At 44.8% G+C, this 72,089-nt stretch overlaps 1 pseudogene; it reads right to left on the bottom strand.

Moving 5' to 3' along the window:
• Nucleotides 1–43,141: 43,141 nt before the first annotated feature.
• On the bottom strand, nt 43,142–61,917 carry LOC123158646 (uncharacterized; annotated as a pseudogene).
• Between the last annotated feature and the right edge of the window lie 10,172 nt (nt 61,918–72,089).

Here is a 72,089-nt window from a genome sequence, read left to right as displayed (position 1 = left end):
ACCTCTCCCTGGGTAGCTTTCACAACCCCGGTGGTCAAACTCGGGGTTTCATCCGGAATCTCTCGCGCGGCCGGTGATTCAAAGAACATAAGCTCAGCACAGTAGACTCCATACGCAGTCAGTGAGGGAGCCTGGTCACGCAAGAACGGGCATTCACTGGAGGGATGAGCCGGCTTGCCACATGTCTCACACAGCTCGGCCATACACTCAGCAATGAAATGGCCCTTCTCCCCACAACGGTAGCAAAGCATCTTTTCCTTTTTGCGCGCATATTTGGACAGCCTGTCAGCATCGGACCTGCCGGTATCCTCGGCCCCAGTCCCATTCTCAGGAACCTCCACACTGGCCAAAGCAGTCACCACCTCCATCGCCTGGGGAGGAAGATCAGTGGGCGCGTGCTGGGGCTCCGGGTACTGACGCCGCGTGCTCAACAACTGCCTTAGGCGGGGGCGGTCGGTGAAACCTCCCACGGCCTCCTCCCCGACCTCCTCGATGGCCCCGAAAGCACCTCTCTGACGGTGATCCGGGCCCGATGCTCCCTCAACAAAACCGCCTATAGGGCCGAGAAACGGTCTCTCCGTCGACCCATCACTCAGCCAGGCATAGCCACGACCTCCTCCGGTGGACGAGGAGCCACGGTGCCGTCCCTCACCATACGCATCATACCCATCATCCCCCCACTGACCTTGGGGCGGATCATTGGGCTCTCTATTGTTAGAATGCTGATTAGTCTTTATCGTACCGGGCCGGTTTAGCGTCGGCCATGCAACATAATGGGGCGGAGGTGCAGCCCTTGGTTGATTGCCAGCGGTCGCCGGCAAACCCCCAATAGGCCGAGGCCCTCCACCGCGGCCAGCCATAGTCTCACCAGACGCGCCCGGCGCAGGAGGTCTAGGGCCTCCACTACCCGTAGCCGGCGGAACAATGGGCGCCGCGCCTGGCGCCGGTGGTCTCAGACCACCCCGTCCGGCAGCAGGAACAATGGGCACCACGCCCGGCGCCGGTGCCCTCAGGCTACCCCTCCCAGAGGCCGGCTGCAGGTGACCTTGCCTCAAAGTTTTCATAATGCCAACGAGAAGATAGTCGCATTTAACCTACACTGGTAGAAAAAGAGGCTTCCGTCCAGCCCCATTAGTCGCGAAACTGTAGGAACCGCGACTAATGAAGTCTTTAGTCGCGGTTCGGCAGACGAACCGCGACCAAAGGCTTGGGCCAGGGCGCTCGGTGGCCAGCTGGTGCACGTGAGGGGCTTTAGTCGCGGTTGGCCAGGCCAACCGCGACTAAAGGTGCCCAAAGGCCTTTAGTCGCGGTTGGCCTGGCCAACCGCGACTAAAGCTCCTCCCTTATATATACCAGTTCAGCGCACTCACTTAGCCATTTGGTGCCACTTCTCTTCACAAGGGGGTGTAGGTTTGCTTTTGGTTCCTCTTATGCACACAAGGTGTTTGATGAAATGCCCAACAGCGTGAAACAAACATGATATGAAGTGTTGGAGCCACACTTGAGGTTCCTCCTCGATCGCGGTTAGCAACTTGAACCTTTCATGCATGTGTGTCATTGATAAAATATGCATGTGTGTTGTTCATTGTTTAATTTCTATTGTTTATAGCTAGTTCCTTTAACAAATGCATGATGGTTAATTATATATTTTATATTATAATAATGCAGATGAATCGGCAATGGATGTACGGTAACCGACTCTCCCGCGAGTTCACTACGGGTTTGAAAGATTTCCTCGTAGTGGCTAATGCGAACAAGTAGAAGGGTTTTGTTATCTGTCCATGTGTTGACTGTAAGAATCAGAAGGGTTACTCTTCCTCAAGAGAAGTTCACCTGCACCTGCTTCGGCACGGTTTCATGCCAAGCTATAATTGTTGGACCAAGCATGGAGAAAGAGGGGTTATAATGGAAGAAGATGAAGAAGGGGATGATTTCATCGATGAAAGCTATCTTGCTCATTTCGGTGATACTTTCATGGAGGATGCTGAAGGTGAAGGGGAAGGTGAATGGGAAGGTGAAGGGGAAGGTGAAGGGGAAGGTGAAGGTGAAGGTGAAGAAGAGGCACGTGATGAGACCGTTGATGATCTTGGTCGGACCATTGCTGATGCACGGAGACGCTGCGAAACTGAAAAGGAGAGGGAGAATTTGGATCGCATGTTAGAGGATCACAGAAAGTCGTTGTACCCCGGCTGGTGCAGATGCACCGACGATCGAAATTACTGCACCGGAGCCTCTGGTGGTCGAAATTACTGCACCGGAGCCTCTGGTGGTCGAAATTACTGCACCGGAGCCTCCTCGCTACCCCGTGGACGATATAAAGGAGATGAAAGAATGTCATCTGTATTATCCTATCGGGAACATGTCCATGAAGGTAGCCATCGGCAGTGCTTTACCATGTTTACCTGGAGCACTCCACCACAACAACCCCATTCAAGATGGCTATGCTCGTGTCACGGTGGAGGACATAGTCCAAGGGTTTGAGGACCTGGAGATTGACATTGCTACACCTGAAGGGGAGAAAAGACTTGGAGATGTCAAACGCCATTTCATTCTATGGCAAAAGAAGTTTATCAAGTTTCCAGGCGAGGCGCCAAGGACAACAAGTCCACCCCCCTACGATGGTGGCGGTTCACCTACACCTCCGTCACGTCAGCCGACGCCCCCCAGTCCACAACGTCCGGCGGGTGATCAGACGCCGCCCCCCAGTCCTCGTCCGACGGGTGATCAGACGCCGCCCCCCAATCCACCTCCGGCAAAGAAGCAGAAGCAGTCCTGGATTATTAACCCGGACCCTTATGTACCTAAGACCACAAAGGTACCGGAGCCATCACTGAAGCCTCTCCCCACAAGGCCTTGGGAACGTAGTGCCGAGGAAACTGCCGCGGCCGCGGCTGCTGATCATGAGAAATGGAAGGCGGACTGCAAGAAGAAAAGAGAGCCCGAGCCCAAGCCAGTATTTTCTGATGAGCAAAAGAAGTGGGCTAAGTCATTTTTGAGCATACCGTCCCAAGCCGCGAAGAATCTGCCTGACGACTATGCACGTGAACTTCGTAGGCAGGCACTCATGTTGAAGGAGAAGAAAGAGCGGGCGGAGAACCAGGAGAACAAAGCCTTGGAGGAGGCCGAGAAAACGGAATTAGAAAGTTAAAAAAGCGGGAAACGAGTTGCCCAGCTCGGGGAACAAAGTAAACAATCGATTGCCCCGCTTATAGTGAAAGCCACCGGTCCGGATGACCCCGATATCATAGCAGCTGCGGCAGCACATGGATTGACTGTAACGAGTGCCAGAGAACAAGCGGCCAACTTAGGTATTACTCTTCATGAACTGTTAGGCCTTGATGAGGCGCCAGTGAAGGAGGTAGTAATTACATATGTGAAGAATGGGCCTCTCGTCGAGCCTGCGCAGGAAGAGGATCTACCTCCACAAATGAAAGGTCTGCTGAAATGGTACAAGGGTTACATAAAAAATAAAAACGCCAAAGAATATATTTATGCGGAAGTTAGATATGAGCATCACTTCAAACATTACTATGTACAAATTCATCTGAGTGAATTGTTCCAGCTTTTCAATCTGCCCGAGCTCGACAAATCTATCATCAGTTGCTACGTTCTGTAAGTGATTTATTTCTACCCCATCTCGTTCATATTGCCTGCACTATATATATGTCCTAACTATATTGTTGTGTCCGCTATTATACATGCAGAATGAAGATTAAGGAATGCAGAGTAAGGACCATCCATGATGTTGGGTTCATTGACCCACACATCGTTAATGGATATGTGTTGGAGCATCACCCCGCCGACATGGAGGCAGACCTGTGGCAGTTTCTTACAAAGCAGGAACTCAAAAGTGATATTCTATTTCCTTACCATTTTGGGTGAGTGTTTCTGTCTTGAGCACATTCTCTTTTGTTTACTCCATGCATGGTATGTGGCCGGCTAATCGATGAGTTATGCATGACGTACTGTGCATGTATCGTGTCCGCAGATTCCACTGGATTCTGCTAGTAATTAAAGTTGACACCTCAGAATGTCTCGTCCACGACTCTCTGAATAAGGATCCAAAGCTTTGGGTCGACATGAGAAGAATGCTGCAGAAGTAATTATTTTCATTCATTTGCGCTCTATATCGATCGTCCTATTTCGTTCATTTCCTAATATCAAGTAACTAATAACTCTCTTGTTCATTTAATTTTCTTTGCCTCGTAGGGTTTGGAGACGGTTCGTAGATACAAAGGTCGGTGAATTCAAAAAAGAGCTAGAATTCAAAAGGGCAAAGGCTAAGAATGGTGAGGATATTCAGCCAGCGGGGACCAATCTATGTGCATACTATGTCTATGAGATGATCCGGAGATACACCTCTGAGCGGGTTCCGAGTGATACCAATGCTCAGAGGAATAACCTCCGGATGATGCTTAGTCCAGAAGGTCGCTTCCGACCACTTCAAGAGGAACTAGCTGGATGGTTCAGGAGGGAAGTCCTCCATCCTAAAGGAGAACACCATTACGAGGACGTAGAACTTTATATGCGTTAAATTATGTATGGAAACTTGTTCAAAATTGTATATGGTCATCCGATGATATTGAATATATATTGTATATTCCTCTTGAATTCTTTTTGGTTCTAATTTCAAATTTGTTTGAAATTGTACATTCATATGCATGTATGTAGTACCGTAGAATATGTGAAACTCCTTCAAAATTAAAATAAAGCACAAAAGAAATAAAACAATACAAATTAAACAAAAAACAGGTTTAGGGGGGGGGGGGGCTAAAACCCTAAACCTGCGGCGGCCTTTAGTCGCGGTTGGCCAGAAGAACCGCGACTAAAGGTCCTCCGCCCCGACGGCCGCCTGGCGCCCACGTGGACGGGCCTTTAGTCGCGGTTCTTAAGCAACGCGACTAAAGGGTGGGGTCTTTAGTCGTGCCCGTTCGGTCGCGGTTGCGCAACCGCGACTAATGGCAGTTGCGAACCGCGACCAAAGGCCCTTTTTCCACCAGTGCTAGAGGACGACAATAGTTTTGTGAGTGGGTCTTTTGGTGGTGAAGTAAAGGTTTGTCTTGTCGGATTTCTCCTTTTTGCTAACTAAAATGTTAATGTTATGAAGACAAGTTTCACTATCGCTATACCTTAAGTCTACCTTGTATGTGCTTGTTGTTCAGGTCTGGAGCCTTGGCTCTTCCATCGCTGAATATTCTTTGTTGCCCGGGCATTTGGACACTGTGACGTCCCTTGATTTTATCAGAGGCCGAGATCATGATCACTGGCTCTGATGATTGCACTGTTAAGGTAGGCATATGTGCCATTGTCATCAAATACCACATTGTAGTTCTAGTTGCAGAGGCCAAGATGATCCTCAATTTCGAGACAGAAATAATGCTGAAGTCCATACCCTATGTTTCTTTCGAAATCTGATCTGGGACTTGCAGAGAAGGGAATGCATTTTTACGTTGGAAGCTAGCAGGTCTCCAGTTTGTAGTGTCCTTGCCCATCAAAATCTTCCGGTTCTTGTTACAGGAACAGAACGTGGCATCATCCTTGTGTGGAGCTCCATTGATTTCAGGTAATCACCATAATATGATGACATCATGAACGCCCTTCAGAATTAGAACCCGCATTTGTCTTGTCACATAAGCGATCAACTAGTGCTGTCATGGATCGTGATACTGTATGCGTAACATGTAGGTGCTTAATTATATTGTCTACATATATATTTTGCTATGATGTTTGAAAATATGTAACTGATTGCTCCACTTCCACCAGGCTCAATAGAACCATAAAATTAGGCGGTGGTCGAGCTGTTGTCTCTCTTGCATGTTTGACGGGTTTACGAAGGTACATACCCTTCTTATTCTTATTTCATTTCCTGACCGACTATTTGTGTTGTTTTTCTGCCTCTTTAGGTGGAAAGAATTGATATAATTTGGTGTACATAATTACCAAGCTTTTCCAACTCTAGAATTTTTTTTACCAAGCTTTTCTCTTCTTAGAACATGCATCCGTGTACATTATTCCGGATTTTGCCAGATCCATATACTTTTTAAATATCCATGCCATAGCTTTCAACATTCTTATTCCAATTGACAACTGCCTTTGATAGCAAACTTGTGAAAATGATTGATGAGTATCTTTTGCCAGCAGGATTGTGATTGGCCAACGGAACACATTATCTACCATGGATATCCATGACGACGAAGCAATTGGGCTGCAAGAGACGTAGACATCGGTGGGTCCTGCTGGCAGCTTTTTTTTTTTGGAAAAGGAGGCTTGCCCCCGGTCTCTGCATCTGAACGATGCATGCAACCATCTTATTAAAAAGTCTCAAAGTACCACAAAGTCATAATAGTATTACAGCTCGCAAGTGGAGCAAAGAGGAAAAAGAAATAAATGTTCAATATCACAACCGGTATGACACCGTAAAAGACAAGCTCCCTATAGACTCCTATCCTGTTGTGCGACCTCGTGGTGTCAGAGCTTGAGGACCCAAACAATGCATCACTCTCGTTGGAAAAGGGGTAGACTCTCAATGTGATGTCAAGACGGAATTCTGAATTCAAGTACACCTTTTACTCGAATGTAAACTGTTTGTGACTTGTTATTTTCATACCGAATTGATGAGTTCATCTATACTTCTAAATCAAGGATGATTGTGCAACAACGATTTATACTTTATATATTCCCGCCAATGATTTTTTTCTACCCACAAGCCACAATGATGACACCTTCTACCCCCCAAGAGCCTATCTGCGGCACCATGGATGTAGCAGCAGATTAAGTAAATCAGCGTAAGCAAGCTTGATTGTAGTGTGGCTAATTTTCGGCTACGAATTTCTCCCTCAGTTCTTTTTTTTGTGAATATAAAAGAAGCACATAGCGACACAGTTCAGCAACAGCAAACCGAGCCTATGAAACTATACACTCACACCAGCTTCTTTGATCACGTACGGACTGTCGAGCAAGAGCAAACAACTCCCAGCAAAGCAATCATATGCCTCTTCACACTCAGGCTACAGCCAACATCACCACTTTGATGGGGCATTTTATTTTCTGCCGGATCATACTCTTCCTCAACCATACCGTTCCTTCCTCAAACTTTAGTCAGTCCACAGCACCTCCTATCTCGTGTTCAATGCCGAGAAGTGAAGCTAGGTCTCCAGTTTGGTGTGTCCTTGCCCATCCAAACCTTCCGGTTCTTGTTACAGGAACAGAGCGTGGTATCATCCATGTGTGGAGCTCCATTGTTTTCAGGTCATCACCATAATATGATGACATCATGAACGCCCTTCAGAATTAGAACCCACATTTGTCTTGTCACATAAGCGATCAACTAATGCTGTCATGGATCGTGATACTGAATGTGTAACATGTAGGTGCTTAATTATATTGTCTACATATATATTTTGCTATGATGTTTGAAAATATGTAACTGATTGCTCCACTTCCACCAGGCTCAATAGAACCATAAAATTAGGCGGTGGTCGAGCTGTTGTCTCTCTTGCATGTTTGACGGGTTTACGAAGGTACATACCCTTCTTATTCTTATTTCATTTCCTGACCGACTATTTGTGTTGTTTTTCTGCCTCTTTAGGTGGAAAGAATTGATATAATTTGGTGTACATAATTACCAAGCTTTTCCAACTCTAGAATTTTTTTTACCAAGCTTTTCTCTTCTTAGAACATGCATCTGTGTACATTATTCCGGATTGGTCAGCGGAACACATTATCTACCATGGATATCCATGACGACGAAGCAATTGGGCTGCAAGAGACGTGGACATCGGTGGGTCCTGCTGGCAGCTTTTTTTTTTTGGAAAAGGAGGCTTGCCCCCGGTCTCTGCATCTGAACGATGCATGCAACCATCTTATTAAAAAGTCTCAAAGTACCACAAAGTCATAATAGTATTACAGCTCGCAAGCGGAGCAAAGAGGAAAAAGAAATAAATGTTCAATATCACAACCGGTATGACACCGTAAAAGACAAGCTCCCTATAGACTCCTATCCTGTTGTGCGACCTCGTGGTGTCAGAGCTTGAGGACCCAAACAATGCATCACTCTCGTTGGAAAAGGGGTAGACTCTCAATGTGATGTCAAGACGGAATTCTGAATTCAAGTACACCTTTTACTCGAATGTAAACTGTTTGTGACTTGTTATTTTCATACCGAATTGATGAGTTCATCTATACTTCTAAATCAAGGATGATTGTGCAACAACGATTTATACTTTATATATTCCCGCCAATGATTTTTTCTACCCACAAGCCACAATGATGACACCTTCTACCCCCCAAGAGCCTATCTGCGGCACCATGGATGTAGCAGCAGATTAAGTAAATCAGCGTAAGCAAGCTTGATTGTAGTGTGGCTAATTTTCGGCTACAAATTTCTCCCTCAGTTCTTTTTTTTGTGAATATAAAAGAAGCACATAGCGACACAGTTCAGCAACAGCAAACCGAGCCTATGAAACTATACACTCACACCAGCTTCTTTGATCACGTACGGACTGTCGAGCAAGAGCAAACAACTCCCAGCAAAGCAATCATATGCCTCTTCACACTCAGGCTACAGCCAACATCACCACTTTGATGGGGCATTTTATTTTCTGCCGGATCATACTCTTCCTCAACCATACCGTTCCTTCCTCAAACTTTAGTCAGTCCACAGCACCTCCTATCTCGTGTTCAATGCCGAGAAGTGAAGCTAGGTCTCCAGTTTGGTGTGTCCTTGCCCATCCAAACCTTCCGGTTCTTGTTACAGGAACAGAGCGTGGTATCATCCATGTGTGGAGCTCCATTGTTTTCAGGTCATCACCATAATATGATGACATCATGAACGCCCTTCAGAATTAGAACCCACATTTGTCTTGTCACATAAGCGATCAACTAATGCTGTCATGGATCGTGATACTGAATGTGTAACATGTAGGTGCTTAATTATATTGTCTACATATATATTTTGCTATGATGTTTGAAAATATGTAACTGATTGCTCCACTTCCACCAGGCTCAATAGAACCATAAAATTAGGCGGTGGTCGAGCTGTTGTCTCTTTTGCATGTTTGACGGGTTTACGAAGGTACATACCCTTCTTATTCTTATTTCATTTCCTGACCGACTATTTGTGTTGTTTTTCTGCCTCTTTAGGTGGAAAGAATTGATATAATTTGGTGTCCATAATTACCAAGCTTTTCCAACTCTAGAATTTTTTTACCAAGCTTTTCTCTTCTTAGAACATGCATTTGTGTACATCATTCCGGATTTTGCCAGATCCATATACTTTTTTAATATTCATGCCATAGCTTTCAACATTCTTATTCCAATTGACAACTACCTTTGATAGCAAACTTGCGAAAATGATTGATGATTATCTTTTGCCAGCAGGATTGTGATTGGTCAGCGGAACACATTATCTACCATGGATATCCATGACGACGAAGCAATTGGGCTGCAAGAGACGTGGACATCGGTGGGTCCTGCTGGCAGCTTTTTTTTTGGAAAAGGAGGCTTGCCCCCGGCCTTTGCATCTGAACGATGCATGCAACCATCTTATTAAAAAGTCTCAAAGTACCACAAAGTCATAATAATATTACAGCTCGCAAGCGGAGCAAAGAGGAAAAAAATGTTCAATATCGCAACCGGTATGACACCATAAAGGACAAGCTCCCTAGACTCGTATCCTGTTATGTGACCTTGTGGTGTCAGAGCTTGAGGACCCAAACAATGCATCACTCTCGTTGGAAAAGGGGTAGACTCTCAATGTGATGTCAAGACGGAATTCTGAACTCAAGTACACTTTTTACTCGAATGTAAACTGTTTGTGACTTGTATTTTCATACCGAATTGATGATTTCACCTATACTTCTAAATCAAGGATGATTGTGCAACAACGATTTATACTTTATATATTCCCGCCAATGATTTTTTTTGTTTTCCTACCCACAAGCCACAATGATGACACCTTCTACCCCCCAAGACTTGCCCTCGCACCCCCTCGCGTCGCCTCCCCCCGGGCGGCGCCAGGGGCCCCAACCCTAGCGCCGCCAGCCCCTCCCTCCCACCCCCTCCTGCCTCCGCTGCCGCCGGCATGGGCCGCGGTGGCGGCGGGCCCGGTGCCAAAGCTCCTGGGCGGGTGGTTGCGGCGGATCGCATCTGAGGCGGCGGGGGCGGCCCTTCTCATGAGACCCAATGGCGGCGGCTAGGACGGAGAATCCGGGCTGAGCGGCGGGGGCCGGAGCACCATCGCCGGGGCTATCACGACGGAGCGGCGGCCCTGCATGGACGGCGGCGGTGGCAGCGCCCCATCCGGCGAGGTGGGCTGTCCTGCTCGTGATGGTGACGACGGCTACTGCGGATCCAACGCCCCGTTTGGATCCGTCGCGGGGAGGCCTTTCGCCGACCGGCGGCGCGTGGAGGGACCGGTGTGGAGATGCCGGATCTCCGCCGGAGTACCGACGGCAACATACGTCTTCGTGGCGAGGTTCCGCTCGGTTCCAGCCAGCCACGAGATCGGGCAGACATGGTTTCCGGTGAAAATCGCGCCAGAATGCGGTCTTGGCGGACGATGGCGGCGTCTCAGACGTCGTTTCCTTCTGGAGGCATCGTCGTTGCAGGTCTCATCAACCTGATCGGGAAGTTCCGGGGGAAACCCTAGATCTGGGTCTACCGGATCGGACGATGACAGTGCTATCGGTACCGTTCTCCCTCCTTGGGGCATCGTTTTGGAGCGAGTGCTGGTTGGAGGGGACAAGAGGAGGAGCGGTCACTACTAGGGAAAAGCCTAGCAGCAGCGCGGGTTTGGGCCCTCTCAGTAGCGCGGGTACCGGCGCTACTAATAAGGCGCTACAGCTAACGTATAGCAGTAGCGCGTGTTGACACACGCTACTGCTACACATGAATAGCTGCAGCGCTGTTTAGAAAAGGACGCTACTGGTATTATCTGCAGCGCCGTTTTGGTGTAAGCGCTACTGGTAAGTCGGCGCTACTGCTAAATCCCCCCATCGCTACTACTAGTTTTATTAGTTTTTTTCCCTTCAGATTTGTTTTTTATTTGTTTTGCATTTGAATAGGCTTTATACAATAATCTTTAGCATGTCATCCACATACAAATGTAATCATAGCATATACATACAATTAGTCTCATCAAATCATGTCATCATCATAATCATCATCCAACACAAAGTGGTCTCTCGTCATCAATCTCGAAAATAGCGATACAAGTCTCGATTACTTGCAAATACATCGTCATCCATCTAAACAATGATATACATGAGAATAGCTATCACTTTGAGTACATGAGTTCGTATCCCTCTCTCGCATTAGCGTGAACCTAAACTAAGTACTGCGTGTCGCTCGGAAACCGAAAACCGGTACACCTGGGCCTGACACTCCGGCACTTGTCGTATATATACTCCTGGCATAGCACTTCTTCACCATTTATGATCTATGCACCTGCATCGTCACATGAGTCGATGATATGCAACATATATAGTTGAGCAACACAAAGAGACAGACTTGGCAAAAATAGAAACAACATATCATAAGCATAAATAACAAAGTTCATCGTACCCAAAGGACCTAACTAGAGTGATTTTCGCTAGTCGAGGAGGACGGTTTAATTACATCACAAATAAAGTTTCACCGTGCATAACTCAAAGTTTTGTCATAAAAGAAACTATGGACTAAACGGACACATTGTCATATATCGACAATCACTCCATCATGTCGTGCCATCCATCCAAGTCAGGGAGATAGTCATCGAGCTTTGTGAAAGGCTTCATGTCGAGACGCTGAGAGGCTATCCATGTTCGGACGTCTTCCCGCGACATTTGTCCTTCTGCATGGAACATCCCTGTTTTTCCGACGACCTCATTCATGATGATTTGGGCAAGTTCGCGCTGGATGTTATAGAACTCAGCTCGAAGTCGATGATCCTCGATATCTCCTATGTCCTTTGCCCATTGCAGAACATGGGCATCGCTAGATCTAGGTGCCATGTGAAGGTTCTGGTGATCCCGTCGGTACTCCAGCATGTGGTGTAGGACATAGAATCCATCATTAAGAGAATCGTTCGGTTGCTGGATGCAGCAGAAGTCGGTCTTATGGCTGAAGGCGTGCCTGCCGCCCCTTTTCTTCTTGTCCCTAACATCTCCACCCCTTGCTTGGTAGTAAAACATAGCACTGTCGAGAACATCTTTGATGTGGGTGTAATCCTTTTTGTGAATGTTCTTCGACGAGTCCAAGTAAAGAGCGTGGGAGAATCAGGGGTAGAGAATGATGAGGACGGCGCGCCCGCCGCTGCGCAAAATAAGTACACCTCAAATTAATTATCCTCCACCGTGCAAATGAATTATTGAAATCGAAGGAAGGATAGCAGCGCGGATGACTTACACGGGATGATAAGGCACGAGAATCGCCTCCTTGTCCTTATTGGCGAGCATGAAACTGACGATGTAATCCCTCGCGTATTCACGATGCTGTGCACAGACTCCCAAGAAGGCCTCGTGCATGTAGTACAGGTCAGCGACACAGATATGAGCTATCTGCTCAACCCCAATGATGTAGCTCATGTGCAAGGCATAAAGGCGGACAAAAGTAAAATCCAGCTTCTTCACGTGAAACATGTCGAATATGTAATCGAATCGGAGGAAGAACTTATCCGCAGGGAAGCCCTTGACGTACGACATTTGCTGCGGAACATTAACCACGTAGAGTGGGTATCCTGGATCTTTCGAGGCGATGAGGCCTTTCTCTACCCGCAGCACATCGTCATGAAGTCTCCTTAGATCGCCGAATCTGGCCCGTAGCGCTGTTTCAGGTAGGATTGGTTTACCGGGGATGTGCCATTTATCCGCATCGGGATATCTACACGGTCCCGAAGCCGAGGCTGCTGAGGCGGCTGGATCATAGAATCAGCTTTTTTGCCTTTCCTCGCTCTCTTCCTAGGCTTCTTTACCACCGGATGGTCGTCAATAACACGTTGAGACGGTAATTCAGGCACCGACTCATGATGCTCAAACCCTGAGGAGGCGCCAGTATAGACATACTGTTCAGCGCCATCGTCATCCTCATCCTCATCCATGGCGACGTCATCAGCCTCTAATGGAGCCACCTGCTTACCCCGTCCGCTATCACCCAACCCGACACCGGACGCTAATTGGGTAGGTGGGGTGTTGATGTTCATACCTTGCTGAGGCTGCGTGCTCGTGGGTGTGCTCCCGGCCGCCTCCAGACGAAGCAGACTCTTTGGCCACAACAGGGCCCACCCATTGCAACAATCACCAAGACGCCGCGGGGTCTCGTCGTCATCCCCCACTAGTATTAGAGGAGGCAAATTCTCGTGGCCCGGTTTGACACTGGCCACGGAAACCTTGAAGACGTTCGGGGGGATTGACCGGCTATGGAACAATGGTTCCTTTGGCTCCATTATCGTCCCCTTCCCCACGTCCACCTTCTGTTCGCCGATGGTGTACAATATGGTGCACGGGGTTTCGTCGGCCTGCAAATAAAAGTCTGCGACGTGAGACATCCGAAAGGCAACGAAAACGGGAGATTATACATTTATATTGAAGGGGGCCGGTGTGGAAGATACCGTGAGGGCGTCGAGCTCAGCCAAAGAGGAGGCACCACCGAGCACGTCCGGTGCGGCAGCCGGTGCGGGAGCCGGTGCGGGAGCCGGTGCGGGAGCCGGTGCGGGAGCCGGTGCGGGAGCAGGTGCGGGAGCCGGTGCGGGAGCATGTGCTGCCAAGAAGTCAGCAAGGGGAAAGTTCTCTGCATTTTTTTTGGATTTTCCCTTGTCCAAGTGTGAACGCCCGTCACCAAGGAAGTAGATATATCTGCAATCGCCTGTTTTGTGGCAGCTATCGCTGTTGCGACTGTCTGAGATGATTTCTTCTCAACCGCAATCTCAACCTTCTTGTCGATGCTTTCTTCAGTTAACCTCCGTCTTTCCTTTCTCTCCTCCGTGGTCTCACGGTAGTACTTCTTCCACGTGGCGCCGTCTCCGACATCGTGCACGCGTCCATACGACGGTCGAGTATCCACCGGTTGTCGTTTCAATATGTTCAACGCCCGGTTGAATGCAGTGTCCCACTTGGGCCTCGCCAATGCCTCAGACGGCGAGTCGCTTTCGGCCGCAATCCGGCGTTGCTCTCTCTGCAAAAGGCACAAGGATCGTTTACAAATATGACTAACGTGTGCAGTCGAATTGATCAGAAACTAAAATTACCAGCAGTCTCATGAACTCTGTAATGACCGGTGTTGTCTCATAAACCTTCTTCAGTGGGTCCCAACGGTGGCGGGCCCTCAGGACGTCACGCTCCTGCGGGACGGTGAAATCCGCCAAGGGGTCTGGGATGCCCAGACTCGCGGCTTCCGCGTCCTCCTTGGCCCATTTGGACCTCTTTCCGCCGTAACCACGGCTTCCGAGGTGGTGGGTCCCAATGTTCCTCTTTTGAAGCCCCTTCATGTACTTAGACTTTTCTTTGGCAGCTTCGGCCTCGCAAGCCTCCTTGAATATTTGAAACTGCTCTTCCGTGATTGTCGGACTTTCCTTTACAATCTCGGAGTAGGGTTCCCCGTCATTGATCTTTGCTTTCACTCGATTTTTCCAGGCGGCCAACGCGTTGCTAAACTTGGTCATGGCGTGTTTGTTTATCTTCTTCATTGCCGGGTCATTGTCTGGATCTTCATAATCCTTCTCATTCCGGCCCGGGAACAAGAATATCTGGTGAAACTTCTTTAGGAGGGAGCTCCTCATATTTTCTATCTTCTTTAGATTCTCATCGTTGATGGTGGCGGTTGTCCGTATGATGCAGCCTATTTGATTGCCGTAGCACGCGCGCGCTTCCTCGGGCGCCTTTGGCTCAAAATTGCCGTTGTCCACCTCCGTGACCACCAGTCTAGTAGTCCTGAGTTTGTTAGGAACCCGTTGCCTCTTCGCTTTCGGTGCTACACCGGATCCGCTCCCCGAGGCAGCACCGGTCTCAGCGCCGGTCTCGATGCCGGTCTGAATCTCAGCGCCGGTGTCAGTCTCAGCACCGGTCTGCGTATCGGTCTCAGCACCGGTCTGCGTGTCGGTCTCAGTCCCCGATGCCGGGCCCAGCAACAACATCTGTTGATCGTCGGTAAAGCTAAAAAATTCGTCTGCCGCCCGGTAGACGTCGTCGCAATCACCTGAACCCTGTCCTTCATCGTTGCTAGCCATGTTTCCTATGATTAAATCTAGTCAATTAATTCTAGACCTAATAAAATGAATAATGACATAAAAAAGGACTATTGTTTTGCAGGAATGTTGACTCCTTCTTGGTGCGGCAAATCCCGGGCACTCGATATGTCCTAGTTTGTAGCACAAGTCATGCCGAAATTCACGGGAAATTTCGGCATGACCTTTGCTAAAAAGTGGACAAATCGAGAACCTGAAATTTGCCGGAACAGAAATGAATCAACATTCCGGCAAAACATAGGCCACTCAGCATCATTCCCTGGAAACAACAAAGCCACCACTTGGGCACAATCGAACAACTTCAATGAAAAGATATAACATGACCACTTCAATGAAAAATAAAATTTGCCTAAATTCTTTTCCTTGAAAAATAGTGGTCTTTTGAAAAATCAAAAACCTTTGCCAATCTACTTAACCTAGCTTCTTAATCCAACGAACCTAATTAACCTACCTATTTAACCTAGTTAGTTAATCTAGTTTACCTAGATAATTAACCCTAATTAAACTAGTTAACGCAGCTAGTTCTCTGTCAAAGCCTAGAATATTTTTTTGCACTAATTAACATGGATAATTAACCTAATTAAACTAGTTAACCTGACTAGTTCTCTGTCAAAGCCCTAACTAAGTTTTTGCACTAACCTAGATAATTAACCTAATTAAACTAGTTAACCTAACTACTTCTCTGTCAATGCCCTAACTAAATTTTTGCCCTAACCTAGATAATTAACCTAATTAGAAACTGGCTAACCTATGCATGAGAGAGAGAGGAGGGGTGGGGGCTTACAGATGATGGCTCCGGTGGTGGCGACGGAGGCAGTGTGGTGGCGAGGGAGGTAGGGGCGTCTCCGGTGACGGCGAGGGAGGCAGGGGCGTCTCCGGTGACGGCGAGGAAGGTGGCGTCGACGGCGGCTCCGGTGGCGTTGACGAGGCCCCGCGGCTCCGTGGCGTTGGGGGCGGCTCCGGTGTCGTCGACGGCGCACGGCTCTGGTGCGCGTCGTCGGCGGCGGCGAAGTGTGGGGCGACGAATCGGGGAGACGGCGGCGCGCGCGCGGGGTGGGTTTGAGGGATTTGGGGGAAGTGGTGGCCGGGGGGGGGGAGGGGGTGGGAAACGGTTTTTTGGCTAAGTCAAACTTAGCGGTAGCGCGTTTCGCAAAACGCGCTATAGCTAAGTTAGCTATAGCGCTTTCCTCAAAACGCGCTGCTGCTATAGCTAATTTCCTATTCTGTTTCTATAGCGGGGGTCTAGGGCACGCGCTGCATCTACCTTAGCTATAGCGCCTCTTACAAACAAACGCTGCTGCTATGCCTTCCTCCGATTTTTCACTTTTTCGTTTATTTTGCTTTACATTTTATTTTTCCCTTTCTCCTTTTTCTATTTCTTTCATTTTCATTTAAATTTCTATTTGTTTATCATCTTATTTTATTTCCGTTAGTAGTAGCGCTCTTCTCTGGAAACGCGCTGCTAACTGTGCTCTAGCAGTAGCGCGTTTCTGTTAAGCTCGCTACTGCTATGCGTTGCCTAGCATTCTACCAATGGGAATATTAGTAGTAGCGCTTTTTTTACAACAGGCGCTACTGCTAAGTTTGTGTCTGTAGCGTGGTTTTTAATAGCTCGCTACTGCTACATAGCACTAGCGCAGTTTTTTGAACCGCGCTGCTGCTAAGATTCTGTGTATAGCCTTTTCCCTAGTAGTGGGTGTTTCATCTGCTCCATTGATGACGGCGGATCTCGGCGGCGTGGCGCAGTGGAGACTCGGCGCCTGATGAGCGGAGATGGACTCGCGCAGGAGGGTGACGCTGCCTGGCGTCATGGTGGCGTCGGCGGCAGTTGGACCGGCCAAGGTTGATGCAGCAGTACAGCTCTGAAAATAGGTTCGTGGCAGGTGGCTGCGGCGGCCTCGTATCCGGCAGGGGTCCTGGTTGAGAAGCACGCCGGACTGGTGGGTGCCCATACCCGGCAGGCGTCCTAGGTGGGACCTCAAGTCTTCAGATGATTAGGTTTGGCTGCGTGGTCTGTTTGGTATGAGGCCCAGACCTTCAGCGCCCCTACATCAACTGGATAGGGATAGCGACAGTTGTTGCTTAGTTTGGTGGCTTTAGACTTATTGTTGTATGACTCTGTACGGTCTTGTGTCAATAATTAATAAAGTGGCCGTGCAGAGGCCGGGGGTCGTCCTCCTTTTCTATCAAAAAAAGAGCCTATCTAGCGGCACCATGGATCTAGCAGCAGATTAAGCAAATCAGCATAAGCAAGCTTGATTGTAGTGTGGCTAATTTTCGGCTACCAATTTCTCCCTCAGTTCTTTTTTTTGTGAATATAAAAGAAGCACATAGCGACACAGTTCAGCAACAGCAAACCGAGCCTATGAAACTATACACTCACACCAGCTTCTTTGATCACGTACGGACTGTCGAGCAAGAGCAAACAACCCCCAAGCAAAGCAATCATATGCCTCTTCACACTCAGGCTACAGCCAACATTACCACTTTGATGGGGCACTTTTCTGCCGGATCATACTCTTCCTCAACCATACCGTTCCTTCCTCAAACTTCAGTCAGTCCACAGCACCTCCTATTTCGTGTTCAATGCCGAGAAGTAAATCACCATACTGTTCTCCTTGGTGCGGATAGAAACCTAGCTTGAACCTCTGAAGACTGGGCATCGTTCCTTCCCCCAACTTTCGAAGCAAATCGCAACTCACCACACCTGAGCTCAAAATACTATAGAGCAACAAACTTCACAGGCTCGAAGCCGATTTCTCCAGCGATTGGTCGGTGGATGTGCAGCAACGAGAGAACAAGAAGGAATGTCAATCCTTGCAGGTTATTGATATCATCACCTTGCAGATCTCTGGGTACAGATTTAAGAATGGAGAGGTTGGTAAGCTGTCCAGTTCATTTGTGGATTCTACAAATAGGTGACAGCTACTCAGATTGTCTTCAATGAATGTGAAGATGAATAATATTTATCTCAATAGCTTTTTTTTAGAATAATATTTGCTGGAATAGCTGCTACTCTTGCATTTATTTATGTGTTTCCAATTGTTCTGGACCTTGCATCAGATCTAGAAGATGTACGGTGGCGTTGCATGTGATCTGCAACGATCTCGGTAGAACTAATTCAGAAGTAGGATTGAGGTCGACACCAGTTCTTGGTTAATCAGCCCACATATGGAGGATCAGAAATCATAGTGTGCGAATAGGCGAAAGCGTCTTACCCATCGTGGGGGCGCTGTTGTGTGTTATATAGGCCAGGGGCGCACCTCCCTGGATAGTGCATACATCAGTTTAGATTACAATCTTGAGAAGAAAGAAAGAAAGAGGTAGAGATAAGGACTCTAGTTAAGATAAACCTCCTTCCTAACTACCTAACACATATGCGCAAGTAATGCAATCCTCCCGCCACGCTACAACTTGTGTTTAACACCCTCCCTTAATCACAACTTCATCAAGTTGAGATTATGCTTGAAGTCTTCAAAACTTCGTGTGGGAAGAGACTTTGTGAATCCATCTGCTATCTGATCCTTGGAATGCACAAAACGTATGTCAAGTTTCTTCTGAGCCACTCGTTCTCTGACAAAGTGAAAATCTATTTCAATGTGTTTAGTTCTGGCATGAAAAACTGGATTGGCAGATAGGTATGTGGCACCCAGATTATCACACCATAAACATGGAACTTGAGTACTTTTTACACCAAGTTCCTTCAGAAGTGATTGCACCCATATGATCTCAGCTGTTGCATTTGTCAATGCTTTGTATTCCGCCTCAGTACTGGATCGAGAAACAGTTGCCTGCTTTCTTGCACTCGATGAATTTAATTGGGACCAAAAAATACTGCAAAGCCACCAGTGGACCGCATGTCATCCAGGCAGCCTGCCCAATCAGAATCTGAGAAAGCACTCAAAAGTGTAGATGATGACTTACTGAAATTCAAACCAATATTGAGAGTATTCTTGACATATCGAACTATACGCTTTGCAGCAGTCCAGTGAAATGTGATGGGTGCATGAAGAAACTGACAGACCTTATTAACAGCAAAGGAGATATCAGGCCGTGTAAGTGTCAAATATTGAAGCGCACCTACCAGACTCCTGTATCTTGTGCTGTCATCTTGACCCAAAGGCTGCCCTTCTGTAAGGGATAATTTTTCTGAGCTTGATAGTGGAGTAGGTGAGGGTTTACACCCTTGCAAACCAGCCTTTTTAACCAGATCTGTCACATACTTTTCCTGAGAGAGGTGAAGACCATTATCATGTTTCTTCACTTCTATCCCTAGGAAATAATGTAAGTCTCCAAGGTCCTTGAGAGCAAATTCTGCACTTAGATCCTTCAATAAGCCTGTGATAGCCTCATTAGATGAACTTGTGACAATCATATCATCAACATAGATGAGAACAAATATATGAGTGTTGCACTTGTTGTAAATGAACAAAGAGGTATCAGACTTTGAAGGTATGAAACCAAGTGCTTGCATTTTGTGACTCAACCGTGAGTACCATGCTCAAGGAGCCTGCTTCAATGCATATAGGGCTTTGTCAAGTTTACATACATGAGAAGGTGCATTCTTGTTTTCAAATCCAGGAGGTTGTTTCATGTACACTTCCTCTTTCAGAACACCATGCAAAACCGCGTTCTGAACGTCTAGCTGTCTAAGGCTCCATCCCCTGAAAACAGCAATGGATAACACAAGACGGATAGTGGAAGCTTTTACAACTGGGCTAAAAGTATCCTCATAGTCTATGCCATATAATTGTTTAAAACCTTTTGCTACAAGTCTTGCTTTGTAACGATCAATAGTGCCATTAGATTTTCTCTTAATCCTAAAAACCCACTTGCAGTTAATAAGGTTTTTACCTTGCCGTGGAGGAACCAAGTGCCATGTGTTGTTCCTACTTAAGGCCATGTACTCTTCTTTCATTGCTTGTTTCCAATTTTCATCACCAAGAGCTTCCTCAAGTGAATATGGTTCACCTGGTTCACCTGTAGAGGAGATCATGCCAAATTTTGTCATGCGTTTGTAATTTACTGGATGTATTACCCCCTGTTGGAGACGAGTACGTCGTGACGTGGTTGGCTCCGGCGCAGAAGATCCCGTGGGTGCTGCAGATGCTGATCCCGGAGCGGATTCGGTGGGATCCACAGCAGCCGGACAAGAAACAGGGGCCGGATCCTTTGTGCGCGGAGGTGAGGCAGCATCAGGGGGCGAAGACACACGCGCCACAGAAGATCCCGCCGGATAGGGCTCGTCCCGCAGCAATGATGACGCTGGTCCCCCGCGTGCGCCAGGTGTGGGGCCCGTTGGGCCCGAGCCAGTTGGCCGACGCAGATCCCGCCGCTTGTAGCAGACAGGCTGAGCTAGAAAACGACTGCCCGTGGGCCCTAGCGAGTGCGGGCCGGCGCCTCCAGCCGCTGGCTGCCGCGTGGCGCAGGCGGGGCCGCCTGCTGGCGCGCGGTTGGGCGCAGGGGGAGAAGCCGAGGGCTCGGGCGCGGAATCTGAGGGAGATCCGCCTGACCGAGTTGCGGGCGGCGATCCCGGAGCGCATCCTGCTGGCAGGTCTGCCGCGCCTGCAGGCTCCGATCCCGAGGGAGATTTGCTCCCCAAGTCCTGGCACATGAAATATGGCCCTGTTGGGTGATTTTCTTCATTATTTTCGACTCCGTTTTCTTCAGCGTAGCTTCCTGTATCACACAACTCATGCAACGTGGTGAGAGGGTTAGTCACAATAGTATCATCAGAATTATACTCCCCATTGGCAAAGCCGGTTAGATTTGGAGGCAAAAGAAGAATTTCTTTCCGAAGTAAAGCGCCGGCATTTGGGTGTAAATCAGCGAAGGGAAACTTGGTTTCATCAAATACAACATCACGGGATATGTAAACTCGAGCAGTAGAGACATCTAGACATCTGACCCCCTTGTGTTGAGAGCTATATCCAAGAAAAACACACTGTTTTGAGCGAAACATGATCTTGCGAGAATTGTAGGGTCGAACATTAGGACAACAGGCACACCCAAAAACACGAAGTGATGTGTAGTCGGGTTTGACATGAAGAAGTCGCTCGGTGGGTGTGTCATTGTAGATAACTCGACTAGGAAGCATGTTGATAATGTGAACGGCCGTGAGAAAAGCTTCGTCCCAAAATTTAAGGGGCATAGAAGCGCCGGCAAGAAGAGCTAGACCAACCTCAACTATGTGCCTATGTTTTCATTCGGCCGATCCGACTGTTGGTGAGCGTGAGGGCATGACACATGATGAGATATGCCGAGGGTTTGAAAGAAGGAGTTGAGCTTCTCATACTCCCCCCCCCAGTCGGATTGGACAACAATAATTTTGCTGTCAAACTTGCGTTCTACAAGTGCTTGAAATTTTTTGAACACTTGAAAGACATCGGATCTTTTCTTCAGAAGGTAAATCCAAGAAAGTTTGCTATAGTCATCAATAAAGCTAACATAGTATGTGTGTCGACCAACCGAGGTGGGAGCAGGACCCCAAACATCAAAGAATATTAATTGCAACGGTTGAGTGGAAACACTAGTAGATATAGGGTAAGGTAATTGATGACATTTTGCTCTTTGGCAAGAATCACAAATAGTTTCAATATTCCGCTCACCAACAAATGGGAGCTTATTTTTCCTAAGCAAACGTTCAACTAAAGAAAAAGATGCATGTCCTAAACGATCGTGCCATCGTGTGGACGAAAGCTTGATAGCACCACAAGCTTGTTTATTTGATCTTCTAAACTCTGGAATCAACGGGTAAAGCCCCCGAACACATCTACAGTAGTACAAAAAGGACCTTATATGAGACACATTAGTCCCGGTTCGATTTTGGCCCGGTACTAATGGTACCATTAGTACCGGTTCGAACGGCTATGCATTAGTGACGGTTCGTGTTGAACCTTTAGTACCGGTTCGTGCCACGAACCGGTATTAAAGGGGTGGTGGCAGGCTGGCGTCAGGCCGGGGCCCCACGAGCCCCTTTAGTCCCGGTTTGTGGCACAAACCGGTACTAAAGGGCCAACTGAAAGGGCATGTAGCCCCTAAGTGTGGTTTTGGTAATTAAATGACAATCTCTATGGACTAATGTTTTCAGTGAGATATATTTGAAGGTTTTGTCCATAGATAGTGCCTCAAGGGTATTGGACGAAATCAACGATGAAGTCCATATATATGAAGATAGTGCCTCAAGGATATTGGACGGAATCAAGGATGAAGTCCATATATATATGAAGATAGTGCCTCAAGGATATTGGATGGAATCAAGGATGAAGTCCATATATATGAAGATATATTTGCCCTATGCTTTGGTATTAAATGACAATTCCTATGGAGCATCAAGTGCATTGGATCTTATATGAAGATATGTTCCATAGTGATGCTTGAAGTGCATTGGGTTGTTTTGTGAAGTCTGCCATCAAAGCATCTGAAGAAGTCCTCATGGTATCCTTCTCTGGATACCCCGTGCACATGGGCTTGTACCTTGCGCACAGGGTCGAGTGTCAACTCTCTAGATACCCCATGCTCACGGGGCCTAGGTGTTGGCTCTCAAGATCCCATATCCAGTGAGGTTTCAAGTTGGTCTTCATGTACTTCTATTGAAGCCATCAAGATTGGTTTCAATGCCTAATCTAATTATGTTCATGATGGAGTGCATTGGAGGATCTCAAAGATTGATATATTTGGGATTCTGAGGATCAAGGCTTGAGAGAGTAATCAAAGAGAAGAATTCAAGTTATGGTCTCAAGACAAGATCATGGTGAGCTCATGTGTTGGGTTTCGGTTGATCAAGTCTTGAAGCAAGCAACTAGAGTGACGAATTCATTATGCCTCTCAAGAGATTGTGATGGAGTTTTTAAAAGGGCAAGTGGTGACCAAGATGATATTCATAGTGGAACTTGATATGGTCATGGAAGAGTCTTTGGTGATATAGTCTTGAAGCAATTAAGGGAAATGAAGAGTTCATTGTGGCTTTCAAGAAACCAAGATGGAGCTTCGAGTAAAGATGTTGGTTGACCAAGATGAAGCTCGAAGATTATATCTAAGTGGTCAACTCTCAAAGCACAAACATTGTACCACGTGAGATCAAGTGATCTAGTGGTATGGTAAGTAATTGTGAATTGTGCTTTGTTACCTAACCCATGCTATGTGTTTGGTATGTCTATGTGGGTTAGGTGTTTCTCATGGGCTTGCATCAAAAGGAAAGATCTCAAGTAGCCTTATGTGTGGATGACATCAAGTGGTGATGGTCATCGGGTTCGAGGAGTCCAAGTGCAAGATGAGAAGCCGGAGGTTATATGCTTTGAAGCTTGCGGTCCACATCATGATAATGCTCATGTGAAGATGGGCTTAAGTTAATGCTTCCCTCATTACAATATGAGGAATCAATTCGAGCATCTTCACCAAGTGGTTGTGGACAAGAAAGGGATTCCAACTTGAGACAAGCATTGGAGTCATCACCAAGCTCAAGTTGAATATGCAAGGCAAAGGTATACCTTAGCTAGGTTTTCCTAGTTTTGCCGGTCTCATGGTGCTTGGAGGGAGACCGGATTATATGTTTGATAGCCATACTATCAAGAGGGACTCTCGGGCAAGTAGCTTGATCATGTCGCATGTAGAGAGCTCAAACCTTTGCATTACTTGCATCATTATTTATTGTCGATCTTGGGTGGTTCTCTATGTGAGGACCTTGGGCTTTTCCATAGCTTCAAAACAAGCCCAAGATCATTGAATTTGGAGTCCGTATGCCAAAGTTATCACTGTTTTAGTGGGCTGTTGCAGGCTGTTCTGGGTACCCCGTGGACACGGGGTTTTTTACCCCCGTGGGCACGGGGCCCCGTGCACACGGGCCTGTACCGTGCACACGGGACCCCGTGGGCATGGGGTCTAAACCCCCGTGGGCACGGGGTGTCCAGGAAGTGTCCGTTGGAGCCCCAACGGCTAGTTTTGGAAGTTGGCTATAAAAGAGCCCTTCCTCCCCACTGGTTTGGGGGTTGTTCATTCACATTCTAAACATAATTTTGAGCCTCTTACCACCTCTCCCAAACCCATATCTCCCTTCTAAGTGAAGGGTGATTTGTGGATGGATCTTGGAGTCATTTGTTGATTTCGTCCATTGCATCCCCTCTCTTCAATCTCCCACTTTCTTGAGTTGCATCTTGTGAGATTGAGAGAGTGAGTTGAGCATTTGTTGCTTGACCTTGCATTGCATTTGTTGCATTGGTTTGATCTCCCTGCATCGATTTGTTCGTGTGAGAGCCCGTGAGTTTATTACTCTTGGAGGCTTCGCCTCCTAGACGGTTTGGTGATATATTGAAAAGATTGTGAAGAGGCCTATGTGGCCAAGGTTCCCTCGGAAGCTTCCTTTTGTGGTGTGCTCCGAGGAAGGGTGTTCAAGTGGCCTAGGTGGTCAAGTTCCTCCGGAAGCTTCCGTGGTTGTGGTGTGGTGGTCGCCTTCAAGACCAACCCCGAGTGAACCGAGGCTCATCCATTGGGGGTGACTCGAAAGGGAGAATACGGTGAGTCACTTGGTGATGCCCCGGAGCTTTGGCTACGGCACCGCTCTAACGGATATTAGCACTCTCACGAGTGTGAACTTCGGGGTAAATCCGCGTCCCCGACTCACTTGTGGTTATCTCATACCCACACCCTTTACTTTCTGTAATTCATACTTGCCCATATTGATATATCTTGTGATAGTTGAATTGCTTAGTTGTTCCTTCATTTCCATATCTTGTGATATAGTTTGTGCTTGCTAGTTTGCTTAATTGCCTATCTTGTTTAGCATAGGTTGTTGGTGCATTTAGTTGAGCCTAGCATATTTAGGATTTGTGCTTGAAAAGTATCCGTTAGTTTAATTCCGCATTAGGATAAAGCCAAATCTGTAAAAGTTTTAAAACTCCTATTCACCCCCCTCTAGTCGTCATCTAGATCATTTCAATTGGTATCAGAGCTTTGGTCTCTCCTTGGTAGGCTTCACCGCCTAGAGAGTAAAGATGTCGACTAGTGGTATAGTGCACGATGACACCTTTTGTTTTAGTGGCACAAACTATCACTTGTGGAAAATTCGCATGCTTTGTCATTTTCGGACCATGGGTCCATGTTTTGTGCGAATTGTTCTTGTAGGGGCTTCTCCGTGGAAGGACGACCTTTTTCCAACTAGTGAGGAAAATGATGATATGCTTTGTGGATATAGTGCTAAGAATGCCATAATCCGGTTTATATCCCTCGAAGTATTTGAGTCTATCATGACTTGTGTGACGCCTCATGATATGTGGACCAAACTTGAAGAAATATATGGTGGGTCCAATCTTGTTGATGTTCATCATCTTCCGGAGGAGCTAATCGAGGAGGTCTCCACATCTTCAAATCATGAAGATCTCCATATTGCTTCTTCCTCCGTGTACTTGGACATTTCAACTTCTTCCACCTCACCATCATGTGGCATGTCCCAAGGTAATGACATGGTGAGTGAAAATATCATTTGTGATGATTGTGATGATGTGCTCAACATTGATGATCTTACATGTATACATGGTAGTGTTGTAGATTCTATGGACTTGAGCATATCTAGCAAAAATGACTTACATTCTTGTGCTGATAGTCCATGCATATCATTTGGAGATTACATGAATACCTTTTGTGATGATATGCTTGATACTCCTTGTTTCCATGATCTATGTGCTTCTATTTCCTCTAGTTGTTGTTTGACTAACCATGTAGAGGAAACAAGAGAAAACAGTGCACACATCATTAATGAGGAAATTGCTAGAGGAGCAAAGAAGGACATCACCTTGTTGGAGAGGAAATGCTATGAGTGTCAAGAGCATGGACATGGATATCCTACTCTTGATGATAAAGAAACTCCCTCTCCAAAAGAATCATCATCAACCTCCGATGTTCACATGTGCCTCATGGCAAGAGGTAATACTGAGGTATCATCTACTCTTTGTAATGATATTGATGAGAGTAATGATGAATGTGATAGGGATATGAGTCAAGAAATATATGAAATTGGTAATTCTCTTCGTGGGGTAAATAAGAACACTTATGCGATGTTTAAAGATCTTATCACTCATTTTGGAAAGTGTAATGATTTACTTCACGAAGAGCAAGAACAAAATGAAAAACTTGATTGTAACCTTCTTGATGCTCTAGAAACTCTTAGAGACTTAGATGTTGGGGAACGTAGCAGAAATTCAAAAATTTTCCTACGTAACACCAAGATCTATCTATGGAGAGACCAGCAACGAGTAGAAAGGGGAGTGCATCTACATACCCTTGTAGATCACTAAGCGGAAGCGTTCAAGTGAACGGGGTTGATGGAGTCGTACTCGTCGTGATTCAGATCACCGATGATCAAGTGCCGAACGGACGGCACCTCCGCGTTCAACACACGTACAGCCCGGTGACGTCTCCCACGCCTTGATCCAGCAAGGAGAGAGGGAGAGGTTGAGGAAGACTCCATCCAACAGCAGCACAACGGCGTGGTGGTGGTGGAGGAGCGTGGCAATCCCGCAGGGCTTCGCCAAGCACCATGGGAGAAGAGGAGGAGAACTTGGGAGAGAGGGAGGGGCTGCACCAAAGGCATAATGTATGTTTGGGAGGCCCTCCTACCCCACTATATATAGGGATCCCAAGGGGGGGGGTGCGCCAGCCCCTAGGAGATCCAATCTCCAAGGGGGCGGCGGCCAGGGGAGGAGTCCTCCCCCCCCCCCCCAAGGCACCTAGGAGGTGCCTTCCCCTGCTGGGACTCTTCCTTTAGGGTTTCCCCAGGCGCATGGGCCTCTTGGGGCTGGTGCCCTTGGCCCATGTAGGCCAAGGCGCACCCCCTACAGCCCATGTGGCCCCCCGGGGCAGGTGGCCCCACCCGGTGGGCCCCCGGGACCCTTCCGGTGGTCCCGGTACAATACCGATGACCCCGAAACTTGTCCCGATGGCCGAAACAGGACTTCCTATATATAAATCTTTACCTCCGGACCATTCCGGAACTCCTCGTGACGTCCGGGATCTCATCCGGGACTCCGAACAACATTCGGTAACCACATACAAGCTTCCTTTATAACCCTAGCGTCATCGAACCTTAAGTGTGTAGACCCTACGGGTTCGGGAGACATGCAGACATGACCGAGACGTTCTCCGGTCAATAACCAACAGCGGGATCTGGATACCCATGATGGCTCCCACATGTTCCATGATGATCTCATCGGATGAACCACGATGTCAAGGACTTAATCAATCCCGTATTCAATTCCCTTTGTCTATCGGTATGTTACTTGCCCGAGATTCGATCGTCGGTGTCCAATACCTTGTTCAATCTCGTTACCGGCAAGTCACTTTACTCGTTCCGTAACACATCATCCCGTGATCAACTCCTTGGTCACATTGCGCATATGATGATGTACTACCGAGTGGGCCCAGAGATACCTCTCCGTTTACACGGAGTGACAAATCCCAGTCTCGATCCGCATAAAACAATAGTTACTTTCAGAGATACCTGTAGTGCACCTTTATAGTCACCCAGTTACGTTGTGACGTTTGATACACCCAAAGCACTCCTACGGTATCCCGGAGTTACACGATCTCATGGTCAAAGGAAGAGATACTTGACATTGGCAAAGCTCTAGCAAACGAACTACACGATCTTTGTGCTATGCTTAGGATTGGGTCTTGTCCATCACATCATTCTCCTAATGATGTGATCCCGTTATCAACGACATCCAATGTTCATAGCCAGGAAACCATGACTATCTGTTGATCACAACGAGCTAGTCAACTAGAGGCTCACTAGGGACATATTGTGGTCTATGTATTCACACGTGTATTACGATTTCCGGATAATACAGTTATAGCATGAATAAAAGAAAATTATCATGAACAAGGAAATATAATAATAATACTTTTATTATTGCCTCTAGGGCATATTTCCAACAGTCTCCCACTTGCACTAGAGTCAATAATCTAGTTCACATCGCCATGTGATTAACACTCACAGGTCACATCGCCATGTGACTAATACCCAAGAGTTTACTAGAATCAGTAGTCTAGTTCACATCACTATGTGATTAATACTCAATGAGTTTTAGGTTTGATCATGTTGCTTGTGAGAGAGGTTTTAGTCAACGGGTCTGAACCTTTCAGATCCGTGTGTGCTTTACAAATCTCTATGTCATCTCCTAGATGCAGCTACCACGCTCTATTTGGAGCTATTCAAAATAACTGTTCTACTTGGAGCTATTCTAAATTGTTGCTCCAATATATGTATCCGGTATCTCTACTTAGAGCTATCTGGATAGGTGTTAAGCTTGCATCGACGTAACCTGTACGACGAACTCTTTTACCACCTCCATAATCGAGAAAATTCCTTAGTCCACTAGTTACTAAGGGTAACTTTGACCGCTGTCTGTGAGCCATTCTTGGATCACTCTTGTACCCCTTGACTGACTCATGGCAAGGCACACTTCAGGTGCGGTACACAGCACAGCATACTGAAGAGCCTACGTTTTAAGCATAGGGGACGACCTTCGTCCTTTCTCTCTATTCTGCCGTGGTCGAGCTTTAAGTCTTAACTTCGTACCTTACAACTCAGGCAAGAACTTCTTCTTTGACTGATCCATCTTGAACACCTTCAAGATCATGTCAAGGTATGTGCTCATTTGAAAGTACCATTAAGCGTTTTGATCTATCCTTATAGATCTTGATGCTCAATGCTCAAGCAGCTTAATCCAGGCTTTCCATTGAAAAACACTTTCAAAATAACCCTATATGCTTTCCAGAAATTCTACGTCATTTCTGATCAACAATATGTCAACAACATATACTCATCAGAAATTCTATAGTGCTCCCACTCACTTCTTTGGAAATACAAGTTTCTCATAAACTTTGTACAAACCCAAAATCTTTGATCATCATCAAAGCATACATTCCAACTCCGAGATGCTCACTCCAGTCCTTAGAAGGATCGCTGGAGCTAGCATACCTTTTAGCATCCTTAGGATCGATAAAAACTTTCTGATTGTATTACATACAACCTTTCCTCACGAAAACTGGTAAGGAAACTCGTTTTGATATCCATCTGCCAGATTTCATAAATACAGCTAATGCTAACATGAATCCGACGGACTTAAGCATCGCTACGGATGAGAAAATCTCATCGTAGTCAACTCCTTGAACTTGTGAAAAACTTTTTGCCACAAGTCGAGCTTCATGGATGGTGACATTACCATCCACGTCCGTCTTCTTCTTAAAGATCCATTTATCTTAATGGCTTGCCGATCATCGGGCAAGTCCACCAAAGTCCATGGATCCGTTCTCGGATTTTATGGCCTCGAGCCATTTATCGGAATCCGGGCCCACCATCGCTTCTCCATAGCTCGTAGGTTCATTGTTGTCTAGCAGCATGACCTTCAAGACAGGATCACCTTACCACTCCGAAGTAGTACGTGTCCTTGTCGTCCTACGAGGTTTGGTAGTGACTTGATCCGAAGTTTCATGATCTATATCATAAGCTTCCACTTCAATTGGTGTAGGTGCCACAGGAACAACTTCCTGTGCCCTGCCACACACTAGTTGAAGAGACGGTTCAGTAACCTCATCAAGTCTCCACCATCCTCCCACTCAACTCTTTCGAGAGAAACCTTTCCTCGAGAAAGGACCCGATTCAAGAAACAATCCATATTGCTTTCGGATCTGAATTAGGAGGTATACCTAACTGTTTTGGGTTTCCTATGAAGATGCATTTTATCCGCTTTGGGTTCGAGCTTAATCCTGAAACTTTTTCACATAAGCGTCGCAGCCCCAAACCTTTAAGAAACGACAACTTAGGTTTCTCTAAACCATAATTCATACGGTGTCATCTCATCGGAATTACGTGGTGCCCTATTTAAAGTGAATGTGGTTGTCTCTAATGCCTAACCCATGAACGATAGTGGTAATTCGATAAGAGACATCATGGTACGCACCATATCCAATAGGGTGCAACTATGATGTTCGGACACACCATCACATTATGGTGTTCCAGACGGTATTAATTGCGAAACAATTTCCACAATGTCTTAATTGTGTGCCAAAACTCGTAACTCAGATATTCATCTCTATGATCATATCATAGACATTTTATCCTCTTGTCACAATGATCTGCTACTTCACTCTGAAATTACTTGAACCATTCAATAATTTAGACTTGTGTTTCATCAAGTAAATATTCTCAACATCTACTCGAATCATCTGTGAAGTAAGAACATAACGATATTCACTGCATGCCTCAGCACTCATTGGACTGCACACATCAAAATGTGTTACTTCCAACAAGTTGCTATCTTGTTCCATCTTATTGAAACCGAGGCTTTTCAGTCATCTTGCCTATGTGGTATGATTTGCATATCTCAAGTGATTCAAAATCAAGTGAGTCCGAACGGTCCATTTGCATGGAGCTTCTTCATGCATATATACCAATAGACATGGTTCGCATGTCTCAAACTTTTCAAAAATGAGTGAGTCCAAAGATCCATCAACATGGAGCTTCTTCATGCGTTTTATACCATTATGACTTACATGGCAGTGCCACAAGTAAGTGGTACTATCATTACTATCTTATATCTTTTGGCATGAAAATGTGTATCACTACGATCGAGATTCAATAAACCATTTATTTAGGTGCAAGACCATCGAAGGTATTATTCAAATAAATAGAGTAACCATTATTCTCCTTAAATGAATAACCGTATTGCGATAGACATAATCCAATCATGTCTATGCTCAACGCAAACACCAATCTCGGTGGTAGAGGGAGTGTGCGATGCTTGATCACATCAACCTTGGAAACACTTCCAACACATATCGTCAGCTCACCTTTAGCTAGTCTCCTTTTATTTCGTAGCTTTTTATTTCGAGTTACTAACACTTAGCAACTGAACCGGTATCTAATACCCTGGTGCTACTAGGAGTACTAGTAAAGTACACATTAACATAATGTATATCCAATATACTTCTATCGACCTTGCCAGCCTTCTCATCTACCAAGTATCTAGGGTAATGCTGCTCCAGTAGCTGTTCCCCTTATTACAGAAGCACTTAGTCTCGGGTTTGGGTTCAACCTTGGGTTTCTTCACTAGTGCAGCAGCCGATTTGCCGTTTCATGAAGTATCCCTTCTTGCCCTTGCCCTTCTTGAAACTAGTGGTTTCACCAACCATCAACAATTGATGCTCCTTCTTGATTTCTACTTTCGCGGTGTCAAACATCGCGAATACCTCAAGGATCATCATATCTATCCCTGATATGTTATAGTTCATCACGAAGCTCTAGCAGCTTGGCGGCAATGACTTTGGAGAAACATCACTATCACATTTGGAAGATCAACTCCCACTTGATTCAAGTGATTGTTGCACTCAGACAATCTGAGCACAAGCTCAACGATTGAGCTTTTCTCCCTTAGTTTGTAGGCTAAGAAAATTGTCGGAGGTCTTATACCTCTTGACGTGGGCACGAGCCTGAAATCCCAATTTCAGCCCTCGAAACATCTCATATGTTCCGCGACGTTTCGAAAACGTCTTTGGTGCCTCTACTTAAACCATTTAACTGAACTATCACGTAGTTATCAAAACGTGTATGTTCGATGTTCGAAACATCCACAAACGACGTTTGGGGTTCAGCACACTGAGCAGTGCATTAAGGACATAAGCGTTCTAGTGTCCGCATAATCGCTACTGTCAACTTTCAACTATATTTTCTCTAGGAACATATCTAAAACAGTAGAACTAAAGCGCGAGCTACGACATAATTTGCAAAAGGTCTTTTGACTATGTTCAGGATAATTAAGTTCAGCTTATGAACTCCCACTTAGATAGACATCCCTCTGGTCATCTAAGTGATCACATGATCCGAGTCAAACTAGACCGTGTCCGATCATCACGTGAGACGGACTAGTCATCATCGGTGAACATCTTCATGTTGATCGTATCTACTATACGACTCATGCTCGACCTTTCGGTCTCCCTGTTTCGAGGCCATGTCTACACATGCTAGGCTCGTCAAGTTAACCCTAAGTGTTTTCGCTGTGTAAAACTGTCTTACACCCGTTGTATGTGAACGTAAGAATCCATCACACCCGATCATCACGTGGTGCTTAGAAGCGACGAACTGTAGCAACGGTGCACAGTTAGGGGAGAACACTTCTTGAAATTTTGTAAGGGATCATCTTATTTACTACCGTCGTCCTAAGTAAACAAGATGCATAAACATAATAAACATCACATGCAATTATATAGTTGTGACATGATATGGCCAATATCATATAGCTCCATTGATCTCCATCTTCGGGGCTCCATGATCATCTTGTCACCGGCATAACACCATGATCTCCATCATCATGATCTCCATCATCGTGTCTTCATGAAGTTGTCACGCCAACGACTACTTCTACTTCTATGGCTAACGCGTTTAGCAGTAAAGTAAGTTACATGGCGTTCTTCAATGACACGCAGGTCATACAAAAAATAAAGACAACTCCTATGGCTCCTGCCGGTTGTCATACTCATCGACATGCAAGTCGTGAATCCTATTACAAGAACATGATCAATCTCATACATCACATATATCATTCATCACATCCTTTTGGCCATATCACATCACATAGCATACCCTGCAAAAACAAGTTAGACGTCCTCTAATTGTTGTTTGCATGTTTTACGTGGCTGCTATGGGTTCTAGCAAGAACGTTTCTTACCTACGCAAGACCACAACGTGATATGCCAATTGCTATTTACCCTTCATAAGGACCCTTTTCATCGAATCCGTTCCGACTAAAGTGGGAGAGACTGGCACCCGCTAGCCACCTTATGCACCAAGTGCATGTCAATCGGTGGAACCTGTCTCACGTAAGAGTACGTGTAAGGTCGGTCCGGGCCGCTTCATCCCACAATACCGTCGAAACAAGATTGGACTAGTAACGGTAAGCATATTGAACAACATCAATGCCCACAACTACTTTGTGTTCTACTCGTGCAAAGAATCTACGCAATAGACCTAGCTCATGATGCCACTGTTGGGGAACGTAGCAGAAATTCAAAAATTTCCTACGTAACACCAAGATCTATCTATGGAGAGACCAGCAACGAGTAGAAAGGGGAGTGCATCTACATACCCTTGTAGATCGCTAAGCGGAAGCGTTCAAGTGAACGGGGTTGATGGAGTCGTACTCGTCGTGATTCAGATCACCGATGATCAAGTGCCGAACGGACGGCACCTCCGCGTTCAACACACGTACAGCCCGGTGACGTCTCCCACGCCTTGATCCAGCAAGGAGAGAGGGAGAGGTTGAGGAAGACTCCATACAACAGCAGCACAACGGCGTGGTGGTGGTGGAGGAGCGTGGCAATCCCGCAGGGCTTCGCCAAGCACCATGGGAGAAGAGGAGGAGAACTTGGGAGAGAGGGAGGGGCTGCACCAAAGGCATAAGGTATGTTTGGGAGGCCCTCCTACCCCACTATATATAGGGATCCCAAGGGGGGGTGCGCCAGCCCCTAGGAGATCCAATCTCCAAGGGGGCGGCGGCCAGGGGAGGAGTCCTCCGCCCCCCCAAGGCACCTAGGAGGTGCCTTCCCCTGCTGGGACTCTTCCTTTAGGGTTTCCCCAGGCCCATGGGCCTCTTGGGGCTGGTGCCCTTGGCCCATGTAGGCCAAGGCGCACCCCCTACAGCCCATGTGGCCCCCCGGGGCAGGTGGCCCCACCCGGTGGGCCCCCGGGACCCTTCCGGTGGTCCCGGTACAATACCGATGACCCCGAAACTTGTCCCGATGGCCGAAACAGGACTTCCTATATATAAATCTTTACCTCCGGACCATTCCGGAACTCCTCGTGACGTCCGGGATCTCATCCGGGACTCCGAACAACATTCGGTAACCATATACAAGCTTCCTTTATAACCCTAGCGTCATCGAACCTTAAGTGTGTAGACCCTACGGGTTCGGGAGACATGCAGACATGACCGAGACGTTCTCCGGTCAATAACCAACAGCGGGATCTGGATACCCATGATGGATCCCACATGTTCCACGATGATCTCATCGGATGAACCACGATGTCAAGGACTTAACCAATCCCGTATTCAATTCCCTTTGTCTATCGGTATGTTACTTGCCCGAGATTCGATCGTCGGTATCCAATACCTTGTTCAATCTCGTTACCGGCAAGTCACTTTACTCGTTCCGTAACACATCATCCCGTGATCAACTCCTTGGTCACATTGCGCATATGATGATGTCCTACCGAGTGGGCCCAGAGATACCTCTCCGTTTACACGGAGTGACAAATCCCAGTCTCGATCCGCATAAAACAATAGATACTTTCGGAGATACCTGTAGTGCACCTTTATAGTCACCCAGTTACGTTGTGACGTTTGATACACCCAAAGCACTCCTACGGTATCCCGGAGTTACACGATCTCATGGTCAAAGGAAGAGATACTTGACATTGGCAAAGCTCTAGCAAACGAACTACACGATCTTTGTGCTATGCTTAGGATTGGGTCTTGTCCATCACATCATTCTCCTAATGATGTGATCCCGTTATCAACGACATCCAATGTTCATAGCCAGGAAACCATGACTATCTGTTGATCACAACGAGCTAGTCAACTAGAGGCTCACTAGGGACATATTGTGGTCTATGTATTCACACGTGTATTACGATTTCCGGATAATACAGTTATAGCATGAATAAAAGACAATTATCATGAACAAGGAAATATAATAATAATACTTTTATTATTGCCTCTAGGGCATATTTCCAACATTAAAGTCTTCTAAAGAAGAGATTGAAGTTGCTCATGATCAACTTAAAGAGGATTTTGAGCACCTTGACCTTGTCTACAAGAATGTCAAAGGAGAGCTCACCAAACTCTCTAAGTCTTATGAGGAACTTCAAGCTGCTCATGTGAAGTCTCTAGTTTCTTCTAGCTCCTCTCATATTGTCAATGATTCTTGTGCTACTAACTCTACTCCTTGTGAAGCATCTAACTTGAAGGAGAATGTTGAGCTAAGGGCTAAACTTGTTTTGCTAACTAGCAATTATGGGAAATTAGAAGAAAGTCATGAAAAGCTCTCGGGCTCTCATGATGACCTTCTAATCTCCCATGAAAGGCTAAAGTTAGCTCATGAGGCTATTGTGACTAAGGTAACATCTCCTGAGCCTCATGTGGACATTAGCACTATATTTACTCAAAATGATTTATTGACATGTGCTAGTCCTAGTAATTCATCTAGACATATTATAGCTGATTCTTGTGATGAATTGCTCTCATTGCCTTGTTGCTCTAATAATGAAGTTTCTACTTCCTCTAGTACTTTTGTTGATACTAACCTTGTAGAGGAAAACAAAGAGCTCAAGGCTCAAGTCACTATTTTGAAGAAAGACTTGGAAATGTGTCATGAAGGAAATTCCACTCTCAACAATATTTTGAGTGGTCAAAAATCCCCTCATGACAAGGGTGGACTTGGTTTCATCTCCAACAACAAGAAGTCCGAAAAGGAATAAGGAACAAGACCAAGTCAAGAATCCGGCCAACATCACATGCTTCAAGTGCAAGAATGTTGGACACCATGTGAGATCTTGTCCATTGAAGAAGAAGGCTTCAAATGTGAAGCAACAAGGGATGCGGCCTCAAGTTCAATCTCAAGGTCAACCTCAAGTTCAATCTCAAGGTCAACCTCAAGCTGAAGAAAGGCCACTACCAATAATGAACCAAGGAAATGCTCCCCAAATTGAGAAAGTAAAGAAGAAGAGAAGGGGGAGCACATGTTGCTATATTTGTTGTGAGAAGGGACACATATCTTCATCTTGTCCCAACGGTAACATCCCTAAGCCTCCTCTAGTCAATGATCATTATTTGCTTAGGAAGGATGTTGTTGGCAATTTGTTTGCCAAGTTTGTTGGCGCCCAAAGTGGTTTGGAAATGAAAAAGGCCATTTGGGTTGCCAAGCCTATTGTGTCTAACTTCTTAGGACCCAACTTGGTTGGGGACCATCAAGCTCAACCTTGATCAATAGGTGTGTGGAGGACATTGGAGATTTTGCTAGTTCATGAAGAAAAGAATATTCACCATTTATTTGTTCGAGCCAAGTCATGTGGATTATCTTCATATTATCTATCCAGTGTTCCTCCTTGTGGTAACTTGTATTTGTATTGCTTACATTGAAAGTTACTCGCCCCCTGCATGCTTAGGTTTTGTATCTAGCATGTGCATTTATATGTTGTACTTCCTAGTATGCTTGATTTGTGTTATCTAGCATGTGTAGGTTGCATTGCACATCATATAGTGTTGCTTGTTGTCTTGAGCCTTATTTGTATGTTGTTTGGCTCTTGCGAGATATTAGTGGATCATCACATTATGGGGGAGTGTTATGTTTTGTGCGCATCACAAACTCAAAATGTGAATATGAGAAATACCAGATAGTATTGATACTCAATATTATCTAGTCACTATGTGGTATGTCAAGCTCATTTGAAATTCAGTTCTCAGAGTATCATTAATTATCTCTTGTAGGTGGTTATTTTCCTTTGTTGTGTTCTTGCCGTGGTATCCAGAAAGTTGCACTAGAAAAGTTCTGGATACCCCGCGCGCACGAGATCTTTTAACCCCCGTGCGCACGGGGTGTTGCGTAACTCTCTGGGTACCCCGTGTGCACGGGGTCTTTTGACCCCCGTGCGCACGGGATGGTTGTTGATTATGATCTTGTGCTTCTTCGGATTCTACCACCGAGTGTTAATTCCAAATACCAATTGGTATTTCTTCTCGTGGTAGAATTTTATGATCATCTTCTTCTCGGCTTGTGCTTCAACTTGCCTTATCTCACTGCTTGTACTATCTGTTATCTACTTGAGTGAGATAAGCCTTTGAGCATGTGTGTAGTGTATATCCTTTATGCTCTTTAATTTTTTTTGTTAGTTCATATGTTGTACTTTGTGTGCGGTCCTGTGTGGATTCGTCACTTTGATATAATTTGGACAACTTGAATGATGTATGTCATTATTGGAGTATTCATCTTTTAAGTGTTCTTTTGCCCAAATTATATCTCTTTGGATCTTGGTAGGCATGTGCATGCATATTTATTTATATATTTCTTCATGCCTTGCTTGCTCTCTTGATCCTCTATATAGGGTAAACTCCATAATATCATTAATGGTTAAAGGTGTGCATGGAATTCAAGTTCATATCCTTTTGCACATACTTATTGTGGAGTTTGCCCTATGTATTGTGGTTGTGCTTACAACTTCGGACCCAATAAGTTTGGGGACCAAATTGTACCTTAATGTGTTTTAGGTACATTGGAGAAGCATTGGATGATTGGCTTATTCATGGGGAAGGTGGAGACACCATGGAATATTATTAGAGCCAAGCTTGGTTGATTCATTGTTTTGAGAGAGAAGATAAATGAAAACCCGGTTCAGTTGTAAGTGTTTCATTCTCACCATGTAAACCCGGTTATACAAAATTTGGGTCTTTTTGTTGGATATGCATCAAACTCCCACACTTACTATATTCTCAATAAATCCACGGGATGTGTTGAGGAAATGGTGAATGTGGAGTGTGATGAGAATAACGGCTTCCATGAGGAGCAATTTGTTTCAAGTGTTGTAGGTGATGAGGCTCCGTCCCAAGCTACAAGTACAATGGGGATTGGTCATATTCTTCCACAAGAAACACCCCTCGTCCATGTAGAAGAAGAAGGAGTAAGAGCCCCTCTTCTGGATCGACCATAAGGGAAGTCATCACCCCCAACACAAGAGCAAGATGTTGTGGGAGATCATATACCTATCCAAGAACAAGATCAAGTCCCTCATGTTCGCGTACTAGATCAAGGGCCTCTTGAACCAATGCTTTCTCTCTTGGTAACAAGTACTTACTTCATGCATTTATTCAAGTTAGAGTCAACATTGTGTGTGTTGCATCATGGCATGATTAGTACTTGTTGAGTGAGTGCTTGTATGTTTTGCATATATGTTTACACTCATGAGTTGTTGGATATATTTTGGACCCATTCTTAGCATGATTATCATATTGGATATCTCCATTATCCCGTGTCCAAAATATGTTCTTTGGATCCTTTGAATGTTTGATTCTTTTGTCATATCATTTTGGTGCATTCTATGGATGCTCAATATAGTGCGAATTTCTTCGTTTGTTCATAACTGGATATGTGCATTTGATTCCACTCATAATATGAGAAATGCACAAATTAAGGAGGAACTCATACTATATTGGCCGTCTAGATTTTTCTTCCATTTTGGTACTTGTTGCCAATGGGGGAGAAGTTTAGAGGGTTTAGGTGAAGTGGGTTGGTTCCTGTCATTCATGCTTATCTACTTTTGTTGTGCTTGCTCATTGCATGGATGTGTATATAGAGGAAACTCCACCAAGTTATTTCATGTGCATATATTGTGGGGGAGTTTCCTCTATATATTGTGGTTCTACTAGCATCAAATTCTTGTGTAGTGTTTCGATGCTAGTACAACTGGTTTTGATAACATCAACTATCTTTGTGATGTTTGAAGCTATCAAAACCACCTCAAGTATACAATTTATTCTCGGATAGATTGAATACTTGTTTTAAATTCATTATATAAACCCTCTTGTTGAGATTGTCATCAATTACCAAAATGGGGGAGATTGAAAGGGCATGTAGCCCCTAAGTGTGGTTTTGGTAATTAAATGACAATCTCTATGGACTAATGTTTTCAGTGAGATATATTTGAAGGTTTTGTCCATAGATAGTGCCTCAAGGATATTGGACGGAATCAAGGATGAAGTCCATATATATGAAGATAGTGCCTCAAGGATATTGGACGGAATCAAGGATGAAGTCCATATATATATGAAGATAGTGCCTCAAGGATATTGGATGGAATCAAGGATGAAGTCCATATATATGAAGATATATTTGCCCTATGCTTTGGTATTAAATGACAATTCATATGGAGCATCAAGTGCATTGGATCTTATATGAAGATATGTTCCATAGTGATGCTTGAAGTGCATTGGGTTGTTTTGTGAAGTCTGCCATCAAAGCATCCGAAGAAGTCCTCATGGTATCCTTCTCTGGATACCCCGTGCACATGGGCTTGTACCTTGCGCACAGGGTCGAGTGTCAACTCTCTGGATACCCCATGCTCACGGGGCCTAGGTGTTGGCTCTCAAGATGCCATATCCAGTGAGGTTTCAAGTTGGTCTTCAGGTACTTCTATTGAAGCCATCAAGATTGGTTTCAATGCCTAATCTAATTATGTTCATGATGGAGTGCACTGGAGGATCTCAAAGATTGATATATTTGGGCTTCTGAGGATCAAGGCTTGAGAGAGTAATCAAAGAGAAGAATTCAAGTTATGGTCTCAAGACAAGATCATGGTGAGCTCATGTGTTGGGTTTCGGTTGATCATGTCTTGAAGCAAGCAACTAGAGTGACGAATTCATTATGCCTCTCAAGAGATTGTGATGGAGTTTTTAAAAGGGCAAGTGTTGACCAAGATGATATTCATAGTGGAACTTGATATGGTCATGGAAGAGTCTTTTGTGATATAGTCTTGAAGCAATGAAGGGAAATGAAGAGTTCATTGTGGCTTTCAAGAAACCAAAATGGAGCTTCGAGTAAAGATGTTGGTTGACCAAGATGAAGCTCGAAGATTATATCTAAGTGGTCAACTCTCAAAGCACAAACATTGTACCACGTGAGATCAAGTGATCTAGTGGTATGGTAAGTAATTGTTAATTGTGCTTTGTTACCTAACCCATGCTATGTGTTTGGTATGTCTATGTGGGTTAGGTGTTTCTCATGGGCTTGCATCAAAAGGAAAGATCTCAAGTAGCCTATGTGTGGATGACATCAAGTGGTGATGGTCATCGGGTTCGAGGAGTCCAAGTGCAAGATGAGAAGCCGGAGGTTATATGCTTTGAATCTTGCGGTCCACATCATGATAATGCTCATGTGAAGATGGGCTTAAGTTAATTCTTCCCTCATTACAATATGAGGAATCAATTCGAGCATCTTCACCAAGTGGTTGTGGACAAGAAAGGGATTCCAACTTGAGACAAGCATTGGAGTCATCACCAAGCTCAAGTTGAATATGCAAGGAAAAGGTATACCTTAGCTAGGTTTTCCTAGTTTTGCCAGTCTCATGGTGCTTGGAGGGAGACCGGATTATAGGTTTGATAGCCGTACTATCAAGAGGGACTCTCGGGCAAGTAGCTTGATCATGTCGCATGTAGAGAGCTCAAACCTTTGCATTACTTGCATCATTATTTATTGTTGATCTTGGGTGGTTCTCTATGTGAGGACCTTGGGCTTTTCCATAGCTTCAAAACAAACCCAAGATCATTGAATTCGGAGTCCGTATGCCAAAGTTATCACTGTTTTAGTGGGCTGCTGCAGGCTGTTCTGGGTACCCCGTGGACACGGGGTTTTTGACCCCCGTGGGCACGGGGCCCCGTGCACACGGGCCTGTACCGTGCGCACGGGACCCCGTGGGCACGGGGTCTAAACCCCCGTGGGCACGGGGTGTCCAGGAAGTGTCCGTTGGAGCCCCAACGGCTAGTTTTGGAAGTTGCCTATAAAAGATCCCTTCCTCCCCACTGGTTTGGGGGTTGTTCATTCACATTCTAAACATCATTTTGAGCCTCTTACCACCTCTCCCAAACCCATATCTCCCTTCTAAGTGAAGGGTGATTTGTGGATGGATCTTGGAGTCATTTGTTGATTTCCTCCATTGCATCCCCTCTCTTCAATCTCCCACTTTCTTGAGTTGCATCTTGTGAGATTGAGAGAGTGAGTTGAGCATTTGTTGCTTGACCTTGCATTGCATTTGTTGCATTGGTTTGAGCTCCCCGCATCGATTTGTTCGTGTGAGAGCCCGTGAGTTTATTACTCTTGGAGGCTTCGCCTCCTAGACGGTTTGGTGATATATTGAAAAGATTGTGAAGAGGCCTATGTGGCCAAGGTTCCCTCGGAAGCTTCCTTTTGTGGTGTGCTCCGAGGAAGGGTGTTCAAGTGGCCTAGGTGGTCAAGTTCCTCCGGAAGCTTCCGTGGTTGTGGTGTGCTCCGGAGAGGTTTGTAAAGGTGTGGTGGTCGCCTTCAAGACCAACCCCGAGTGAACCGAGGCTCATCCGTTGGGGGTGACTCGAAAGGGAGAATACGGTGAGTCACTTCGTGACGCCCCGGAGCTTTGGCTACGACACCGCTCTAACGGAGATTAGCACTCTCACGAGTGTGAACTTCGGGATAAATCCGCGTCCCCGACTCACTTGTGGTTATCTCATACCCACACTCTTTACTTTCTGCAATTCATACTTGCCCATATTGATATATCTTGTGATAGTTGAATTGCTTAGTTGTTCCTTCATTTCCATATCTTGTGATATAGTTTGTGCTTGCTAGTTTGCTTAATTGCCTATCTTGTTTAGCATAGGTTGTTGGTGCATTTAGTTGAGCCTAGCATATTTAGGATTTGTGCTTGAAAAGTATCCGTTAGTTTAATTCCGCATTAGGATAAAGCCAAATCCGTAAAAGTTTTAAAACTCCTATTCACCCCCCCTCTAGTCGTCATCTAGATCATTTCACCAACCTTTAGTACCGGTTCCTGCCACGAACCGGCACTAAAGGGGTCTAACCTATAGTCCCGGTTGGAGACACAAACCGGGACTATATGACAATTTTCAAACTTGGAAAAATCATAACTAAATCATCCTAATTCAGAAAAATACATATAATATATCAAAATTTGCAGAACAAAAAGATTGATCCGCTGAGACAACAATTTTTCCATTTCGATTTTTTTTTAAAATCTCAAAATTCCAAAGGGGAAATAGAGTTTTGGACGTTTTTAGACGTTTTGTGCCTTTAGTGCTAGGGTTTAGATTTCAGAGTTTAGGGTTAGGTTTTATGGTTTAAACCCTTAGTTTTTACTATTTAGCATAGAGTTTCCGACGTTTTAAGTCTCGGGTTTAGGGTTTAGGACAATTTTTGAAATGACAAAATTGTAAAAGGAAAAAAAGATATGCTCTAATTTATGTTTTTTAAAATTTTGGTTAAATCTTGTCAAACCGGTCAAACAACTGATTCAAGAAATATAGAGTGTTACTAAATAATTATGCAATAATATTAGTGTTACTTATTCAAGAAGTATTAATGTTGCTACATAATTTCAGTTTTTTTAATTTTGGTTAAATCTGGTCAAACTATGGTCAAACTACTTATTCAAGAAGTATTAATGTTGCTACATAATTATTAAAGAATATTAGTGTTACTAAATAATTATTTCAATTTTTTGAATTTTGGTCAAATCTGGTCAAACTATGGTCAAACTGTGGTCAAACTTATTCAAGAAATATTAGTGTTACTAAATGTTTTTTAGAGTAATGGTTCCAAACTCAAACGGTGAAACGTGTGACCTAATACTCAAGCTAAACTGCTGAGGGTTAATAGGATTGACAGCTTACATTTGTCAGGAAAACAACAAGTGCAGACTTGGAAACGAGGGAGAATAGAACCCGAAAGTTAAGCGTGCTCAGGCTAGAGTAGTGAAGGATGGGTGATCATCCGGGAAGTTAGATGATTTGGAATGATGAGGGGTGATTAGAGATTAGATATTAAATTGAGCAGTGGTGAGGAGTGATTAGAGATTAGAGGTTAAAATAATTCAAAAAATTGAAAATAAAAAAAAATCAAATATTTTTTACCTTTAGTACCGGTTGGTAACACCAACCGGTACTAAAGGTCCCCATACCACGGCGCGAGCTCACGCCACGTGGTGGGCCTTTAGTGGCGGTTCGTGCCGAACCGGTACTAAAGGGGGGGGGGCTTTAGTCTCCACCCTTTAGTGCCGGTTGTAGAACCGGCACTAAAGGCTCTTACAAAACGGTTTTAAAGCTCCGGTTTCTACTAGTGCTACCTCGATAGAGAACTTTCCTCGTGGCCTGATCCTTGATCAAAAAGAATAAAGGATGGAATTCGATGAATACATGATTATCAATGGTAATGCGATGAACAAAGAGAAGATTTTTGTTGGCACTAGGAACATGCAAGAATTTTCTAAGATGAATCTTGCGAGAAGGGGTATGTATAACCGAATGACCTATGTGACGTATCCTCATACCTGCACCACTTGCCTTGTGAATTTGGTCTTTGCCATGATATTTCTCACGAAGGGTCACCTTCTCAAGTTCTCCCGTGAGGTGGTTGGTAGCACCACTGTCAAGATACCAATTAGTATCAACACCATATGACCCATCGGCGGCGGCAGCTACCTTGTCATCTTCATCAGAGGAGGCATCGTCTTCATCGAAACGATACCAGCAGTCCTTGGCCGTGTGGCCCGGCTTGCCGCAAATCTGGCAACGTACGACATCAGGACGTGATCTGCCCGAGCCGCCACCGCTGCCACCCCCGCCGCGACGGCCCCTGTTGTTGGCGAAGTTGGGACGTCCGCCGCGAGAGGAGTTGCTGGAGCTGCCACCACCTTGCTTGCCCTTGTGTCGGGGAGGACCGCGAGAGCGCGAGGAGTACCCGCCGCACCCGCGAGTGGCGGCGTTGGCCGAGGATTTGATGCCACCGCCGGTGTTGTGAAACTGTGCCACACGCTGATCAAAGTTGCACAGCACGGAGTACAGCTCGTCGATGGAGACCAGTGTGACACGGGCGTCGAGGGCGGAGACGAGAGGCTGGTAGTCCATGTCCAGCCCATGCAGCAGGTAGGAGATGAGCTCATCGTCCTGGATGGGCTTGCCGGCCGCGGCGAGTTCATCCGCAAGGCCACGCATATGAGCGTAGTATGCAGCAACCGATTGGGTGCCCTTCTGTGCATTGATCAAGGCAGTGCGAATATTGTTTACACGGCTCAAAGATTGAGAAGAAAACATGCCTGCAAGCGCCACCCAGAGGGTGTGCGTGGTGGTGACCGTGGTCACCGCGATCAGCACTTCCTTGGAGAGGTTGTTGAGGAGGTAGCCGAGCACTTGTTGATCTTCCCTCACCCAGATGGGATGGAGAGGGTTGACCGTCGACGACTCCTTGCCGTCCTTGTCCTTGGCGACGAGGAGGCGGGTGGGTTCCGGCATCGTTCCGTCGACGTAGCCGAAGAGCCCAGCTCCCCTTAGCTGCGGCGTAACCTGAGTTCGCCACAAGACGTAGTTCGTCCGGGAGAGCTTCTCCGTGACCTGACCGAGATTGCTTGGGGCGGCGCTGGAGGAAGACATGGCTTGGGACTATGGAGCAGCTAGGGTTTGGAAGAGGAGGCTCTGTATACCATGTGCGAATAGGCGAAAGCGTCTTACCCATCGTGGGGGCACTGTTGCGTGTTATATAGGCCAGAAGCGCACCTCCCTGGATAGCGCATACAGTAGTTTAGATTACAATCTTGAGAAGAAAGAAAGAAAGAGGTAGAAATAAGGACTCTAGTTAAGATAAACCTCCTTCCTAACTACCTAACACATATGCGCAAGTAATGCAATCCTCCTGCCACGCTACAACTTGTGTTTAACACATAGAACCTTACAAAACGGAAGAGTAGCAGCTCGTTAGTCCTATAAAGTCAGGTGATCGAGCTTGCGACAGTCCAATATCTTCTGGTCTAATTGCATAGGTTGTATTGCCAAGCTGAATGCGACAGATGACTAACCTTGTTACAAAACCCTACTGCCCATTGTGAGTGATCTGTTACAGTAATAAAATTATCTTCTCTGGACTTTGATATAATAATAAGAGCATGTACCGCGTATGATCCACTGGATCGTAAATATACCTCATTAATAGTAGAGTCCAAAGAGGGGGGAAAAAGACTATGAAACTATAAATTGATGTGTAATTCAGACCGTCGAGCAAGAGCAAGCAACTCTCAAGCAACAGCAGCACTTAGCCAGATCATTTTCTACTTCCAAGCTCCAACTGCTCCCTGCAGCTTCCTTGTGGCAGCCAAAAGTCAATCTTGGGAACAGAGTTGCCTATTTGAGCTCCAAGCAGTAATGTTCATCTCCAATCAATCGATCCTTCAAATCTTCAGATCTCAGAATTCATCATGCTGGTGTCAGCATTTTTTGCCTTTTCTTTCTTTCTTGCATGGATGCCCTCGATGCCTGTATCTAACAGGATTTCCCAATCTGCTGCTGATACAGAATCCTCACTCTTGCCCTCGCTACCACCTTGTTCTTCATCACCAATTTCCAATAACTGATAGTGCGTCGTTATTTGCAACCGCAACCCTAAAATATAAAGGAGCATGTACTTTAGTACTTCTCCGGCGTCATAGGGAACAAAAACATGGATATAGCTAAGCAGGCAGTATGTGAAGATGATCTTTACGCAGTAGATTTGATAACAAGAACAGAAAATACTAGTTACCTTCGCCACCCTGCCAAACATGCAAGACCTTCGACCCTTTACCGAAAAAGGGTTTCCCCCCGCTTTGTATTACAAAGCAACCAACACCGATACAGAGGAGTGCTTGGGCGAGAAGCACAACAAGCCCAAATGAAAGAGAAAGAACAAAGAAGAAGAAAGAAATGCCAACAACGGCAGCTCGACAAAGCGCGGATGACCCGCCACCGCTGCGCCCTCCGAAATTGACCCACCACAGACCCAGGCTCCGACCCGCCGCGTACCAAGCAGCACCTCCAGCAAGGGATGCGACGTCGACGACGCTGCTGCCCGGACGTGTCCTAGGGTTTCCCCCGGCACGCGAAAGGAAGTGGGGAATGGATACATCCGACACCCTCCAAGAAGGGATGGTGGCAACCGCAGGTGTCACTGCATCGGAGCCGGAAGAGAGCCGGCAAGGGATTTCTCCCGCACTCCAAGACCCTTTCACGTCCATGAATGTTCAGTATCCTCTTGAGCCTGGGGAATATGAAGCACTCACCAGTTTACCACAAATTATGACTAAATCAGATGCAGAAATATTTGGTATGTGAGAGCTTGCGAACCGACAGGCATTTATTGTAATATTTTTTAATCTACAATCTATGATAGTATTAGTTGCGATGAGATGTAACATGCTTGTTTCGTAAGGACATACTTTACTAATTACCTGAAACTAATGGAGCACCACAAATAAACATGACCGTCTTCTGTACCTGTTACTGGAACTGGAAGATTGGGATGGGAAACGACAGAAAGAACGGCAGACCTATGAGGTAGTGTACCAGTGCACGCATTCTTCTGCATGTCCCATATCTTTATTTGAAAAAACAAGGCGTGCATTATTACAAATATTATTATTGCATTGTATAAATATTCTTTTCAATGAAATAGCAGACCTTGGCGGTCTTGTCCAAAGAGCCAGTAACCAAATACTTCTGACTGTCACGCGTGAAGAAATCTAGGCACCTCACGTAATGCGAATGCCGAGACAGGCTATACTTGTATTTGGGAGAATCAAGACTACAGACCTGAACACCAATCATAAGAGCTTTCGATCAAGGTATGTTAGAAAAGGAAACGTACTCCATCTTAGAAAGAATGAAGAGAGAGAAAGTAAACCTGTATTGTGTGATCCTTCAAACTATCAGTAAAACTGACAAAACTGTTGGGGTCCTCTGGGTTAAATGCGACTCCACAAACATAGCCCCAGTGTTCTTCAAATGTTCGTATGCACTTCCAGTCCCAGTCCCAAAGCCTTATTTGTGCACGCGATCCTGACAGCACATACGGCTGGGTCGGATGAATGGCTAGTGAACGAACACCAAGATTATGAGCTTTGAAACTCGTGATTTTTTCCATTTTATTTTCATACTCGTACACATGAACAAAACCATCACTTGACCCAGCCACAAACCATCGCCTTCGATTTCGTGCAATGAATTTGACACAAGAAACTGCATTGACAATGATTATGTAATTAGCATATCAATGTATTGTGGGAGAAACTTGTGTTAACAAGTCTGAAGGATACCTATTTCTGACCTTGAGGCTTCAACCGAACCTACCAATTTCTGTCGATAAAATACAAATGAGTCATCTGTTAGTCCAAGGTGCACAGAAGAATGGTACAATTGCCAATTCAAGTCAGGATTTTTTTGAAGACCCTTTACATTTACAAATGGCAAATGAAATACTACAAAAGATAGGGATATACCGAAAAGGGCTTCCCCCGCTTTGTATTCTGAAGCAACGAACACCATACACATAGCATTGCTGGGGCGAGCAGCACATCAAGCCCAAAAGAAAAGAAGAAATAAATGCCAACAATGACAGCTCGACAAAGCATGGATGAACCGCCACCGCTGCGCCCTCCGGAAACCACCACCGCCCGAGGCTCCGATCTGCCGTGTACCAAGCGGCACCTTCAAGAAAGAATACGACGCCGACAACGTTGCCGCCCGGTTGAGTCCTAGGGTTTCCCCCGCTATGCGGAGGGAAGTGGAGGATGGCTATCACCGACACCCTCCAAGAAGGAATGGTGGCACCCGTCGGTGTCACCGCATCGGAGCCGGCCGAACCGGCAAGGATTTCTCCCGCACACAAACCCCACCGCCCAACCGGAGCCGACCAGCCAAACCACCACCCAACACCATGCGCCATCGCGGTTGCGCCGCCACCCAAGCTGTCTCACTACGAGCACCAACACGAGGCCAAGAAGACCGAAGAGAAAAGCCAAGCGACAGGAGCAGCAGCACCAAGGCCGAGCGGGAGGGAACCACCTCCTCCGCCGTCGTGCGAGAGGCCCGCTGTCGGTGTCAAAACCGGCGGATCACGGGTAGGGGGTCCCGAACTGTGCGTCTAAGGCTAATGGTAACAGGAGGCGGGGGACACGATGTTTACCCAGGTTCGGGCCCTCTCTATGGAGGTAATACCCTACTTACTGCTTGATTGATCTTGATGATATGAGTATTACCAGAGTTGATCTACCACGAGATCGTAGAGACTAAACCGTAGAAGCTAACCCATGATTCTGATTGTTGTTGTCCTACGGACTAAACCCTCCGGTTTATATAGACACTGGAGGGGGCTAGGGTTACACAGAGACGGTTACAGAGAAGTGAATCTACATATCCGAATTGCCAAGCTTGCCTTCCACGCAAAGGAGAGTCCCACCTGGACACGGGACGAAGTTTTCAATCTTGTATAGTCCAACAGTCCGGCATAAGCATATAGTCCGGCTGTCCGAGGATCCCCTAATCCTGGACTCCCTCACCAGCGCCTCCGGCACAGTCGCGGTTGCCGTCCGCACAGGGCAGCGGGGCAAACCAGGCCACCCCTGGCCCGGCCAGGCCCGCAACGGGCCCGCTAAGCCCCGCCGGCCATGCTGCAGCAGGCTGCGCCTGCTCCGCCAGCACCTCGCCGCTCAGCGCTGTTCCCCCGCCTCCTGGAAGTCTCGCCACGGATCCGCCCCGCCGCCGGCCCGCCCAGGCCTAGATGGTGCCCGTAGGGCCCAGATCTGGGCCGAGCACCGCCGCCAGGACCTACCGCTGCGCCACCCCGCCACCAATGACGCTGCCGCCGTCCAGCCGCCCGCCCGCGCCGCGCCAGGGAACCCCGCCGCCCCCGGTCTGTCGCCGCCTAGGAGTACCCCCCTGGTGCAGCTCCGCCCCGCGCCGGAGAGCCACCGGGAGGGGAAGGTCAGGGGGCCGCCGCCACCAGCAACCCCGGGGCCAGGGCGGCAGCGGGCGCCAGCAACGGCGGCAGGAGGAAGGGGAGAGGTGGGGACTGGAGGAGGGAGACGGCGATGCGCGGCCGGTCGCCCGCAGGGGCAACGCGGTCGCGAGAGCTCGAGGGGGACTTTCTCGAAATAACCTCAGAGTCAATCAACTCTGGTCAGCGAAAACTCCAATATTTTGTCATGTTATGTTATGGCTTCTGTCGACCATCACCAAACTGCTGCGTGCATCTTTTTGATGGAGATAAAAACCTTCTGTTATCTTACAAGAAAATACTAACTGCTCACATAACACAGAAACATACCTGTAGGTCATAGTTTTGCATGTGAACATACCCAAATGAACCTGTTACAATTCTGTATGACAAGAAGTTCAGAACACATCCAATGAACTAACTTCAAAAATGAGGTTTAACTATTCAAATGCCCATATTATGCTACGCACTCACAATGGTTCTGTCCGATTTGCATCAACGGAATGGATCGAATCTGTATCCTCCACCGTTATGATCTGACCAAATGAAGTTCTTGTCAAACACTAGAGAAACCACACCTCCAAAATGGATCTAGGGAAGAGGAAGAAAAGAAAAAACAAAAAATCCAAAATACCTGTATCAAGGAGGGGATTGCCTGCTTCATTGTCAATGCATGAAAGAAAACAGAAAAAAAAGGAAGCATCAGTACAATTCAACTCACCAATGGTGCATTATTCCAATGCCAGAATGCCATAAATGGATTTTGCTGCAACACGATTTGCCGTGATCAACTCGAATCCTCTGTGTCATATAGTGTAACTAATGACCTCTCTCATTTAGCATAGCACAATTCAAAATAGTAAACAAGCTTTGGGTCTGTTTTTCTTTGTTATCGGTGTTGTAAAAGATTTATTCAAGAATGACATCAATATTTCATGACATAATATTTTTAATTTCCAAACATCCCAGACCAATTATTATTTTCATGGGCTCATGGTTCGGTAATTATTGCCTGGCCATTTATTGATAACCAATTCTTCATCTATCCTTGCTTATATAAGGTCCATGCCGTCTGAAACAGTCCGATTCAGTAGGTAAAACAGAACGTAAGAGATCATGTTCTGTAGCAACCTAAATCCCGATCAGTTTTGATAATCCAGTGACTAACAGCACAAATTAGGCGTCAATTCATAGACTCACAGTAGCAGAAACTACAACCTTTCTAGTGCATTACATCACATGCTATGCACAGTTTCGGTCAAACAAGATTGAACACCCCTAGTAAGCAATACTTCACTTATCCCCATTGAGCGCAAAAAAACTGTTTACTTGAAAAAACTGACCTCGAATATCGGCTCTCCTTGTGGGTCACAAACAGCTTTCAATGATACCTTATGCACCATATTCCCCAACTCTTCAGCTTCCTTAAAATGTTCTTTGCAAATGTATTTGGCATCACTACATAATGAATCAAAACCAATTGTACTGCTCGGCAGGATTAAGTCTATCGTCCTTTCTTCTGGTACGTTTTTGTGTTTATTCATTGTCACAACGAGAGTATAAGTGGACCTTGGGGCAACAATTCCATAAAATGGCAGGCATAAGAAGCATGACTGGTCATTGCTCTTCTCCATGAGCACAAATACCAAATTTTCATCTGTGTTGTTTGTTATGTGAAGTGAGCATGGGATCAACTTGTTGGTTCGAACCGAAAGTGGAACTCAACCGGGCAAACGTCAAGAAGAGCGCTGGAGCCTGGGTTTACCTGCAAGAAAATGTTAGATAATAACGAGAATAAACGAGACACGGGAGACACAGATTTTTACGTGGAAACCCTTGCGGGAGAAAACCACGGACGCACGAAAGCGCAATCACTATGATGGAGGAGTATTACAAGCATGAGACGACAGACCGTCTGAGGTGCGACTACATGGGGTATATATGAGGGCAATACATGAGAGTCCTTGGAGGACAAGTAAACGAGTTGTACTCGTACGCGTCGACGTCAACACAAAGGCCCACACCAGTTGTACTACGTCTAGTCCAACATGGTATAATTTGGATCACAATTTAACAATCTCCACCTTGATCCAAATTCCCTCAAGTAGTCGAAGAAAGTAGATAACTCCATCCAAATTAGCATAAACACCTTGTGCGTCAAAGTCCATAGGACTAGTGAGAAATACCAACTAAGCCTGAGCAAAGCTCAAACTTATTGGTAGGAACTGGCTTTGTCATCATATCAGCAGGATTATCATGAGTACTTATTGTAAGGGCATATTTATCCCCAAGTGGTTTTGGTGATTGATGACAATGCTTTTGTGGACTAATCATGTGCGTTAAGTTCTTTCAGAGATTCATGCATTGGCACGAGACGATTTTCTCCCCTCGGTGTTTTATTCAAGACGGTGTAGCTCCTTCGTTTCGTTGTTGGTGGACTAGTTTCGTAGGAGTCACCATAGTATTAAGAGGGGATCCGCTTCGGTAAGACTAGGGTGGAATCAACACGTACACATCCCAATCACACCCATCGTCTTCCTTTCGCATCATTGGAGCTGCCACTTCTCTTCCGTACCTGCTTCGTCCTGTGCTAGTGGTAGTACCGCGGACTACAGCGGTAGTACCGCCGAAGCCCTCCAGCGGTAGTACCGCTCCATGAAGCGGTAGTACCGCTCTCAGCTGTAGTACCGCTCCGTAAGGCGGTAGTACCGCTCGTGGGCTTCGACCGTAGTACCGCAGCTGTTCCGCGCTACTACCGCCTCGATTCGAGACTGGTGTTTTCTCGTGTCGGGTTTTGCGGCACTACAAGCGGTAGTAGAAGCGGTAGTACCGCTCCTACTCCCGCGGTAGTACCGCTCTGGGGCCAATGGCATGTCTTCCTCGCCAGCGCGGTAGTACCGCTGGGTAGGGAGCGGTAGTACCGCCCTGCCCTAGCGGTAGTACCGCTCTGTGCGGGGCTGCTCAGTGGGGTAACGGTTGGAATTGTTCCCCCACTATATAAAGGTGTCTTCTTCCTCCAAGTTGACCTACCTCTTTCCCCCAAATCTCCATTGTTGCTCCAAGCTCCATTTTTGCCCGATCTCTCTCCCTAGCCAATGAAACTTGTTGATTTTCTCGGGATTGGTTGAGAAGGCCCAGATCTACACTTCCACCAAGAGAAATTTGATTCCCCCCACTTATCCCTTGCAGATCTTGTTACTCTTGGGTGTTGAGCACCCTAGATGGTTGAGGTCACCTCGAAGCCATACTCCATTGTGGTGAAGCTTCGTGGTGTTGTTGGGAGCCTCCGATTGTTGTGGAGATTGCCCCAACCTTGTTTGTAAAGGTTCGGTCGCCGCCTTCAAGGGCACCAATAGTGGAATCACGGCATCTCGCATTGTGTAAGGGCGTGAGGAGAATACGGTGGCCCTAGTGGCTTCTTGGGGAGCATTGTGCCTCCACACCTCTCTAACGGAGACGTACTTCCCTTTAAAAGGAAGGAACTCCGGTAACACATCCTTGTCTTCACCGGCTCCACTCTTGGTTATTTCGTGCCTTTACTTTTGCAAGCCTACTTGTTTTACATCCTTTGCTTGCATGTGTGCTTGTTGTTGTTGCATCATATAGGTTGCTCACTTAGTTGCACATCTAGACAACCTATTTTGTTGCAAAGTTTAATTTGGTAAAGATAAGCTTAAAAATTGTTAGTTGCCTATTCACCCCCCTCTAGTCAACCATATCGATCCTTTCAATTGGTATCAGAGCATCGTCTCTTTTTAAGGGCTTTACCGTCCGAAGAGTATGGTTGATGTGGTAGATGAGGTGGGAGAGCACTCCGGTGCGAATCCGATCTCATCTACGGGAGATGGGGGTAACTCGATCTCACGTGAGGAATTCAATGTGGCTTTGGAAACATTGAAAACCTCCATGACGACCGAGGTCAAGGACATGTTTAAGGAATTCCTAGAAGGACTTAAAAAATCTACCTCGCCGATGAAAGTGGGTGATCCCACCAACAAGGTGACGGATGCTATCTCCGACAAGGGGGAAGCTAACATTGAAAAGAGTCCTTCTATTAGTGGTAGAAATGGTACCGGCATCTTTGCCCATGTGGAACCTCCAATTTATGGAGGGCCAATCCCCTCCACTCATTTGAATCATGCCGGTCCTCCTCCTAAATATGAGAAACATGAAGATTTTGATTCTTGGGTCTATCGCTTTAAGCGTCATTTGAAACATGTGAACACTAACCTTTGGAGAATCATTGAAGAAGGTTTTTATCCTCATGACCCAAGCAACTTCACTCCTCGAGAAGCCGTGGACAATCAATTCAATGAGAGTGCTCTCTTCATCATCCAAGATGCAATCCTTCCCGAAGATCTCCCTCATTTTCGACCCCATGTCATGGCTAAAGAAGCATGGAAATGTGTCGAGGGTCTCTATCGAGGAAGTGCTAGCATTCAACGCTCCAACTATGAAGTGGTGCAAGATGAAGCCGATGAGTTTGCAATGAAAGAAGATGAAGAACCTTGTGAGCTCTTTCAAAGAGTAACCAAACTCGCAGTCGCACTCCGAGATCATGGAAGCAAGGACACGGATGACAATTGGATCAAGCGGAAGTTCCTCAAGGCCATGATGCCCTACAACAAGGCCATGTCCTCTGTCATTCGTCAACGACCGGACTTCCACTCCACTACTAGGGAAAAGCCTAGCAGCAGCGCGGGTTTTGGGCCTATTAGTAGCACGGGGGCCGGCGCTACTAATAAGGCGCTACAGCTAACTTATAGCAGTAGCGCGGGTGCCACCCGCACTACAGCTAACGTATAGCATTAGCGTGGGTAAAAACCCGCGCTACTACTAATCTGTAATCTCTGAAATTTTTTTTGAATTTTTTCGAATTTTTTTTTTGATTTTTTTCCCGAATTTTCAAATTTCTGAATTATTTTAACCTCAAATCTCTAATCACCCCTCATCGCTGCTCAATTTAATCTCTAATCACCCCTCATCATTCCAAATCATCTAACTTCCCGGACGGTCACCCATCCTCTCACTACTCCAGCCTGAGCATGCTTAACTTCCGGGTTCTATTCTCCCTCGTTTCCAAGTCTGCACTTGTTGTTTTCCTAACAATAGTAAGATGTCAATCCTATTAACCTCAGGAATTTAGCTTGAGCATGAAGTCACATATTTCACTGTTTGAGTTTGAAACTATTGTTCTAAAAAATTAGTAACACCAATATTTCTTGAATAATTAGTTTGACCACAGTTTGACCAAATTTGACCACAATTTGACCATAGTTTGACCAAATTTGACCAAAATTCAAAAAAAACTAAAATAATTATTTAGTAACACTAATATTCTTGAATAATTAGTTTGACCAGATTTAACAAAAATTAAAAAAACTATTTTTTTTGAATTTTTTTGCCTCCAGATCTTAAAAGCCCCGTAACTTTTTTTCTGTTAGGTTTTTGAGGATTTTTAAAATGTTTAACTTTTTGAGTAGATGATTTTTCATATAAAAAACTTTTTCATCCGAGTTCGTATGCAAAAGTTATGGCCATTTTACAAATTTCCAGAGAGATTTTGCAAATAAAGTCGAAATTCATATTTGTAAATTTTCCCAACAATTAGACCACACTAGTCATCAACCCGTGCATCCGCACGGCTAGGTATTTTTTATCCTCTTCTTATAAATAAGGATTACATTATTGATTCGTGTAAATAAACTACATACACATTAAATAGTAAAAGCAAAGGAATAGTATTTGTTTTACTGTTTCTCTTCTATATAGTTTAACTCAAACATTTCAACATATATTGTGCAAGGCTGAAATATTTAGGCACACCATGATTCACAAAGAACATCATAGAACATTAGAAGAAGACACGGGTCTTGAAAACTTATGAATTCGTCAATCCACCTTAGAATTTACCATTGTTGTAGTTGTGATGAAATGGCTACATACTTAAGGAAAAAAAGTTGTATTCTCGACAGGACCATGGTTCTAGTCATACAAACACAGTCGGACACATCCAATCGGGTGATCCCTGATCAAGTGAATTGAAGACCACAGGTGTGGATATCTCCACCATGATCACTTACAGAACCTTTAGATTTTCGCAGTAAGATGCTAGTAGTAATTACCCTTTCTTCTCTTTCACCATTTGACCTTTTCTCCTTGCGTACAATGTGAACATAGTTTAATATCAAACGACGGGGAGCCTATGCACATAACTGTTTTACATATAATCACTCGATGGAAAACCCAATCAATTTCGAATACAAATTAATGATTCATACAAAAAGATTATGTCGCATGATTTGTTTAACCTATTGCTGTCCTTTTAAGGTGTCATGATTATTGTCCTTGCAAGTTTGCCATCTATCGTATATATACTATTTCACTAAATTTGTACTCTTTTATTTGTAGGAAATCCTACTGAAATTTAGTTCCTTGTTATTTAGTTGACTCGTTCAGCTACTCATATTTACCAAAAAAAAATTCAAATTACTATGACAGTTCCTTTGACCCTCTATGCATTTTTTCCTAAACGTATGTATGGTTCTTAATGTGATTTAACATGTTTGTAAGTTATATTAAGTACTCAACATTCATTACCATTGGCTCCATGTCCCTCCATACGTCGTGGATGCGCCTCTGCCCTAGGCTAGCACGACCTCCTTGTACTTCCTTTTCTTGCTCGCCATACCATTGCACAACTGTCAGTAGCACATGGCATTCCCTCTACAGATCCTTTTCAATTCCCTTGTACCCTAGACGACACCACTGCCAGCTCCTGCTAGGTAAATAAGAAACTATTATCTAGTTGCACATATCTGGTAAGAAAAAGCATTGTAACCATTCAAAAATTACTTTGAACCTTTTCAACTATACTTTTCTAAAAATAACAGATGATCGGGTCTTGAGCATAGATTGGTACGTGCAGAACTCTGTATAGCACCTAATCAGGTCTTGAGAACAGATTGATACATGCAGAACTTTCTTCTAGTGATTGTACATTAGGAATCATCCCAATTTGGCAGGGTTGTACAATGAAACGGTGGGTCAAAGAACACTTCTTGAATTAAGGCATGGGTAACGGGCAACAGCCGAACTTGAACAGTTTCAGGTGCGCTAGTTTGCTGCAATGCATACACCTGGCTGCCTCACATATGATTGCGGCAACCAAGTCTTAAACAAATACGGTTGGTATGACTCCTCCTACTTTAAACTTTGGCTGCAATAAGCTACATAGATACACATATATGTTCTGTTTGTGCCTGGTTGGCAGTTAATAAGATTCAATGGCTGGAGAGTACCGACTGGAACATGTGTTCTTTTAATCAATTGCATAACGGACTATCCTAACCATATCAACTTTACTGAATGATCCTTGTTTAACTTAGCGGACATATTAATGTTTCATGTTATGGGACCTGCAATTATGCTAAAACCACTCAGTCCATACAAAAACATCTGGGTCGTCCTGAACTTGCAAGTCAAAATTATATTGATCTTATAAAATCAATTCAACGCATGACCCATAGCTAAGCAAGATAGTTCTAGATCTGACATGATCTTCTAGGGAGGTGGACACGCTTAGTTTACCGGCTCACTGCTGCTGCACATGGCTGCATGAACATGGCGCTCCATAGTGATGGTGCTAAAGTTTAATCTGTTATGAGACCTGCAATTATGCTAAAACCAATCTGTCCATACAAAAAACATCTGGGTCGTCCTGAACTTGCAAGTCAAAATTATATTGATCTTATAAAATCAATTCAACGCATGACCCATAGCTAAGCAAGATAGTTCTAGATCTGACATGATCTTCTAGGGAGGTGGACACGCTTAGTTTACCGGCTCACTGCTGCTGCACATGGCTGCATGAACTTGGCGCTCGATAGTGATGGTGCTAAAGTTTAATCTCGCACAAATTGGAGAGACAATGGGGGAGGCAGAGACATGTGTCAAAGTGTTAGGAAATTTCACGCTAGCACCCACATATGAACGACCCAAATCTAAAGCGCACACACAATGATATCGAGCCTACAATATCCCCGGGTCTGGAGGTATTCCGAAGAAGCTCATGGAGCGGCTGTCCTCCTGCCGGCCTGTACTCGTCATTGTCTCCTGGCATTAGCCTCCTAGGCACTTCACCTCATCGGGACAACGCGCTTATGAGCTTCTTTTGTAACCGACCTGCAGGTTTCCTTCTCCTTAAAGTACATGCCTAGTTGGTGTTTTTATTTTCATGGAGATCTTCGAGGTTTCTTGCCCTCCGAGAATATGGAAATCATCCACACGTCTGCTTCTAGAATAAGGAACTAAGATCCATTAAAAAAGGAATACGAAATTTGTCCCTCATTGGTGATTGCAGATTGCTAGCAACACAAAATTCTAATGCTTACCTTCGAATAGTCTGGCCTTCCAGAAAGCATGCCGCTGCTGGAGTGTCCGCAGGGGAATCATTGCCTGCTCCAAATGTTGTTGTTGGTTGTTGACTTGTTGTTAGGGAAGATCGGCTGCTGCAGCTGGATGCGCATGAACACAGGAGATGAATTCTCCTCGCAAGTGCATCGGCCGTTCAATTGGGGTTGTTTTCTTCCTTTTATTATGGAAAGTGATTAGATGCGTTTTATCTTTCTTCCTTCTAATTTTTTTAGAAAAGAGATGGAAAGAGGAGTCTGATTGTCCCACGTTGGTTTTTTCTGAAATAAAACTGTCTCACGCTGGTGGAATAGGTGAAGCGGGCCTCAACTTCTTAGTTCCAACCCTGATTTTTTTCTATCCTGAGAGAAAAGGAGAGAGACCAAGTACATGACGACTTGCCTACGTGAGATCTGATGTACATGGGACCTCATGTTTCATCCGATGGCTACAAACACATCATAAATTAATTGGACGGTTTAAACTTCTTAATTTTAAGGATTAATGTGGTGCCTCGTATGGTGCCTCCAATTAGTAAATAAGAGATATCACATGGGAAACTTATTTTCTTTTATTTTTTTGACATTCTTATCATTTTCTTTTATTTTTTTAAAAACTAAAAAGGCGGTCCACCGGGGGGAGGGGGGGGGTAGACTTTGAAATTTTTGCAAATAGGCCATACCCCGCGCTACTGCTATGGCAGACGATTAGTAGTAGCGAGGGGTTTATAACCATCTCTACTACTATGGCATGGTCCAGGGGCCACTTAGTAGTAGCAAGGGTTAAAAACCCGCGCTACTGCCATCAACTTAGTAGTAGCGAGGGTTAAAAACCCGCGCTACTACTATGGCATGTCCCGGGGGGCACGGTAGAGACCGCTTAGTAGTAGCGAGGGTTATAAACCCGCACTGCTGCTATCAACTTAGTAGCAGCGAGGTTTAAAAACCTGCGCTACTAGGAAGTAGCAGTAGCGAGGGTTTTTAACCCTCGCTGCTGCTAAGATTCTGTGTATAGGCTTTTCCCTAGTAGTGCTCCATGACCTCAAGTGAAGTGTTGGATGAGTTCGTTGCAATGAGCATTTTGGACAAGACCGCCGATAATGCGGTGCTCCGTGCTCAAAGGGCAAGGAAGCCCAACCTTGCTTTGAAGGCCAAGGTTATTCTGGAAGAAGAGGAAGAAGTGGAAGATGAGGAAAGCAATCCCGAAGACACCAAATTTGATTACCATGAGCACATGGCCCTTGCTTCAAGACAATTTTGGAGCAAGAAGAGTTCAAGACCCAACTTCAACAAGAACAACTCAAGTGGCGTCAAGGGCAAGCAAAGAGTTAGAACTTTCTTCAACTGTGGCAATGTGAGCCATTTTGTTGCGCATTGTCCTTATGAGAAGCGGGAAGACAATGGTGGTAAGTTCATCCGAAAAGACAAAGCCAAGTCCTTCCCCAACAAGAACAACTTCGCCAAGAAGATTCCCACTCGTGGGTTGGTGGTTCAAGAAGAATACCAAGAGGATCACGACGATGATGAAAATGAAGAGGCAATGGCCATGGCGTCCGTTGCCATTGCTACTACTCCCCGGGTGTCTCTCTTTGATTCACCCAATGAAAACATCACCGCCAAATGCCTCATGGCTAAAGCTTCAAACAAGGTAACCCCCAACATCACAACCACCATCATTACTAATCCCTCCTTGGAGGATTGCATTGATGAACATGTTGAGTCTAATGAGGAAGTGAATGAATTTGAGTCTTTTATGAATAGGCTCAAGGGTAAGTCCAAGAAGCACTTTGTTGCTCTCTTGGAACAACTTGGTTAGGCCAATGACATGATCGAGGCGCACGAAGAAACCATCTCCATGATGGAAGGTCATAGTCGTGACTATGCCGATGAGATATCGGATCTCTCTAATGCTCTTGAGGAAGAGCGTGTGCATCGTTTGACTCTTGAGGAGTCACACAATGATGACCATGCTAAGTTAAAGAAAGATCTTGATCATGCTCTTGTCGTGTCTCGTGTGCTAACCTCCGAGAAGGCTAAACTTGGGGTTGATCATGCTAGACTCAAGGAGGAGTTTGAGATACTTGACAAGGCTCACAAGGTCTTGAAGGGTGCTCATGCTAACCTCAAAGAGTCTCATGCTCAACTCCAAGTTAAGCTAATCAAGGAAAAGGCCACCTTTCCTCATATGGTATTAATTGATAACTAGTAGAGTGGCCCGCTCGATGCGCGGGCTAGAACTTTTATACAATTTACTAATAACATAATATTAGTTTCTCAAAAGAATGAAAAAAAATATTACTTAATTGTTGTAAAGAAAAATGGCAATATTTGTTTTGGTTTCTATTTTTAAAATTTTGAATTTATAGTGCCGTATAGTTACTTAGAATTATTCTATATATGAGTGAATAGTGTTGTCAAAGAAATCACATGTATCATGCTTCAGGAAATGAGTATTATTGAAAAGTGATGGATAATTTAGTTTTGCATTTTCTGAATTGTATATTTTGGTTCCAAGGAAGGAATAGATTAAGATCCGCATAGTGCCATAGATGGAAAATAAACTTTAAAACAACTACGCAATTTTGTGGTTGGTTGAAAGACGACTATTAAATTTCCAAGGTTATATGACTTTTAATATTATATATGAGTAGTAAGTTGAGTACAACACATATGTTAATTTGTAATTCTGTTTGTCATGGAAAACTGGATTAAAAAAATCCCATCCTTGTATTACGTATGATATTATTTTAGTCCCCGTATAATAACCCTCCATTATGCCCACCCAATCATTTATTTCACCTTTTCCTCTAACTATCACTTTAACCATTATGTTGTGCATGGCCGACTCTTTGATTTATCTAGTAACGTCAGTGCCTAAATTCACCATGAACTTCTTTATTTGTTACATGCACAATGTCATGTCCCTGAAAATCTTAGTGACGACAATATCATTATTTAGGGTCGATCGGCTTAAAATTAGTACTCGAAATTCAAAATAGAGAGAATAAAGAAGGAAGTAAATTATCATGCAACCTTATTTTCTATTTCATTATTTGTTGTGGAAAGTTCCATTTATTTAGTTCGGCATGAGTAATCTGTTCGCGTATGTGCGTGTGCGCGCGTCGTGTGTGTATTATTTATGCTCGCGTCAATAATGTCCTTTAGTGAACAATCACACGTACCAAAAGGAATTCTCTAGGCATTATTAAACACAATAATACTAACGCTATGTTGTTGTGCTCCCTTCAACGTTTGTATTGTTGCAATTTCTGCCAATGAAATTAATATCAGTTTTACTTTGGGCACCAAGCAAACTTCACAACAAAGGTTTTTTTATCTCTCTTGGGTTCTCTATAAAGAGGTTTGTTATGCTTTCATGGATTATCTATAAAGAATCATAACTCTTGATTTTTTATTTTGATCAACCATTTTAAATCAAGATGTAAAATTCTTGGATTTCACATTTAATATGTCAACAGTCACACCACCTTTCGCATCCGAGGAACAGGGAATAATCATAGAAGCTAAATCTTCGAATCCGAATTGTGCATATGCAGTTCGAACTTGCTCGTAAAATTTACATCTATTTCACACATAATTAGTTTCTTAACATTTTATCATTTAATTTTTCCATAAAAAGGGAACAAAATCATATAACATAAATGACCTTTTTTCCTTCTTAGCTTCTCTCATTAATTTTTGATCTACAACATATGATTGTTAACCTACTTATTTGTTATCTAAAATGTACCAATTGAATTATTGTATGTCCAATCCAGTTGAGATATCTATATTGTAAACAATTACTCTTTTTACTGTGTTGCTTTAAATTTGAAAATTATTTTAATTTGTAATTAAAATTGTTATAAGAAGTAAGAGTGCATAGATGAGAAAATCCTTTAAAATAGCTTATCAAGCCTTGAAGGAGAGAAAGTTTTATCATCTCGTGACTTGATGTGCATTGAAACATATAGCAAAGCCACTACAATGATATGTAGGTGAGTTATCCTATCTAGAATGGAGAAAGTAATTCATTTTTAATCAAAGAAAAGAAATAAAAGGCGAGTTAGCAAGCCGGAAAGACAATATTCTGCTTAATCAACTCAACTCTTTAATCCCTGTCTAGTAACATGGTATGAATTGTTAATAAGCTTCCATTTGAGTCCACACATGTAATGTGCATGTAATTTTCTCACACTGTCTTACATTTACATAGGCATTCTTCCCCAAAGCTCAATGTTTTTGTCCATGTGACAACAATTTCTATGAGTGTACGCGTATCTAAAATGTGTTCCATCCGGGAGGATCGTGCTTGGGATTGCACCGGAAAGATTGGACATACGTGTGTGTACAATAAATATAATCTTATGTATATGTACCAGCCTCGCAAGAGATCTACAACACTGCAGTGTGACCCCCAGGGGTATGTTTTTCTATAATATGACGGCTCAAAGATATATACTTCTTGCCTTTTTCATGAGCGATATGTACACTTTACCTGTCCATGCCACGACTTGATAAGGCGAGCTCGATGGAGATGATGAGGTTGTCTACTTACCTGTGACCTTGGGGATAACCATGCTGGCGTGGCCGATGTTTTAGACGTTGAGCGGTCGACGTCGTGCTTGTCCACGCGATCACCTCGAAGGAGGGTTTCGACAGCTTATCTGAATTTGATGGTCTGGACATGGGACAGTGTCTTGATCATGTAAGCATCAATCTTCGCTCCGGCATCCGCCGGCGAATTGTTATCTGCGGGAGCGGGTTCCGCGGAGGGATGTAGGCATCCTTGGATTTGCTTTCCCCCCCTCAATTTGATTAGCTCCTAGGTTGCACTTGTCAAATAAATTTATACCATCGGAAAGTCTAGATGAATTCTCCCAAAAAAAAAGAAAAAAAGGATACGTACAATTTTTTATGAACCACGTGAGATCTATCTTATATGTTTATATTAGGAAAATGTTGCATACATGAAGGTAGAATGCACCACATGAGATCTTTTTTTAAGACAAACGTGATATATCTATCCTATGCGTACAACACCACATGAGTATTTATTTCATCTAATATTTTATTTAAACGTGCGTGCATGCAGGGCACAATACACCACGTCAGATCTAGTTTTTTCATCTTCTGTTTTTTAAGCGTTTTGCTTTTAGGATGAGAAGTCTAGGACTTGCTTTCTTTTTCTCCTTTTCTTGAGTGTGCTATTTCTCCTCCCCAGGTAAGATATGTGCGCTTAGGTGGAGCTGTCTCCCTTTTTTTTAAGATGCGTGCATGCAGGGCACAATACACCACGTCAGATTTATTTTTTTCAGTTTTTTAGGCGTTTTACTTTTAGGATGAGAAGTCTAGGGATGACAAGTCTATGGCTTGTTTTTTTCCTTTTCTTGATGGGAGGGCGTGACTGTCCAATTTCTCCTCCTCACGTAAGATATGTACGTGCGCTTAGGTGGAGCTGTCTCTCTCTTTTTTTTGCGTGGCAAAGATAACTTATTAAGGGCATTGGTGGGTAATATTTTTGATCTTTTAATCCATTGGTTCTGCTTGCCTGATGGGTTTAAATTGATGGCCGGATGTTTCTAATTATTATGAGATTTTCTAGACTAATTCTCTTTTTTCTTGATACCCCATAAAGCACTTTTTATATATAAATAGATGCATGTGCTACTAACCCGTGTTGTGAGCATGTGCATCTTGTGGAGGAGAATGCCAAGTTGAAGGATCAACTTGAGAAAGGCCTTGTGACTTGCATTCAAGGTGAGAAGAACCTCAATGACCTTTTGAGCAATCAAAAGGAAGTTGTGGCCAAAGAAGGAATTGGGTTTGCACCCAAGTCCAAGAGCAAGAAGAAGAACAACAAGACCAAACGTCCTCCCCCTCTCAAACAAACGTTTGTGAAAGAGGGAGAGGGTGCCCCTAAGAAGAAGAAGGAAAAAGTGAAGGGAGTTGATGTCCAAAAGGGAAAAAGCATTTCCTCAAACAAACATGGCGACTTTAACCCGTCATATGTGTTGTGTCGTGCTAGTGATGGACATGTCTTTGCTAAATTTGTTGGTTCTCCTTATGAGTAAATTGAATGGTCCATTTGGGTTCCCAAGACCCTTGTTACTAACATCAAAGGACCCATTACTAAATGGGTACCTAAAACCAAGCATTGATCTCTTGTAGGTGTTTGCTTCCGGTGGGGGATCATGGTTGCTCGATAGTGGAGCAACAAATCATATGACCGGGAGCAAGGACTTGGTGGTGGACGTGCAAGAGATCCCATCTATGCCCACCAATGTCGAGTGGGGTGATGCATCACATTCTAAGGTATTGGGTCTCGGCAAGGTTGTCATTTCTCATGATCTAATGATCGAGAATGTAATGCTTGTTGAGTCCCTTGCATACAATTTGCTTTCCGTTCGTCAACTTGCACTCGTGGGTTTTGCTACATTCTTTGACATTGATACCGTGGCCCTATTGTGGAGAAAGACTCTTAAAGTAGCCTTTGTTGGGCATGTCAAGAACGGTCTCTATGTGATTAACTTTTCGGAGCGACCCACTAACACCGCGACATGCCTAATGGCTAAAGTTGACGTGCGATGGCTTTGGCATCGCCGTTTAGCCCACGTCAATATGAGATCTTTGCAAAGTCTTCTCAAGGGGGACCATGTTCGTGGACTAACAAATGTTAGTTTTGCCAAAGATCGTGCTTGCAGTGCTTGTATCGAAGGAAAGCTTCATGAAAAGGCTCACCCTCCATCAACCATCATCTACTCGAAGAGACCCTTGGAGCTCCTTCACATGGATCTCTTTGGGCCTCCATCTTTTGATAGTCTTGGAGGAAGAAAGTATTGCTTGGTGATTGTGGATGACTATTCAAGATACACTTGGGTATACTTCTTCAAGAGGACCCGAAGTAGCCTCATACATATAGATATGTGATTTCCACTTTCCAAACAGTACCAGTGACTGTAATTGTGAGAAGTCAATGCTCTCAAAGATATTTTATCTTTATCCCAGTCTTTTGGTACTATTAGGTGATGCCTTGTGCGTTGGGTGGATAGGATACAATTGGATCCAAGAGCAAGCACAAGGTTTTCTTGGATTATTCGTGAGACAATGTACTCGGGGATGAATCCATTAATATGGTACGAAACTATCCTTATGTCATAGAATGCAGTGGTTACTAACTGTGGCATCTGCTGGAGTAAGCTCAAATCAAGGAGTTTGGAGAAGAAATTCCCCCCTTTCTCCACCACTAATTCTTCTTCACTATCTCCGAAGTGGCCTTCTGCGATCCACCTCCTTACTAGTCCCCTTCACCAAATGTTGTGGCCTCGACGAAAAATTGGTAGGCAGAAGATACATGGCTTGAGTTAATCCAAACAAGTACGAAAATGGTGACGCATCCAATAAAATAGGCCCCGTAGACTATTATACTCCAGATTTGTCTCTGGATGGTGCATAACTTTGTGAATCAACGAATGCACATTTGTTGGAGATATGCCCTAGAGGAAATCATGTATGATGATATTTCCTATGTATGTTCATGAATCAATATAGTCTTTAGACATTATCAATGATGCGTATCAACAAGTACACAACTTGTTTGTGAGACTATGCATTCTATGATGACTTTCTAAATGGTCCCTAGTCAAAAGGGTTGTGTGAACAAGCAGCCGGCTAGACTAGCATATGTCACGGTGGATGGCTTAGTCTCACTGGCCATGTAGCATTGGATGCTTGCCGGATAATATAGACTCCCAGAAAGATTTGGAGTCAGATTTGACATAGTCAGATCCGAGTCCAGATAAGGTGTGAGTCAGATAGACCCTACAGTGTGACGCGGAGATAGGTCATATGTGAGTCTCTTGTACAACATAGGTTCTGTATCCTAAGACCTGAGTTGGCACATGGACTCGGGATGGTGATGAGACTGCTTGAGATAATCCGGCTTATGAGACATCACTGGAATTATGAGATAATCCGGCTTGAGGTCAGCATCACTGGAATGAGAAAGGTTCCAGGCTGCAACAAGGATGACTGGCTCGCTTTGAGCACGACACCATATATCATGAGGCAAAAGGAACAGAAGTGGGACATGTTGTATAGGTTCACTGAACCTGCTTCATCAGACACCTAGATTCAACACGCTTTTGGTAGAGACCAAGTGGATGATAACCTAACGGGTTCCACTCTTAAGGGAAGGAACCTGTAAAGCCGGATCCAACTTGGTGAGTCGGATATGCTCCTACTCGTACTCGGATCCAGGTCGAACAGACTTTGGGCTTTATGATCAATGCGGGGCCCATGTGTTGAGCCCGCGGTGGATGCCTATATATAGTGGAGGTGTGGCACACACATTCAGTTGATCACTTCAGCGTTTGTCGTTAGGTTTTTGCATGTGTTGCAACTAGCCACCTCCACATGCTGCCGACTATGCAATTGGACCTAGCAGTCTGCCGCATGGGCATTCCTCCAGCACTGGAGGATATCATTAGAGGCAGTGCACTTGCGATGCTCCGACGAACCTTTTCATGGGGTCCGATCGGCTACATCGAAGATCACGAGGATGAGATGGCTTTGGTGATGCGCTGTCACGACTCTTCTTCCGCTGCATGGTACTATTGTTGGAAATATGCCCTAGAGGCAATAATAAATTAGTTATTATTATATTTCCTTGTTCATGATAATCGTTTATTATCCATGCTATAATTGTATTGATAGGAAACTTAGATACATGTGTGGATACATAGACAACACCATGTCCCTAGTAAGCCACTAGTTGACTAGCTCGTTGATCAATAGATGGTTACGGTTTCCTGACCATGGACATTGGATGTCGTTGATAACGGGATCACATCATTAGGAGAATGATGTGATGGACAAGACCCAATCCTAAGCCTAGCACAAAGATCGTAGTTCGTATGCTAAAGCTTTTCTAATGTCAAGTATCATTTCCTTAGACCATGAGATTGTGCAACTCCCGGATACCGTAGGAATGCTTTGGCTATAAAGGTGCACTATAGGTATCTCCGAAAGTGTCTGTTGGGTTGGCACGAATCGACACTGGGATTTGTCATTCCGGTAAACGGAGAGGTATCTCTGGGCCCACTCGGTAGGACATCATCATAATGTGCACAATGTGACCAAGGGGTTGATCACGGGATGATGTGTTATAGAACGAGTAAAGAGACTTGCCGGTAACGAGATTGAACAAGGTATCGGCATACCGACGATCGAATCTCGGGCAAGTACAATACCGTTAGACAAAGGGAATTGTATACGGGATCGATTGAGTCCTTGACATCGTGGTTCATCCGATGAGATCATCGTGGAACATGTGGGAGCCAACATGGGTATCCAGATCCCACTGTTGGTTATTGACCGGAGAACGTCTCGGTCATGTCTACATGTCTCCCGAACCCGTAGGGTCTACACACTTAAGGTTCAATAACGCTAGGGTTATAAAGGAAGTTTGTATGTGGTTACCGAATGTTGTTCGGAGTCCCGGATGAAATCCCGGACGTCATGAGGAGTTCCGGAATGGTCCGGAGGTAAAGATTTATTTATGGAAAGTTGTTGTTCGGGTTCCGGGAAAAGTTCGGGTTTTTCCGGTATTGTACCGGGAAGCTTCCAGAAGGTTCCGGAGGATTCCGGAGGGGTCCGGAGGTCCGGAAATTGTTCCACCACGTCCAATACAGCAGCATGGGCTGTAGGGTGCGCCCTAGCCTTAATGGGCCAGGGGCACCAGCCCCCCCAAGGCCCATGCGCATGGGAAGGGGGAAACCCTAAGGGGGAGGGCCTCCACTTGACTTGGGAAGCACTCCTCCCCCCTTGGCCGCCGCCCCAACCCTAGATGGGCTCTAAGGGGGCCGACCCCCTCTCCCCCCACCTATAAATAGTGGAGGGGTGGGAGGGCAGCCGCACCCAAGTTCTGGCACAGCCCTTCCCCTCTCCCAAGTCCTCCTCCTCTCCCGCGGTGCTTGGTGAAGCCCTGCAGGATTGCCATGCTCCTCCACCACCACCACGCCGTTGTGCTGCTCCTGGATGGAGTCTTCCTTAACCTCTCCCTCTCTCCTTGTTGGATCAAGGCATGGGAGACGTCACCGGGCGGTACGTGTGTTGAACGCGGAGGTGCCGTCCGTTCGGCACTAGGATCTCCGGTGATTTGGATCACGACGAGTACGACTCCTTCAACCCCGTTCTCTTGAACGCTTCCGCTTAGCGATCTACAAGGGTATGTAGATGCTCTCTCCTTCCCCTCGTTGCTGGTTTCTCCATAGATAGATCTTGGTGACACATAGGAAATTTTTGAATTTCTGGTACGTTCCCCAATAGTGGCATCATGAGCTAGGTCTATTGCGTAGATTTTTTGCATGAGTAGAACACAAAGTAGTTATGGGCGTTGATTTTGTTCAATATGCTTACCGTTACTAGTACAATCTTGATTCGGCGGCATTGTGGGATGAAGCGGCCCGGACCGACCTTACACGTACACTTACGTGAAACAGGTTCCACCGACTGACATGCACTTGTTGCATAAGGTGGCTAGCGGGTGCCAGTCTCTCCCACTTTAGTCGGATCGGATTCGATGAAAAGGTTCCTTATGAAGGGTAAATAGCAATTGGCATATCACGTTGTGGCTTTTGCGTAGGTAAGAAACGTTCTTGCTAGAAACCCATAGCAGCCACGTAAAGATGCAAACAACAATTAGAGGACGTCTAACTTGTTTTTGCAGGGTATGGTATGTGATGTGATATGGCCAAAAGAATGTGATGAATGATATGTGATGTATGAGATTGATCATGTTCTTGTAATAGGAATCACGACTTGCATGTCGATGAGTATGACAACCGGCAGGAGCCATAGGAGTTGTCTTTATTTATTGTATGACCTGCGTGTCATTGAACAACGCCATGTAATTACTTTACTTTATTGCTAACCGGTAGCCATAGTAGTAGAAGTAATAAGTTGGTGAGACAACTTCATGGAGACACGATGATGGAGATCATGATGATGGAGATCATGGTGTCATGCCGGTGACGATGATGATCATGGAGCCCCGAAGATGGAGCTCAAAAGGAGCAAAATGATATTGGCCATATCATGTCACTATTTGATTGCATCTGATGTTTATCATGTTTATACATCTTATTAGCTTAGAATGACGGTAGTAAATAAGAAGATCCCTCATTAAAATTTCAAGAAAGTGTTCCCCCTAACTGTGCACCGTTGCGAAAGTTCGTCGTTTCGAAGCACCACGTGATGATCGGGTGTGATAGATTCTTACGTTCACATACAATGGGTGTAAGCCAGATTTACACACGCGAAACACTTAGGTTGACTTGACGAGCCTAGCATGTACAGACATGGCCTCAGAACACAAGAGACGGAAAGGTCGAGCATGAGTCGTATAGTAGATACGATCAACATGAAGATGTTCACTGATGATGACTAGTCCGTCTCACGTGATGATCAAACACGACCTAGTTGACTCGGATCATGTAATCACTTAGATGACTAGAGGGATGTATATCTGAGTGGGAGTTCATAAGATGAACTTAATTATCCTGAACATAGTCAAAAGATCTTTGCAAATTATGTCGTAAGCTCGCGCTTTAGTTCCACTGTTTAGATATGTTCCTAGAGAAAATATAGTTGAAAGTTGACAGTAGCGATTATGCGGACAGTAGAAAGCTTATGTCCTTAATGCACCGCTCAGTGTGCTGAACCCCAAACGTTGTTTGTGGATGTTGCGAACATCGGACATACACGTTTTGATAACTACGTGATAGTTCAGTTAAACGGTTTAGAGTTGAGGCACCAAAGATGTTTTCGAAACGTTGCGGAACATATGAGATGTTTCGAGGGCTGAAATTGGGATTTCAGGCTCGTGCCCACGTCAAGAGGTATGAGACCTCCGACGATTTTCTTAGCCTGCAAACTAAGGGAGAAAAGCTCAATCGTTGAGCTTGTGCTCAGATTGTCTGAGTGCAACAATCACTTGAATCGAGTGGGAGTTGATCTTCCAAATGAGATAGTGATGTTTCTCCAAAGTCATTGCCACTAAGCTGCTAGAGCTTAGTGATGAACTATAACATATCAGGGATAGATATGATGATCCTTGAGGTATTCGCGATGTTTGACACCACGAAAGTAGAAATCAAGAAGGAGCATCAATTGTTGATGGTTGGTGAAACCACTAGTTTCAAGAAGGGCAAGGGCAAGAAGGGATACTTCATGAAACGGCAAATCAGCTGCTGCTCTAGTGAAGAAACCCAAGGTTGAACCCAAACCCGAGACTAAATGCTTCTGTAATAAGGGGAACAGCCACTGGAGCAGAATTACCCTAGATGCTTGGTAGATAAGAAGGCTGGCAAGGTCGATAGAAGTATATTGGATATACATTATGTTAATGTGTACTTTACTAGTACTCCTAGTAGCACCAGGGTATTAGATACCAGTTCGGTTACTAAGTGTTAGTAACTTGAAATAAAAGAGCTACGGAATAAACGGAGACTAGCTAAAGGTGAGCTGACGATATGTGTTGGAAGTGTTTCCAAGTTTGATGTGATCAAACATCGCACGCTCCCTCTACCATCAAGATTAGTATTAAACCTAAATAATTGTCATTTGGTGTTTGCGTTGAGCATAGACATGATTGGATTATGTCTATCGCAATACGGTTATTCATTTAAGGAGAATAATGGTTACTCTATTTATTTGAATAATACCTTCAATGGTCTTGCAACTAAAGGAATGGTTTATTGAATCTGGATCGTAGTGATACACATTTTCATGCCAAAAGATATAAGATAGTAATGATAGTACCACTTACTTGTGGCACTGCCATGTAAGTCATATTGGTATAAAACGCATGAAGAAGCTCCATATTGATGGATCTTTGAACTCACTCATTTTTTGAAAAGTTTGAGACATGTGAACCATGTTTATTGGTGTATACGCATAAAGAAACTCCATGCAGATGGATCGTTTGGACTCACTTGATTTTGAATCACTTGAGATATGCAAATCATACCACATGGGCAAGATGACTGAAAAGACTCGTTTTCAGTAAGATGGAACAAGATAGCAACTTGTTGGAAGTAAACACATTTGATGTGTGCAGTCCAATGAGTGCTGAGGCATGCAGTGAATATCGTTATGTTCTTACTTCATAGATGATTCGAGTAGATGTTGAGTATATTTACTTGATGAAACACAAGTCTAAATTATTGAATGGTTCAAGTAATTTCAGAGTGAAGTTGAAGATCATCGTGACAAGAGGATAAAATGTCTATGATATGATCATAGAGATGAGTATCTGAGTTAAGAGCTTTGGCACGCAATTAAGACATTGTGGAAATTGTTTCACAATTAATACCGCCTGGAACACCATAGTTTGATGGTGTGTCCGAACATCATAGTTGCACCCTATTGGATATGGTGCGTACCATGATGTCTCTTATCGAATAACCACTATCGTTTATGGGTTAGGCATTAGAGACAACCACATTCACTTTAAATAGGGCACCACATAATTCCGTCGAGATGACACCGTATGAACTATGGTTTAGAGAAACCTAAGCTGTCATTTCTTAAAGGTTTGGGGCTGCGACGCTTATGTGAAAAAGTTTCAGGTTGATAAGTTCGAACCCAAAGCGGATAAAATGCATCTTCATAGGACACCCAAAACAGTTGGGTATACCTCCTAATTCAGATCCGAAAGCAATAGGGATTGTTTCTTGAATCGGGTCCTTTCTCGAGGAAAAGTTTGTCTTGAAAAGTTGAGTGGGAGGATGGTGGAGACTTGATATGGTTATTGAACCATCACTACAACTAGTGTGTAGCAGGGCACAGGAAGTTGTTCCTGTGGCACCTACACCAATTGAAGTAGAAGCTTATGATAGTGATCATGAAACTTCGGATCAAGTCACTACTGTACCTCGTAGGGTGACAAGGATGCGTACTACTTCAGAGTGGTACAGTAATCCTGTCTTGAAGGTCATGTTGCTAGACAACAATGAACCTACAAGCTATGGAGAAGCGATGGTGGGCCCAAATTCCGACAAATGGTTAGAAGCCATGAAATCCGAGATAGGATCCATGTATCAGAACAAAGCATGGACTTTGGTGGACTTGCCCGATGATCGGCAAGCCATTGAGATAAATGGATCTTTAAGAAGAAGACGGACGTGGACGGTAATGTCACCGTCTATGAAGCTCGACATGTGGCGAAGAGTTTTTCACAAGTTCAAAGAGTTGACTACGATGATATTTTCTCATCCGTAGCGATGCTTAAGTCCGTCGGAATCATGTTAGCATTAGCTGCATTTATGAAATCTGGCAGATGGATGTCAAGACGAGTTTCCTTACCAGTTTTCGTAAGGAAAGGTTGTATGTGATACAATCAAAAAGTTTTGTCGATCCTAAGGATGCTAAAAGGTATGCTAGCTCCAGCAATCCTTCTAAGGACTGGAGTAAGCATCTCGGAGTTGGAATATGTACTTTGATAAGATGATCAAAGATTTTGGTTTATACAAAGTTTATGAGAAACTTGTATTTCCAAAGAAGTGAGTGGGAGCACTATAGAATTTCTGATGAGTATATGTTATTGACATATTGTTGATCAGAAATGATGTAGAATTTATGGAAAGCATATAGGGTTATTTGAAAGGTGTTTTTCAGTAGAAAAAACTGGATTAAGCTACTTGAACATTGAGCATCAACATCTATGAGGATAGATCAAAAAATGCTTAATGGTACTTTCAAATGAGCATATACCTTGACATGATCTTGAAGGTGTTCAGGATGGATCAGTCAAAGAAGGAGTTCTTGCCTGAGATGTAAGGTGTCGTGGGAAATGAGCA

This window comes from Triticum aestivum, chromosome 7B, assembly GCF_018294505.1.
Source record: "Triticum aestivum cultivar Chinese Spring chromosome 7B, IWGSC CS RefSeq v2.1, whole genome shotgun sequence".
NCBI classification, from domain to species: Eukaryota; Viridiplantae; Streptophyta; class Magnoliopsida; order Poales; family Poaceae; genus Triticum; species Triticum aestivum.
The sequence above is the reverse complement of the archived record's forward strand: the minus strand, read 5'-3'. Positions and strand labels throughout refer to the sequence as shown.